We start from the raw sequence: 66,125 nt of genomic DNA, 5'->3' as shown, positions 1-66,125 counted from the left end.
TGAACACAGAGCAGTTCTCCTGCATAGCCAGCCACCACGGGGATCCTGCACTCTGCTCTTACCACTACCCCGGGGAACCCAAGATCAAGTGTGGGGGCTTCTGCCAGGGATTTGAGACGAGGGCAGCAGACCCTCAAGCTGAGCCTTCTAATTCTAGAGAATGTATTGATATTGATGAAGGTCTGCCACATAGATGGCGATTAGGTTTTTTTGCTTGTTTTGGTTTTTTAAAGATGGTGGAGATGAACAAAAATGGGAGACACATCCATTCTGGCTTGCAGACATCTTTCTGTCTTCGAAGGTGTTAATTCTGCCCAAGTAACCTCACTACACATTCATGTGCTGGGCCCACACTGATGCTTATAAGTAAAGTGAAAGAGTTATTGCCTGAAAATGTAGCTTGTGAATGGAGGGGACATAGTATTTCTCACCACTGCACTGGAGCTAAGTAGAACAACTTCAAATACAAAATATAAACTCACTCAAAATATTGTCATGCATGAATGTTGAAGTTGTCTTCAGTTCCACCTTAATCAAATTGGCGAACATAATCCAGTCTTACTAAGACAATTAAAGGGACACTTCTGTAATTAGATGGAAAGGTGTTTTTTTGTTTTGTTTTGTTTTTTTCTAGGCATTTCATCATCCACCTTGCCAACGATCTAAAGAAAAAAACATGCATATCTTATGGCACTAGAGCATACCCTAGTGGTGGTGAAGAAAAGCAAACACTTCCAAACTGCTAACTGTATCCACTGCTGGGGAGTGCTAGGTAAATACTTTTTGTTTGGGCAAAAGGTTAGGTAGGCTTGCCTCATAAAACAGCAAAGAAAATGGATGGAGCATTGTGTGACAACTCCACGCCATCTAATTCTCCCCTAAGAATAAGGCAAGTTCTCTTTTATCCAATGCTCAAAGCCAAAGGCAAACAAACAAGAATTATTAAAAATCTTAAAACAATCTAAAATAACATTCTACACAATAAGATTTTAGGGAAGCTTTTGGGTTTTTTTTTCTTCTTCTTCTTCTTCTTCTTAAATCCGAGCCACATTTAGACTTTCCCCTTAGAGATTCTGTTTAAAGAAAGGAGAGGGAGCAGATAATAGATATAATACCTAAAGCAAACTCCCTTCAGCCATGACAGTGTTATTACAAACTTGAGTGAGTGCCATTATTTCAGATAAATAAAAACAATGGACCAGAACCAATTTTACATAAGAAAATATTGTTCAATTTGTTGCAAGCCATGGTGAAGACTCCTCTGGTCTGTCAAGTGATGGTTAATGTAAATAAGAACATCTGTCCTTGTTAAAGATAGCACTCATAAAAGCAAACTTATACATTTAACCAAGTAACCTCATTGCCATATGCTCTGTGTGTCTCCAAACTGAGGGAAATATATTCCCACGGTTTTAAATGTAAATTATACTGTTACATTCAAACTAACATGAACTAAAAGGAAGAAAAATCCCACACCACCACACACATAAAAAATAAAAAAACTTTTTTTAAAGCCAGAAGCTTTGTGTTCTATTGTGTTTAGATGTAAAATATGGAACTATTTAGAAAGAATTAAAGAGATTATGTTTATTTGATTTCAAGTTATCTCAGCAAGAAACATATTTTTCATACCTCTTTGGAAGAACAGCAGGTCAAATGACACATTTGTGAGTGACTGTTTGAAATATTTCAGCCACGCCGCAGGGTCCACCTGACCTGGGCACCATAGATCGAGGGAACAAAGGCTTATGTTTTAAAAGTTCCTTTAAGAGCCTTGCTGGGGGAGGGGAAAGGGGGACACGGGAAGCTGTCACAGCCTCGCTCTTTATTTTTATTCTATGACACTAATCAGTTTAATTATATTTCTAACCCATGACTTGGGATCATAATTAATTCTCCCAAATGCAAACACTATATTGCATAATTCTGCAACTTTGAAAGAATCAACACAGTTTGTTTCAAAGTCACCCACATCCTTTGAACTCCAGAGTTTCCCAGTCTGTGCAAATTCATTCCTCCCTTTGAGTAGGTTTTGTTTCTGGCTATGTTCAATAGCAAAGGTGGGTCTTTATTCTTAATGATAAAACAAGTTGCAGAACAGTTTCGTTAAAGAGATCCAGGATCTGAAGAACCTATTCACTTCATTACTTGACTAAATGAAAATCATACACTGACGTAAGGTTAAATGGGGCTGTGATTTCCTTATTAAACAGAACAATTAATATTACAAGTGTTTGAAGATCATGATCGAGAAGATCTCACTGAACGTTTCCAAGAGTAATTATTGCAAACAGAGAGAACACAAACCCTATTTAGGGTGTAACTCAATATGAGGGCTTGTGAGTCAAATGTTGAGCCCTTTAGAACTACAAATCTTTCTTTGTGGCCTTATTAAAGAAATTCTCCCATCTCCATTTAAAGGGATAGATTGCCAAGGCCTAAATAAAATGCCAGAACCTGCAATGAAAATGCTTCTGACCTCGCTGCCACACCTGATACTTCCAATACAGGTTTCCTCTGAGTGCCGCTTTCTTCATCTCCTTTGCCCCAGGCCTTCATAATCCAGGGAGAGAAAAATGAATTTCATTCCCAAATGCTAGAATTGCTGGTGCAGAACGTAACTAAATATCAGCAGCTGTGCCAGGGCACCTGGGGCCATATACAGAAGCCTTACAAAAGACTTAGTTATGAACAAGATCCCGGTTCTCTGCTCATCTTGGTTTTCTGTACTTTCAGAAGGGCAGGGAAAATTGCAACTATGTCCTTAAAAAAAGTGTGTGTGTTGGGGGAGGGGGGGTGAGTTTTAGTTCTCAAAAAAAAAAAAAAAAAAAAGATAAAACAGATGTTCCTACGGCAACAAAATGGGACCAAAGTAATGTTGCTACAGCTCCTGACCCATGACTTCTCAAACGTTAATGTACAAATACATCACACCGCGATCGTTGAAGATGCAGATTCTGAATCAGTAGGTCTGGGCGGGGCCTGAAAGTCTGCATTTCTAAAAAGTTCTAACATGATGTTGGTGCAGTTGGTCTAAGGGCCACATTTTAAATAAAGGGTTAGAGCAATTCACTGCCTTTCACGTGATTAGCCTCCTGCCCTATATTACTATTCCAAAGTAGTTTCATTTAATACTTGTCACTCAGTCAATCACCGAAGTCAGGATTTTCCTGAAGACAAGCACTGTGTACTCTATCTCGCTATATCCTTTAGCACCTAGCACAGCGCCATTATAAGGATGAGAAAAAGGAAGTATCAAGTAACAGAGACAGACCCTGTCTGGACATACGGGCAGCAAAACTGTGTGGAAGGAGGCAGGTTCAATGGCAGTTATGCAATCTTTGTGGAAAAGGTGTCATAGAGCCTCTCTTTACAATTCTTCACAGATATCTTTAACAAAGAGTGTCTGAGAACACAGTCTGTGATCTCTTTTTATCTCTCTTTCAGTGTTTGGAATGACGGTGTTGTCCTTCCAGGAGAGGAAACAGATTTAGCAGAAAAAGATTGGGTTTGGGGACTGGCAAATGGAATGGACTGTCTGTGACCTTAACTCAACCTTAAGATGATCATAGCCACTTGCAAGTTGATTTTAAGGATTATAAAGGATCTGTATAAAGCACCCAACACAATGGCTGGGGATAATAGTTGCTCAATAAATGTAAGTGCAATCAATTCTCCTTTATCAGGGCTTGCTGTAACCCAGGTGTTTTCAACCTTGGCAACTGCCCATCAGAAACAGCTGGGGGACCTTTAAAACTTCCTGATGCCCCCAGGCCATACCCTAGACCAATTACATTATATATCTCTGAGAGGGTGAATGGGGACACTCTTAAAGCCCCCAGGTGGTTCTAACACCCAGCAGCTGAAGTTGAGACCACTGACCTAAGTGTAGTGAAGGAGCAGTCACTTCTTTGGGGCCTAGGAATAGGCACCAGCTAATTAGCCTCCCCTAGGGGTGGCAGGGGGAGAGGAAGGATGGTGAGAGGCTTCCCACCCTCATGCACATCCCCAAGGCGTGTCTTCTGTCTTCTCGCCCTGCAGGGGACAGCAATCTGCTAGCAATCAGTGCTAATCAGTTTCCTCCTAGTTACAGAGCCATCCTGGGGTTGTCAGGACAGTGCCATCCCTCCGGATATTTGAGCATAGATTACTTTGTGTTATTTGTGATTTGTGTTTATCTACCTTCTCCTTAACCCAGTATGATTACTTTATTATTACCACCCACATTTTCCAGGGGTTCACCAACCTGTGAAATTGAATGGGGTCACATGAATAAAACAGCCACTGGAAACACTCATCTGATATTCAGCTCCTGGAGAGCTCACCCCACAAGTGTGTCTGTTTCCTGGGGTGTGCCTTGTGTGTTCTTGGACAAATCCAGTCAGTTGCCATGCTGATTCTATAACACTGTATCCATGAGATCAAACTATCTCATAGGATGGTGAACAATTAAAATAACATGCATAAAGTACACTAGCTTAGTGCGGGGAGCAAGGTTACGTTTTTAATAAATATTAGGGTTTTACAATTAATAGGTGGCACCTGCTGGGCTTGACCATCCCTGACAGGCACTGCCTTTGTCAGCCACTACAACCCCTTCCTGATGCTATTTTTTCTCATCATACTGCTTCTGCACAGGGCTCCTGTCATTGTCTGGAGACCATGCTGTGGAAGCTGCACAAGAATTTGTGGCAAAGGAGGGCAGAGACCCAACCTTTTGTGAGACTCGTTACAGAGGTCCCCAGCAGTACAACTGGGGCCCTGAAGTTTCGACGAGCTTTTACATCCTTCCTTTTTTCCCTCTAACCCAAGCCTAAGTGCCCACCCTGTACTCAGAATCATTCTGCCCATTATTCCTGAAATGTTGCTGCCACATTACGCTCACTGGCCTGACTCCCCACTCCCTCCTGGGAGATACTTGGTGGGCTGCTGCACTAGGTCATTAGACATTGCTAGATGTAGCTGAGTCTCTGCAAGGAGCACAACTTGGGCCCAGGCTGGGGCACTGATATGCTTTCCTACAGCGAGGGGAGCAGGGCCTTTGAGAGGTGCTGGTTTGCACTTGCCACCCACACCTTCATCCACTACCAATTGATGAACAATTTCTGTCATTTGGTAGGTGATGGATTCCAGACCCAGTTATGCCCTCATTAAATTCTGTTTGAGGAGAAACATGATTTATAGGAAGGAATCGTTAAACACATTTAGCATTGCATTTAAATAAGGGCTATAAAGATATAGAGTATAACAGCTACAGAAAATCGCAGAAGAAACAGATATTGGGAGTCAGCTTGGCATGGATTTGTCAGAAGAGACTTTCTAGATGAGAAAGGTCTAAGAAAATACTTGAAATAAGAGCTTTGGTGTCCCAAGGGAGGGGAAAGGGTGGGAATGTCAGATCAGGGTGCAGGCAAAATAGAGGTACATTGTCTGGAGAGAATTTAAAAACAAAACCAACTAAAAGTCAGTTCGCTTGTTATTATCACCATACACCAGAAATTCTAGACAATAAAAGACCATTCTGGTAGTCCTTCATTTATTGTGTTAGTAATTCTTAGCAAACACAATGAGTTGGTGATTTAGACACATAATTAGAGAAATCAGTAAGCTATTTGACCTCCCCATTGCTCCTATCAAATAAATTAAGAATGTATTTTTAATCTCCCACCACATGCCATTCCTAAGAGTCTGGTACTTTCTGGAAAGTCCTTTTGGAAGTCCTTTCGGAAACATGCAGTGTTTGGTAAAGACCAAGTCATTTATTCCAATTTAGAATGAAAATAGGAAGTCAGAGAGAAGATTATGGTCATAAACAATATTTGGGGAATGGGCAGTGGGCCTAGAAACTTAGAATTCTACTTCAATCATTATGTTTATGGCTCCCCTATATAAAACCGCTGTCCCAACCAAAAGCAGGCAGCCCATGGTTTTGTGGATGGCCAGGTTGTAGACTACATGAGAGCAGGAAGTCTTTTCTTTACTCTGCTCACTGATAGAGCTGTGGGGGCCAAGAGAGAGCTTTCCCTTTGGCCCTCTGAAAGTTTGTGGAAAAATCAACTCACAAAAGGCAGATTAGAGAAAAGGCATGCAAATTTCTTTAATGTGTATACACAGGAGCCTTCGGAATGAAGACTCAAGGATAACAGAGGAACTATCCATTTTTATGCTTAGGTTCAACAAAGTCTGGACAATTGTGTCGAAATATGATTGGGCAGAAAGGGTTACATCTAATGCTAGCTGTAGACTGAGCTGGGAAGCCCAGCACGGCCTGTTTAAGATTCTTCTTGGCTTCTCTGAGAATGCATTTCCTCCTTCTCTGGAATGGCAGTCTAATGACCTAAACAAGGGAAGTCGGATAATTTCTTTATGGCCAGTTTTTACATAGTAAGGCAGAGGGAAAGTTAGAGTAAGGCTTTTTTCGGTTTTATGGCTGGCTTTGGGGAAAGGGGGTTCTGGTTTCTATGACCCTGCCTTGGGGGAGAAAGGAACTGAGGGATAAGAGAGCAGGAGAAGGTCAGAGAAAAATGTTTGCTTCTGAGGCTGCTTCTGAGTTTTTCACGTTGGCATATTTTTTTCTGAGCCCCAACATACCCAAAGCACCTGGATAAGTACTTGGCAAGAGGAGATGGTCAATACACATTTGTTCTGTCAGGGAAAAATCAATAGTTCAAGTGATCCAAATACAGGTTAAAGGCTTTATTCAGCTGATGAGAATCTAGATCTGAAGACCCAGAAACTCCCCAAGATGAAGCAGTATTGGGGGTCTCAAAGATTGAGAAGAATGGGGGCCTGCCCTTGTGGTCTGGTAGAGGTTGCAATTTTCTGTATCTCTAACTGCTGTACAATCTGCCTTTGGAGCAGCTGGAGATTGCTCTGGGTTTTTTATGCCTCCTGCTTGGGAGCACTGGAGCAATCTCATCCCAGTAACCATCAGAACTGTTCTTTCAAGAGCTGTTTTTATAAGCCTGTGGGTTGTCTGTTAGTCAGGGTTCATGGAAGGGGAGGTAGCAAAAAAAGGTAGGGGATGGGGCAGGGGTGAGAAAAGAAAAAGGAAAAAGGAGGCAAGGGTTGAAGCCAGAAAAACCGAGGTCTATTTTAATCCTTTTATAGTGAATGAATGAATGAACGAGCCCCTTGCCTTTCCCCTGCTGAGCCATGAACTGGGAACCTGGAAGGTTGCTAGAAATATTTAAGACGCGTTAATTTTTTTGGATTCATACGTGTAAAATCTGCTGCTGCTAAACGCCCCCTCAAGAGCTCTGGCCTCACACAGGAGACTTGCTACTGCTTTAGTTTCCAAAGCCTCTGTTTTAGCAGTCATGGTAAATTAAAGTCAGATTCACCACAGGCATTTTAACATCTCTTGAATGATGAGATCAGGACTTGGGGTCCTCACTGCACACTTCAAATGGATGGCCAAGAGGGAGCAAATCAGCCAAGTTCTACCACGTTTTAAATGTGGTCTAATTCTGCGCTTGTATGCAACTTCGAAGCGTTCTGGGAGCACAGCCTGCACTTCTGATCTGGACCCATTGTGTTGGAAATGTATGGCCCGCTCATAAGAGATGCTGAGAAAGATCAAGTAAATAGATTAGGGCAAGGCCAGTACTCTAGAGAAAAGCACCTTAAAGGCTATGTCAGCATTGTCACCTTTAATAGGAAAGGTGCTTCATGTAGGTTTAAAAGGTGTTCAGTTTATAATTAGGACTGTGCTGAGGGAATTGGGGAGGAGAAAGAAGTAAGGCAAAATGCTATTTTACTTACTGAGAGAACTTAAAACCATACAGTTCTTTCCTTTTTCGAAATACTTGTTGAGCTGAATGAATCTTGATCGCTTGTCAAACTTCCATTTAGTGGTGTGGGAGTTGGCTTGCACTGGCTCATGTGTGCCAAGTGTGGGCATCCCACTTCACATTCATCAATGTTTGATTGGTAGTTTTAAGTCAGCCATGGTGGGAGTATTTGTAGACATTGACAAATGCTACAAATCAGGCTCCCCATCCCAGGAGCTGGTTTTTACCAGCATACCTCTGCCCCAATTCATCTTTCATGAACCAGCTTGCTACCTATTTTCTCAGAAAGCCACAACTGACAACTCCAACCCAACAGTGATTTCCTGCTGGACATGAGCTGAGAGCACTTATGCCAGCTATTCCACTTATTTGACATTTAAGCAATTTACTATGCCTTTGGTTATTGACTTAGTGTTATCTTCTTAACAGACCACCATTTAATGTTTAATGATTCTTCATGTAAAGTATAAGCTCCATGAGGGCAGGGGCCATGTATTATGCATCTATGTATAGACTCCCATGGGGTTTGACAGAATGAAAACAAATGGCAGGTGCTCAAAATGATATGTGCTAAAGAAATGAGTTATTGCAGGGGTCCTCAACTACCTGGCCATGGACCTGTACTGGTCCTTGGCCTGTTAGGAACTGGGCCGCACAGAGGGATGTGAGCAGCGCGTGAGGGAGCATTACCGCCTGTGCTCCACCTCGGGGTCAGATCAACAGTGGCATTAGATTCTCTTAAGAGCATGAATCCTGTTGTGAACTGCACATGCGAGGGATCTAGGCTATGTGCTCCTTATGAGAATCTAACTAATGCCTATGATCTGATGCCTAACAGTTTCATCCCCAAACCACCCCCGCAACCCCTCAGCCTATGAAAATATTGTCTTCCGCTAAACTGGTCCCTGGTGCCAAAAAGGCTGGAGACCACTGAGTTATTGGGTAATTAACATATTAGATGCTGGAAAACCTGGGCAATTGAATGGAAAGTGAGATATATTTTGAAATAAGTAAAACTAAATTTTTGGAAAACAGTAAAAATTAACCATATAGCCATAGGTAACGCCACTTCCACCTTGTTGATCACTGAACTGGCTTATGGTTTTTGGAGGCTTTGGCATGCCTTTTGTGCTAGTGCCAGCATTGCTTACTTGTGAAATCTGAAAATTGATGCGCAGTTTTCTCATGGCAAATGTCCTTCAACACTGCAGCTGGTCACAGGCAAAGACAATAAAGCAAAGAATGCCACAAGGTACCGTCTTTTTAATCTGCTGCCTTGCTAATCAATTTGTAAATGGCCATCAAATCTTTTCTCTGCTACTAATTGAAAAATGGATATAAATCATAATCTGTATTCCCTGCCTAACTTCACATATAGTAATGGTTTCTACTGAACACTTTTGGGGTCAAGATGTATCTTAATACCAAGAACTAAACTCCATACATAATGTACCAGTAATGGATACATGTGTTTTTAAATATTTGTTTTAATACTAATGTCAGATTATTTAGGCCCAATCCATTCTGTTGATTGGACCTAGTATAAGTGGAAGGATAAAGATTTCTATCCCTACATTAACACATTTTATGGGTTGCAAAGCCACTTTTTTGCCACTAAAACATAAGGTCATGAACTAATAGAATCCTCACTTTCTGAGGGTTTCATTTGGCTTAAAAAAAAAACAGTTCTAGAAAAATTAATCTGCAGAATAGGCTTGTAAAAGTAAATAAGTCATCTGAATTTTATAAAATGTTGCTCTTAAACCAATATCTGTTCCTCAAAACATTTATGTTAAATGGGATAGAAGTAAATGTTGAGAAGCACTCTGCTCAAAGCTATTTACATAAATGTGCTGTCACAGATTATAGTTAAGCGACTTGAGGCAATTCTTCCCCCCCTCTAAAAAGACTAAAAAAAAAGACTTTTGGATCTCTTCATATCCTTCCCCCCCTCCCCAATAACTAAAATTCCTTATGGTCATTAGTAGTTATAATACTATGTGATTTGCTGTTACTGATTTCATCATTCAGTTCATTTTTCCTTCTATCATGTGAGTCTTCTCTATTCATCTGTTTTTATATCAGTAAATGACAATCTTGTGGTTTAAAAAAAAAATCAGGGAAACAATATAATTAGGACCCTGTTTTTAAAAGTAAGACCATTCCCTCCCCTCTCTGCCCAGATCCTGCCAACCACCTGCCTGACACCAAAGTTTTTTTTTTTCTCCTCATTTCCAGTATTTTATTGTATTCTACTAATTTCTTATTTCTCCAGAATGGCCCATTTAGTCTTCCTTTGGGGCAAAATCAGATGAAGCGAGAGCTGGAGAACCAGGCCTGAGCAGAGTGACCTCACCCATTTCCTCACCTGTCCCTCTCTCTGCTGCTCAGTCTCCTGGCAGGTGATTCAGGACTCACGGTCCTGGACAAACAGACAGAATTTATCTCCCAAAGAAAATCCTGAACCAGCTGTCTCTTTGCTTTGGTGTATTTCCTTGAATTGTGCCAGGATGAACATATTGCAAACTCTTTCCATCCTAAGTGGGAAAAGGCTACTGTAGGGGCATTACCAGAGCTGAAGCCAAAAGGCTACAAGTTTTAGGTGACCCCAGAAACTATTTGTCCATGCAGGAACTTAGTAAACACTGGGCTTTACTTTTCAAGAAAAAAGAAACTTTTTTTAAATTTTTTCGAGACTGAGTCTCGCTCTGCCGCCCAGGCTGGAGTACAGTGGCGCGATCTCGGCTCACTGCAAGCTCCGCCTCTCAGGTTCAGGCGATTCTCTTGCCTCAACCTCTAGAGTAGCTGGGACTATAGGCGCCCGCCACCATGACCGGTTAATTTTTTGTATTTTTAGTAGAGATGGGGTTTCACCGTGTTAGCCAGGATGGTCTCGATCTCCTGACCTGGTGATCCGCCCGCCTCAGCCTCCCAAAGTGCTGGGATTACAGGCATGAGCCACCACTCCCGGAGAAAAAGGACACTTTTTAAAATGCTATTTTCCCCAATTAAATCACAAAGATAAAGAAGCTTCCTATGATTTGTTCAAGGAACTTGGTATTGTTGTTTCTCTTTGAATTGTTAAGCAGCAGAAGTTTTCTCTTTTCTGCCCTGAAAGCATCTCTTCTCAGTCCTTTGCTCTCCAGCCTCACTGCCCAGAGCATTTTCTTTCTTCTGTTCCTGTGGGGCCATCTGTATCTCGTCTTATATTAAAAGCCACCCTCCATATACCACCTGAGGGGTCTTTCCAAAACAGAAATTTTGTTTTTTCACTCCTCAAAACTTTTCAACATTTAAGTCCTAGCTCCTTAAAATGGCGATCAAGGGCCTGGTCCCTTGAGAAAGTGAAAAGCAACTGCATTGATGCCCCAGCTGAACATAAACTACGCTCACAGCACAAGGATCAGACAAGTTCTCTCCATGACCCTGTCTGAAGCAGCAGAGACAAGGAAACTCTGCAGCCACAAAAGTGACTACAACCCTCCCCACTCCCAGCTAACACAAAAGACTTTGCTATTGATGATGCTAGCCCCACTTTAATTATTCTATCTCCTAAATCAAATTATTAATACCCCATTACTGAATTGCCTCTGTTCTTGATGGCGCTCAATCCAGAATGGGCCTGCACTTTTTTAAACCTTAGAACCACTCAGCAAAAGCACAAGTCCTACAATAAGCCTTTCCCAACTCCGTGTTACTGAGCTGCTCCACAAACTTTCTGCCATTCATTCTCTCTTGCTACAACAAGCCAAATACTTTTACCTTTTCAGCCTAGAAGTGGATTATTGGCACTTTTGGTCTATTGGCTTTAATAAAATATCTTCCCTCCACAGTGCATGCTCTAATCATACCAAGGCCATGTAAGTTTCCCAGACATACATGTTTTGGCCCTACAGAAGTACCTTTGGTTTGTAGGACATTTTCTTCCTTTTTCCGCATAGAAAAATTTTATTTTTCAAAACCCAATTCACATTTTAACTCACGTGTGAATACATCCAAGAATCTACTCATAGAATTGGGTCAAGTTTCCACTGTCTCGTGTTAACTCTGAGCTGGAGCCTATAGCATAGAGGCTTAATGCGTATGGACATGGAAATCAGAGAAGACCTAATTCCTCCTGCCTTTGACAATGTACAACCTTGAGAAGCTCACTTATTACTCACATCTGGCAGAACTGGCAAATGCCATTTCCCTCCATCAATTCTACTCAATCATTACTACCCACTGACAATAAAGCACCTGCACACATATCACGACCCTGGGGCAGAGAGAAACATATCTTTTTCTTATTGGAAGTTTAATAGGACAATGCCTAAGACTGCTAAATAAACCATGTTTATTTCTTTTGCTTCTTTGCTTCTCTAGTTTATAAACTAGGACTTACCAACTTGATTTATTCTGGAGCATGGTGGTGAAATATTTAGATAAATTGGCTCTTGAGAGAGAGGCAGTGGAGGATTGTCCGAGGACTAGGTCTAGCTCTCAAGCCTCAGACTCTGTCCTGACCACAGAGTGCTCTCCATCTGGAAATCTGTGATAACACCATCTTCCTCTAAGGGTTAATGGGATGAGACAGATGGAATTTCTCAATCAGTGGTTATCAACTGGCGATGTATACTAGAATCACCTGAAGAGTTTTAAAAACATACTCACGCCTGGGTCTCACCCCTCTAAATTCTGGAGTGAGGCCTAGGCACTGGCAACTTTTTAAAACTCCATAGACGATTCTAAAGCAACATCAAGAGTGAACACTGCTGATCTAGATAGAGGCAGAAAAGTTGCTATAAAAACATAAAGCATTTTCCAGTGCTAGGGAATGGGTAACAGAAGCAGCAAGGAGATCTGTTTCCAATAAACGATGATTGACAAACAATCAAATTTTATGAAGACCCTAAGCACACCTTCACAAGGGCTGGACTCTCCCAAACAAAAAGGAAGTAAATGATGGATAGATTCACTGTGAAATTCAGGCTGTAGAAATTTAAAACATTAACAAATTTGGAAATGTATACTGTTGCACAGATCAAGGAATATTGAAATGAAATGGGGCCAGAAGCTAATTGTATGGAAATATTTCTATTTGCACATTTCTCCAGAAGGCAAAGTAGAGACTGCAACCAATATATCTATACAAGTGACAAGAATATTAAGTTTTCTATCATTCCCTTAGTACACTACCTTTCTCAGCATGTATTCTGTCCTAGTTCTTGCAAAGGTGAGAATAATATCAAACTCATTAATTGTCTACATTTTAGAATATGATGTGACTTTAGTGGATGGTGTTAATTAAACCACAAAACAACTCCTCTTGCTGTGGTGTGCATTCCAAGTTAGAGCAATTAATTCACTCACTTAAACTGATCAAGATTTAATTACCATCACTCTGTGCAATTACTCCATAATTAAAGTAATTTGGTTCATTCCACTTGCTGACAGTGTCATTGAACAGCCATTCACAGAAGCAAAAGAAGTGATAATTAAAGAATAGCTCAGGGCAGTTTTACCCAGACAAGTTCACTGTTAGTTATTCCTAAAATACCTAGAATGAGGTAAAGTGTGAAGAGAAAATCCTGGGAGAATTTTAAAACAAAAATAATAATAAAATAAGCAACATTTTAGGGGGGGTTTTGCCTCCCCAAAATAAGGTCCCTAAAAGCTTATGAATTTCTTAGCAGTTTAAATGGTCGTGGTTGCCATCATTATAACCTAACCATAAATTAGTGTCATGGGCAAAACAAACAGACCTTGAAAAAAATTAAGCACTTAAATATTGGTTAGGGCTAATTACTGTGGGGGATTAGCGCCTATTTGCAGGTTGGTAGGTGTGGTACAAATACACTGGTACAAAAAGAACACTCAGAATCTTCAGAGAAGAACCGAATAGGTGTTTAGGAATTGCAAAACCCAAGTTTGGAAAAAGCTTTTGGAAACTGCGTGCACGCACTCACACAAACATACACATGCACATGGGCCACACTCATGACGGCCGTGGAAATGAGCAGTTGCCTGTGTTTACCTGTAGAATTATAGAATTTACCTGTACAGTAGTTAATCGACTAGTTCCCCAACCAGCAAAATACAGAAAGATTAGCTTAGGAATTCTGGAATTCTTTTTTTTTATTTTCCTTTTTGTCTTTTTTTTTTGAGATGGGGCTGTTACCCGGGTTGGAATGCAGTGGCACAATCATGGTTCATTGCAGCCTCGAACTCCTGGGCTCAAGCAAGCCTCCCACCTCAACCTCCAGACTGGCTGGAACTATAATCCCACACCACCACACCAGGCTAATTTTTAAAAACCTTTTTGTAGAGATGGGGTCTCCTTACAGTGCCCAGGCTGGTCTCAAACTCCTGGGTTCAAGACATCCTCCTGCCCTGGCCTCCCAAAGTGCTGGGATTATAGGAGTGAGCCACTGTGCCTGGCAGAGTTCTGGAATTCTGATACAGCACTAATGAGAAATGCTAGAGCAGATCATAGGCTATGGATAGGAGTGGGTGGAGTAGATTTGCCTAGGATCACAGGTCTACAGAGTGAGAGAGCCGAGGCTGAAACTCTCATCTCCCCACATGGTGCACTCAGAGGCAAATTGTATTGAACTGAAGAGACTGAATTAAACGAGGTTTTGGGGGACAGGACCAGACAGAACCTAAAGTGGCCTTCATACTAAAGGGCCAAGCACAGCTTATGGCAGCTCTGCTGGGACTTGGGAATAGTTCCTGACAGTCCTGCTTCTAAGGGAGCTACTCACAGAGGCAACAACCTTCCATTACACTCGGGGGAAAACAATAGCTTTTGAAGGGTGGTCCTCCAGCATCTACCTGCTGAGCATGCATGATACCTGGGGCAGCTTCTCCTGCTGAACCCTACGCATGGAGTTGGGGAGATGGTAAGAGGCGTCATATCCTCTGCCATTTTCTGAACATCATTTAGATGTAACTTGGAAATTTCCACCTTTAGCAATGTATCTTATGAAGCCTGTCAAAGATGCCAAGATTGAGGCCTCCTTTCAGGTGCAATTGACTTGGGTCCACACTGGCAGAATTGCCTTAGGAACAGAGCTCTTACAGGGAAGCCCTGCCCACATCTGCATCATTATGCTCATAAGAAAACCAGATGGCCCAAACATCTTCCTTCAAATACTGACAACAAGGAGGCTGTGGGAATTTGCCCAAGATCACAGGTCTAGCTTGTGCCAGAGCTGGATCTGAAATTCCCATCTCAAGTCAGCCTAGATAAAACAGAGTTTTTACCGGGCAATTACTAATATAAACTATGGCAGGAATGGCCCTCTATTAATCAAAGCATTATGTATTTCACCATTCATGATATTTCCACGTATACTTAGAAATTAACAATGCATTGCTCAGCCCTTACTCTTTTTTCTTTCCAGATCTCATTTGAAAATATTAGAAGAGGCATGATTTAACATATTGTTCAAGGGATAAGACATATTCCTTCAGAAGATTTTTACTCACAAATTAGTAAGTCATCTATATATCATTAAAGGTATTTCCCGAATATAATGAAAAGGATTGTAATAATAATATATATAATGACAAAAAACATTTGTAAATAGTATAATCTCACAATGATCAGGATGATAGAATTTCATAGCTAGATGTGATTGCAGGAATCAGCCTAAAAACGTGATTCATATATAAGGAAGGACGCAGATGCCTAGGGAGGTTATGTGATTTGCCAAAGGCCAGGTGGCTAATGAATGGCAGAGCTAGACCCAAATTTCCTCACTCTCATCCAGGAAGCAGTGTAGAAGGTCACAACCTTTCTTAGCACAGATATTTCAATAGAACATAAGACTTCCTGAGTTTTCCAAGGAAATCCACCTAGGCTTCTGCAGGTAAGGGGTGCTATGGTGTTAAGGGCAGAGGCTCTGGAGCCAGATCACCTGCTCTACATCCCAGGCCCACCACTTACTGATCTCTCTGTACTTCAATTTTGCCACATGTAAAAAGGGGATAATGACAGTACCTCCTTGTAGAGTTATTGTTGGCTTAAATGAGTCAATTCAAGGAGAGGACTTAGAAGAGTGTCTCGCCCATCTAACTCAATGGCTATTATTATTCTTACCACACCTTAGCCATGAGAGGCTGTCTCAGCAGTTGTGTCCATCTTCTGTTCTGTTCAGCCTGTTGTTGGATCTCCAGCTCAATCCAGCGTGGCTGTTTTCTAGCCCAGACACTTGAGTTTCTGAAGGGTCTGATACTTCCAGGTTGGAATGCACTATAGTAGGAAAATGGGCCAAACAGAATCCTGCCATCTTGAATTGGCTTATAAAATCATTAACCCAGATCTGCAGACATAGCCAAAACCTCAGGCAGTTTTTTCCATTCTTACTGGAAAACTATTGTTGCTGTCTCTGCAGACTTCTCACCACCAATCTTATTTGCATCCTCTAGCTAATGAATTCTCTCCATGGAATCCTAGTGGACTTTCCACCACAATTTACTTGAGTTTCAAATATCATTTTCTGTTGGGTACAAAGGTAAAATTCTCATTTAAATAAGTTATTTTCATGTTTTAAAAGTACATGCGTGTCTGTGTGAATGTGTGTGTGCGCACACCAATGTGATACAGTGCACAAGTGGCACAGTGTGCAAGAGCGCTGAAGTAAGAATTTGAGAACTTATTTCTGATCCTGATTTATTCCCAAGTGGCTGTGTAATCTCGAGCAAGTCACTGGCCTTTCTGGTCCTTAGTTGAGTCAATTCTAAAATGAGGAGGTTGAGTGAAAAGCCTTCCGTATTAGGGTTCTCCAGAGAAACAGAACCTTGTTCCATATTCAGACCGTATTCTGAACCTTATTCACACCCTGTTCAAACCCTGTGTGTGTGAATGTGTGTGTATACATAGCTTATATATGGAACTAGTTCATGCCATTATGGAGGCAGGGTGAGTTGGCAGGTTGGAGACCCAGGAGAGCTGACATTGTAGTTCCAGTTCAAAGGCCAGGAGGCTCTAAACTCAAGAAAAGCCAATATTTTTAGCCCAAAGGCAGAAAAAAAGCCAATTTCTCAGTTCAAAGGCATTCAGGCAGGAAAAATTATCTCTTACTCAGGGGGTGGTCAGCCTTTTTGTCTATTCTGGCCTTCAACTGCTTGGATGAGGTCCACCCACATTGGAGAAGGCAATCTGCTTTACTCAGTCTACTGATTTAAATGTGAATCTCATCCAAAAACACCCTCATAGAAACACCCAGAATAATATCTGACCGAATATCTGGGCATCCTGTGATCCTGTGGTCTAGTCAAGTTGGTACGTAAAATTAACCATCACACCTTCTGGGATCCCTTCCAATTTAAACCCTTATTATATAAAATCCTACTTAACACTAGTGTACAGACAAAAATCTCTTCTGTAAGTGGAAGCAGTGCTGTCTCCATAGCTATTCCCTAAGTTCAGGAAGCCTAAAAACTGCTGTAAGAGAGGTGCATGTAAAGTGTAGTAGAACAGAAAAGAAGAAGCCCATTGTTCGGACTGCGGGTCTCTTCACCAAATGTGTACACAGCTTAGCGGTAGGAAACATTCTCTTTGTCTTATACTAGACACGAAATAATAACTGCTTATTAAACTGAAAGATATAAAAGGAGGGAGAACTGGATAGGCTGGGGAAAAAAACATTTCAAAATATTGAGCATAATATGAAATTAATCAGATCAGCAGGATGAGAAGTTATATTGGGGCAAGAGTTAGAAAGTCTGGCTAGTAATGACCAGTCCAAGTTGAGATACAGGCAAACCTCAGAAATAACTGTGAGTTTGGATCCAAACTACCACACTAAAGCAAATATTGCAATAAAGCAAGTTGCACAAATTTTTCATTTCCTAATGCATATAAAAGTTATTTTTATACTATACTGCAATATATTATGTAATAGCATTATGTCTAAAAATGTACATAATTTTAAAATATTGCTACAAGAAACTAACAATCATCTGAACCTTCAGCAAGTCATAGTCTTTTTGCCGTTGGAGGGTCTTGTCTTGATGTTGATGGCTGATGACTGATCAGGGTGGTGGTTGCCTAAGGTAGGGTGGCTATGGCAATTTCTCAAAACAAAACAACAATGAAGTTAGCTACATCAATTGACTCTTCCTTTCATGAAAAATTTCTCTGTGGCATGTAATACTGTTTGACAGCATTTTACCCACAGTAGAACTTCTTTCAAAATTGGAGTCAATCCTCTCAAACCCTGCTGCTGCTTTATGTTGATGCAATTAAGTTGATGTAATACTCTAAATCCTTTGTTGTCATTTCAACAATGCTCACAGCACCTTCACCAGGAGTAGATTTCATGTAAAGAAACCACTTTCTTTGTTCATCCATAACAAGCAACTTCTCATTCATTGAAGTTTGATCACGAGATTGCAACAATTCAGTCACATCTTCAGACTCTACTTCTAATTCTAATTCCCTTGCTATTTCTACCACATCTGCAGTTACTTCCCTCACTGGACTCTGGAATCCCTCAAAGTCTCCAGGAGGGTTGGAATAAAATTCTCCCAAATGTCTGTTAATGTTGATATTTTGACCTTCTGCCATGAATCATGAATGTCCTTAATGGCATCTAGAATGGTGAATCCTTCCCAGAAGGCTTTCAATTTACTTTGCCTATTTTGCCCAGATCCATCAGTGGAATCACTATAAGGGCAACTATAGCCTTATAAAATTGTATTTCTTAAATAATAAGAGCTGAAAGTTAAAATTAGTCCTTGATTTGTGGGCTACAGAATGGATGTTGTGTTAGCAGGCATGAAAATCACATTCATCTCCTTGTACATCTCCGTTAGAGCTCTTGGGTGACCAAGTGCAATGTCATCAATAAACAGTAATATTCTGTAAGGATTTTTTTTCTTTGCAGCAATTCTTAACAATGGGCCTAAAATATTCAATAAACCGTGCTGTAAATAGATGTGCTGCCATCCAGGCTGTTGCCCCATTTATAGAGTACAAAAAGAATAGAGTTAGCATAATTCTTAAGGACCCTAGGATTTTCAGAATGGTAAATAAGCATTGGTTTCTGCTTAAAGTCACCAGGTACATTAGCCCCTAACAAGAGAGTTAACTTTGAAGCCAGGCATTGACTTCTCTCTAGCTAGGAAAGTTCTCAAAGGTGTATTCCTCCAATAGAAGGATGTTTCATTTACATTAAAAATCTGTTCTTTAGTGTATCCACTTTCATTGATGATCTTAGCTACATCTTCCTGGATAACACTGCAGCTTCTATGTCAGCACTTGTTTCACTTTGCACTTTAATATCATGTTTCTTTAAACCTCGTAAACCAACCTCTGCTAGCTTCCAACTTTTGTTCTGAAGCTTCCTCACTTCTTTTTTTTTTTTTTTTTGAGACGGAGTCTTGCTCTGTTGCCCAGGCTGGAGTGCCGTGGCATCATCTCAGCTCACTGCAACCTCCGCCCCCCTAGTAGCTGGGATTACAGGCACGTGCCACCATGCCCAGCTAATTTTTGTATTTTTAGTAAAGACAGGGGCTCACCATGTTGGCCAGGTTTGTCTTGAACTCCTGATCTCAGGTGATCTGCCCATCTCGGCCTACCAAAGTGCTGGGATTACAGGTGTGAGCCACTGTGCCCGGCCTTCCTCACCTCTTGTAGCCTTCATAGAATTGAAGAGAGTTAGGACCTTGCTCTGAATTAGGCCTTGGCTTAAGGGAATGTTGTAGCTGGTTTGATCGTCTCTCCAGACCACTAAAACTTTCTCCATACCAACAATAAGGCTGTTTCACTTTCCTATCATTCAAGTCACTGGAGTGGCACTTTATTTTATATCTTTTTTGAGACAGAATCTCATATAGTCTGTCACCCAGGCTGGAGTGCAGTGGCTCAGTTCACTGTGGTTCACTGCAGCCTCCGCCTCCTGGGTTCAAGTGATTCTCATGCCTCAACCTCCTGAGTAGCTGGGATTACAGGCATGTGCCACCATGCCCAGCTAATTTTTTGTATTTTTAGTAGAGATGGGGGTTTCACCATGTTGGCCAGGCTGGTCTTGAACTCCTGACCTAAAGTGATCTGCCCACCTCAGCCTCCCAAAGTTCTGGGATTACAGGCGTGAGCCACTGTGCCTAGACTGGAGTAGCACTTTTAATTTCCTTCAAGAACTTTCCCTTTGCATTTACAACTTGGCTAACTATTTGGTGCAAGAAGCCTAGCTTTCAGCTTATCTTGGCTTTTAACATGCCTTCCTCACTAAGCTTAATCATTTCTAACTTTTCATTTAAGAGATGTGTAACTCTTTCTTTCACTTAAACACTTAGAGGCTTTTATAGGATTATTAATTCGCCTAATTTCAATATTGCTGTGTCCCCAGGATAGGGAGGCCTGAGGAGAGGGACAGAGACAGGTGAATGGCCATGAGTGGAGGAGTCAGAACACACACAACATGTATTGGTTAAATTTCCATCTTACACGGGCACAGTTCCTGGTGCCCCGAGACAATTACAATAGTAACATCAAAGATCACTGATCACAGGTCATTTTAACAGATTTAATAACAATGAAAAGGTTTAAAGTATTACAAGAATTACCAAAATGTGACACAGACATGAAGTGAGAACATACTGTTGGAAAAATGGCGCTAATAGATTTGCTTGACACAGGGTTGCCACAAACCTTCCATTTGTAAAAAAAAAAAAAAAAATCTAGTATCTGTGAGGTGCAGTAAAGCAAAGCATAATAAAATGAAATATGCTTGTATTCTGTAAGTATAAAATACACACTGGAACAGAGACTTAATATTTAAAAAGAATGTAAAATACCTCAATAATTTAAAAATACTGATTATGTGTCAAAACAAAATTATATTGGACATATACTGGGTTAAATATAACCTTAAAATTAATTTTATCTGTTTCTTCTTACTTTTTAAATGTGGCTACTAGTAAATTTCAAACTATATATGTGGTTCAAATTGGATTCCTATTGAAAAGTGCTATTATAGAACTTTGACAAAAGTCTCTAATGAAGTAGAAGATGGTAAAAATTGTTAATGAGAAGATATGGAAATCCTGAAAGGGAATGATGTGGTTACTCGAGTACATATATATACATCTCAGGAAAAAGTTTTTAAGAGTTACTAAAAGTACAGGTGTGCAGAATGTCTTTCTGTTAAATACTCATTAAGAGTTCATGTCCACTCAAGGATGCCAAAAAAGAGCCTATGAAGAACACATAGAATGAATATATCTGGTTAATGGACTATGAGGCATTGTGCTTGGCACACTGAGGTTCAAAAACTTTATCCATCTCTTTACATCTCATTGGCTGGAATTAGGTCATCAATCACAGCAAAGGATAATAGGATTATCCCAAGGACCCAGGGTAAAGAGTTCACCTTTCTTGAAATCAAGTCATCTCACCCATATACCTGAATGCAATTTGAGTTTTTAAGCAGGCAATAAAGGTGACAATTGCTGTATGTAACAATCAGTGCGTGTCACGGTGTCCAGGTTAAAAGATAAGTATACTTCACAGGATTCAACCTGATAGATCCCTTGACCGAAATATCATTCAGAAAGAAGAGGCAATGGGCTCATTCACATTTGATCATCATCTTCCCAAAAGCTTCAAACACAGACATGAATTTTAGTCTTGCTAGCATAGGATTCCAACAATAGGCATTTCTTGCTTTTATTTTAAATGATTTCTTTTTCCTTTTTTTTTTTTTTTTTTTTTTTTTGAGACAGGGTCTCACTCTGTCACCCAGCCTGGAGTGCAGTGGCACGATCATGACTCACTGTAGCCTCAAACTCTCAGGTTCATGCAACCTTCCACTTCAGTCCCCCTGAGGAGCTAGGACTACAGGCATGCACCACCATGCCCAGCTAATTTATTGTTTGTAGAGATGGGGTTTTGCTATGTTGCCCAGGCTGTTCTCAAACACCCAGACTCAAGTGATTCACCTCCTTGGCCTCCCAAAGTGCTGGGATTATAGGCATGAGCCACTGCTCCCAGCCCAATATGCATTTCATTTAGACTTAGGTAAGGACAAAAGTTGGTTTCAGATTGAAAAAGATATACATAAACATGATCCTCTGTCTGTCTGTCTGTCTCTCTGTCTCCCTCTCTCTCTCTCTCTCTCTCTCTCTCTCAATGCTACAACATGGGTATACCTTAGCACTTATTTTTTTACTGGAAGGGGGAAATGAGAGTGAGGAAGCTCAAGCCTCTTCTAAAACATAGGATTTACTTGGATGGTGTATACTTATGTCTACATTTGTAAAGGCCTATAATAAACCACCACAAAGTTGTGTCTTCCTCTGGTAACAGACTCAATTATGTCGTCCCCTTGAGCATGGACCAAAGTACAGATTTATATCATTAAGCACTTGTCCTAGGCATATATTAGTCCATCTTTCTAACTCTTTTAGGAGGGCACTTTAGAAACATAGAAAAGAGAGGATTCCACTGAATTGCTTCTTGAAGCTTTCTTGCACGAGAATGAGACACATTTAGTAATAGGTGGATGTGGACATAATTTATATGAACCTTGCACATTTAATACCATTAATTCTTCAAAACTAATAATATTAATTCATTCAAAAATGAGATTAAACCCGGCCACCCCTTGAAGCCATAATCCGTGACTGATGGCTCTGTGACGTCGGCAGCCCAGCACTGCCAGCAGAGCCATCAGTGCACGTGTGGCAAATTGCGATGCGAAGCCACCCGGGAGCTCCTGTCTTGAGTTCAAGCATCGTGGGGGAAGAAAAAAAGATTGCTTGTCTCTCTGCTCACCTTGAATGTTATATTTTAGCAGCCAAACCAATGATTTATATTTAATGCCAACAGGGCAGAGTTACACAACTATTTTTCTAAACAGTATTTAATGGAAATCAGCAGGTATAAAGAACCCAACCTGGCTCACAAAATGATGGTCGCTGCAGATGAGTTTATTTCTGACCATGTAAGTCAGGTATGGGCATTGTTAAATGTAGCCGACCAAGGATAGTGTTATATGTTACATTATGTCACTCTGAAGGACACCCACTTGTCCCTTCTCGTTTCCCTCTCTTGCTCAGTTTGCAATGTATTAACACTCCTACCTACCTTCCTCTTGTCTTTCCTTTACTTTTGTTTTGTTTTTTGAGATAGAGTCTTGCACTGTCCCCCAGGCTGGAGTGCAATGGCGTGATCTCGGCTTACTGCAACCTCCTGGCTTCAAGTGATTATCCTGCCTCAGTCTCCCAAGTAGCTGGGATTACAGGTTCATGCCATCACACCTGGCCAATTTTTGTATTTTTAGTAGAGGTGGGGTTTCACCATGTTGGCCAGGTGGGTCTCAAACTCCTGACCTCAAGTGATCCACCCACCTTGGCCTCCCAAAATGCTGGGATTACAGGTGTGAGCCACTGCGCGCAGCCCTTTTCTCTACTTTTATACATTCTATAAACATTTCCTGGGTGCCTACTATGAGTGAGGGATCTACTGGAGCTGGGCCCAGGAAGATTACTAGAAAATGGCAGTGTTTTCATGCACACGTATGTTTATAGCGGCACTATTCACAATAGCAAAGACTTGGACAACCCAAATGTCCAACAACGATAGACTGGATTAAGAAAATGTGGCACATATACACCATGGAACACTATGCAGCCATAAAAAATGATGAGTTCATGTCCTTTGTAGGGACATGGATGACGCTGGGAACCATCATTCTCAGCAAACTATCGCAAGGACAAAAAACCAAACACTGCATGTTCTCACTCACAGGTGGGAATTGAGCAATGAGAACTCATGGACACAGGAAGGGGAACATCACACACCAGGGACTGTTGTGGGGTGGGAGGAGGGGGGAGGGATAGCATTGGGAGATATACCTAATGCTAAATGACGAGTTAATGGGTGCAGCACCCCAACATGGCACATGTATACATATGTAACAAACCTGCACGTTGTGCACATGTACCCTAAAACTTAAAGTATAATAATAATAAAATAAATTATAACGCAAAAAAAAAAAAAAAAAAAGAAAATGGCAGTGTTTCCCATGGAGGTGTTTTCCAGTGGAGAGGTCATGGTACATGGAAACAGCAGGCAGACAAACCAGAGTCAGGTAGCTCCAGTGTCTAGCTCCAGCTGGAATTAGAACTAGCTGCATGACTTCTACACATGATTCAGCTTCTCTGAGCCTCGCTTTTCTCCTCCATAAAAATGAAGATATCTACCCAAATGCTTATAACATTGTGGCAAGAATGAACTGAAAATATTCATACAACAATTAGTGCAATGCCTGGAAAATGGTTATTAGTTAATAAATAATAGCAAATGCTGTTTTTAATATTATATAAAGTACTCAGCAAAGTACATGTTGTGAATTAGGCACCCAGTAAATATTTACTTCCTTCTTAGGAAGTGGTGAAGTGGGATAAATTTGTTTTGGCACATTCTCTCTTCTGTGCCCCTTTTCCTCCCTGGTGAGGCTTCTCCCCGCTATGTTTCTGTGTTTTCTGTATAAAGCACCTATTATCAGGGACATAAATCTAAAATTTCTCCAGGCTGGAAAAATGTGAGTAAATAACTGACATGTGAAATGAAACTCTAAAAGTAGATGTGTAGCCACCAGTCTGTGGATAGAGAAGCCTTCTGCTTTTATTAGGTGCCAGGCACTAGAGATATCAAAAACCTTCTGTCCTCTGACTCTAATTGCTGGCGGGGTTGTGATATAGAAAAATAAGCAAAACCAAAACAAAAAAGACTTTTGGGGTTCAATATTCTGTAGCAGGCATTTACTAAATTATTTTTCCAATCAGAGACAGTTTTCTCTCTAAGATAAATTTCCGTGACAGTTGGAAAAATAAAAATAAATATATTTTAAAATATATAAGTATATTACATTTACAATAATGGTAATACTCGCATATGTTGTGTATGTACATAACATGGATTTTCTTATTACATCCTTAGTTAACTTGTTTGCATTTTACAATGTTCAGATGAGAAAACTGAGGCCTGAGAGGCTAAATAACGAATTGCTTATGTTGGGATTGATAGCTCCTTTGAAATGAATACAAAGCTGGTATTCCTTACCCTACAGTGTTATGGAATCCTTTCTCACAAAGTTGGGCTGCAATAAACTACATGAAGTTAAACGCAATTTTTATGTTATTATGGGTTTATAGATGGACTTTTTCTTTACAGTTACTTTTATCAATAAACAAATCACACACATAAATCTGTTGGGAGCGGCTGATGACTCTGTGCTTCCTCTGGCTTACAGAGACTTCACCACTAGCATGGCTGGGTGAATGGATGTGTGCACGACCAGCGCACAAGAACCTGGGCAGCTCCCTCGTGTGTCCCACTGTTTGTTCTGCCCACAGGTGTCTGCCCAAGGCCTTATATCTGAAATGCACGCAGAAAACAGCACTGCGGAAGCAGGTTTTTGCTTTCATATTTTTAATTAAGTGATTAAGTTACTAAGCACTTAATTAACTAGTTAATTAACTAAATTCTCCAGGATCTTGTACCTTTTTTTGACATACTATTTATTATTGATTAGGGCCTAGACCGTAGGAAGTTACATGCAATTTGTCTCTTAGAAGGCCAGATTCTTTTTAATTATGTTACCTATTTTGGTGTCTTGAATGAGAGAAATAAAAAACTCTACCTTGTTTGGGTTGCTCATAGCTCAAGGGATTGTGGCTGGCAATGTCTCCTGAGCTGAAGGCCCAATTCTCCAACAGCCTTCAGGGTGCTTGGCAGGACTTAGTGAGGAATACAAGGGCCTACCTTTCAGGGGGTTACTAGCCTCCAGTAATCTTTCCCTCATGGACAACATACCTCATTGCAATGTGTGGTTTTCCTTTAATACATTCAATTCAATCTCTCTCTCTTTCCTTGAGGTAGCACCTAGGACCAAGTGAAGTGGAGAGCAGCTTCCATAAATGCACTGGGGTAAGAAGGTGCCAGATTTGCTTGGAGTGTGGGAAATAGTTTGGAAGGGGAATCAATGAGAAGATGTAGCTGAAAGTTAAAATGAAATGATAGATTGGGGCTTAATTACGTGTCTTGATTATCAGGCTAAGATATCTGGATATCCGGTAGCAGCAGGGAGCTGTTGGAGGTATTTAAGACAAAAAGTCATCAATGAGCTCTGAGTTTTGGATCACATAGGCAGCAGAGTGGAGGAGGGGGGGACTCCAGGGAGTCTGGAGGCAGAAAGACCCACTGGAACTCGAGTCTGATAGATCACCTTAGACACAACAAAAACCTGGTTTAGAGATCACACAATGTTCATTGCGAGAAACAAACTCACCCATCCAAACCCAAAGAATGGACCAGAGACCTAAGAATAGCGAACGTGAGGCTTTTAATGATGGTCTTGCAAGATCAAGTGTCTGATGGGCAGGCACACCCAGCACAGTTACAACAAGCAATTTATCCCCTAGTGCGCGGGTCCCTCACAGGTTCCAGTTTCTCATAGGCTGAGTACAATGGGGTCACAATCTTCCTGGATGTCACCTATGGGTTGTTGGGTTGGGGCTTTAGGTGTTTTCTTTAGGGTTGCCTTGCTGCAACCTAGTCAGCTCAGGGGGTTTTAAAGTATTTGACTTATGACCTAAGTAGCTGGGCAGGCTGATAAGAACAGACAAAAGCAAGCTATTTTGCAGGCTAGTAAATTTTTATCTTAGACTAAATTTCTTTGGCTAGGGTGAGCGCAACTAAGGGTAGAGGGCCCCACAAGCAGGCCTCAGCTATCCAAGCAGAGGCCAAGTATATCCTGTATTTTCTGTAGTTTGCTGACATAAGCCAATTTAAGGCACTTTGTCTTGGAAATGGACCACTATATACATTATTTCCTTCATTCATGGAGAGGAAAGAGGTTTTGGCAGTGGAATGATTCAGGTGGGGGTAGAGAGACAGTCCACTGATCACTGTATATAGATTAAGGATCAAGAAGAAGGCTCAAGGATAGCCCAGAGTTTCTAGGCCAGATGTGACCATCAGATTTCATCTCAAATACCAAGAGGATTCTGGGGTGGAGAACTGGCTGGGTGATCTTGCTGCAGGCACAGCAAGAGCAGTGGCAGCACACTGGCCAGGTATTTGTCATCCCATCCATGGAGCAGGCCTTTGTTTTTGAATCAAATTCATGTTAGTGCCTAATAATAATTTGATTGGTCACCATCAGCATGATTGCTGAAGACCAGAAGATGTGTAATAAGATAGTACACATCACCTGCAAAGCTGACCTAAACCAGCATACATCAGCTGCAAAGCCGACCTATAAAGTAAGCACCATGAGATACTAAAAAGCACCATGAGATACTAAAAATATTAACAAAAAAAGAAAAATTATGGAGAGCTACAACTAAACATTTTCGGACAATGTAAATGTAGGAGGGCTAGGAGACAGCCCAAATTCTTCCAAATATGCTTGAAAAATTGACTATAAAACTCTCTTAAAAAAAGTATAGACACATGCTGATGTTTTGTTTCCTCACCTTGTGGGTGAGGAAGGGAATGCCGCCCTATGGTTCTGGAGAGAGCTGAATACATGATGCTGGACACTCAGTAGATGAGATTGACAGCAGTTATTAGTCGCATATATTCACACTCAACTACTTAGGGAGGAGGATGCTGCGTGCCAGCCAGGGCCATGCAGGGGTTGCACTCAGGAGCAAGGTGAACCAGCAGAGACTGTGGAAGGCTGGTGTTGTAGTAACAAGATGGGAAGATGACTCCTGGTTCTCACGGGAGGATGTAACTGGCTTGTTTGGATAATTCCACAGGCTGGCAGGGAAATGGCTCATTAGGTTGAGAACCAGGTGGGGAGTGGCTGCTCTGGCTGCCAGGGGAACTAGCTGCATATGGAGCCATTCCTACTTTTTTGGGAAGACAGCAGAGGAAATTGCCTTTAAGTTTTGGGAGTCCCCATGAATCTCAACGATGTCAAGACAGCACAGGACATTTTAATATGTTAGCCACTGGCTACATGTGGCTGTTAAACTCATGAAATGTGGCTAGTCTGAACTGAGATATGCTGCAAGTATAAAATACACACCAGATTTTAAAGACTTAGTATAAAAAAAAAATGTAAAAAATTTTACTACTTTTTAATCAATTACTTGTTGGAATGATATTTTAGGTATATTTTTCAGTTAAGAAAAATACATTATTGAAATTATTTTTACCTATATATTTTTGTTTAAAAAACGTGACTATAGGAAGATTTAAAATTACATATATGGCTCGTATTTATGGTTTGCATGATGTTTCTATTGGACAACAATAGCATTGACCTTCCTCTAGAACACTGGGAAATTCAAAATATTCAGGAACAGTTGGTTAAATTTTTTTTTTTTTTTTTTTTTTGAGACAGAGTGTCGCTTTGTCGCCAGGCTAGAGTGCAGTGGCGTGATCTCGGCTCACTGCAACCTCTGCCTCCCAGGAGAATTCAAGCAATTCTCCTGCCTCAGCTTTCCTAGTAGCTGGGACTACAGGCATGTGCCACCATGCCCAGCTAATTTTTGTATTTTTAGTAGAGACGGGGTTTCACTATGTTGGCCAGGATGGTCTCTATCTCTTGACCTCATGATCCACCCACCTCAGCCTCCCAAAGTGCTGGGATTACAGGCGTGAGCCACTGCACTCAGCCGGTTAAAATCTTTGTAGCATGAAAACCTCTACTTAGCTGACCAAGAGAGCTCATTATAGCTACTTATTCTACTTATCACTCCTCAAACAGGCCCCTCACAAACAGGTGGGGTATTTTCCTGGTCCTGACTGAATCTCAGCCTTCATTTACTACATTCCAAATTGGCTTAACTGAAGTTCAGAAACAGAGATTTCACCGTTAAGTTTTTGAACTGCGTTATGGCAAAGCACCAGAAGGGGCCTCAGGTAGGGCAGGAATCCCGGCAGGAATCCCGTCCCTTTCTTCTGTGATGTGCATGGCAAAAGATGCTCTAAATCTTACACAGGATACATCTCTAAGCCCCTATACCTTTTTTTTCTTTTTTTTTTTTTTTGAGACGGAGTCTCGCTCTGTCACCTAGGCTGGAGTGCAGTGGCGCGATCTCAGCTCACTGCAACCTCCGCCTCCCGGGTTCACGCCATTCTCCTGCCTCAGCCTCTCCGAGTAGCTGGGACTACAGGCGCCCGCCACCACGCCCGGCTAATTTTTTTTGTATTTTTAGTAGAGACGGAGTTTCACCGTGGTCTCGATTGCCTGACCTCGTGATCCGCCCGCCTCCGCCTCCCAAAGTGCTGGGATTACAAGCGTGAGCCACCGCGCCTGGCCTAAGCCCCTATACCTTGACTATGCTGGCCAAAAATATCAGCAGGCTTCAAGTAACATGAATTAACGGGTTAAATAAATGAACAACAAATGATTATTTTGTCTACTAAACTGAAGGCCAAATGCATATAACACTAAACAAATTGGAATTAGCACAATTTTACACACTCAGAAAAAAACTGACTAAAAATGGAGTGGCAAACTGCGCATCCAAAGAATGTTTCTGTTTTCTCATTGAAATGCTCTATTACATGCTAATTTTGCCGTTTGCTGGTGTGATAACCACTCAGGAATCAAATGCAGCCATGGGATTTGGTTTCACTATAAACAAAGCAACAGCTTGCTCTCCAGGTGTTAGAAACACCGAGCACGCATTAGCCATAAGCAGAGAAATCTCCTGTCAGAGCAGAGGGACACAGTTTTTAGATACTATTTACGGACCATCCCAACTAGGTAAGGGTCTATAAAGCCGAGCCAGCCAGTTGGTTTCCACTCCAATATGGCCTTAACACCTTGCCCAGAAGACAGTGCCACCTCAAGGTAAGTTTGGGTCTGCTCTTTAAGTATCCCCCTCAAAAAGACTCATTTTATTCTGAATAATAATAATCATTATATATTATTAATAATAATCTCCAATTATTACTGTGAGCCAAGCACCGGGCTAGGAATTATACACATACCAACTAGGCTTTACAGCAAAGCTTCAAAGTTGGTAAAGATTAGATACACATTTCGCACATGAGGAAAATGAAGTTCTGAGACATCATTAGCTCATCATCAGAAATGACTTTGGCTGAAAATAACAGAATACCTGACAATTGGTGGCTTAAGGAAGTTGGCGTTTATTTGGCTCATGCAACAAGAGCTCATGAGGAGGCCACCTAGGGTTGCTGTATTGGATCAAAGATCCCAGGGTCCCAGGCTCTTTGTGTCTTTCCACTCTGTCCTTCAGAGTATGTTGGGTTTTGTCCTTGGAGTCATCATTGCCATATGGCTGCTACACCTCTAGCAGGAAGCAGCAAAGACAGAGAGGCAAAGAAACCTGAGAGCTTAGGCTGCTTCTCTTAATTAAAGCTTCCCCACAATCGCATCCAGCATCTCATTGGCCAGAACCTGTCTCATGGCTACTTGTTTGCAGGAAAGGCCAGGAACCAGTATTTTTATCTGGACAAAGAACCCAAAGCAGGATTATTTTAGCAAGGAGCAAAGGGAGAATGATTAGGCAAGTAACTATAGGATCTATCACTTTGGGATGGTTTCATCTTAAATGCTTTGCAGCCTCCAAAGGACCCTATCTTATTAATCATATTCCCAGTGACTAGCACATAGTAGCCACCCAAGGCACCATGTTGAAATCCCACCAAATAGAGAAGTTTGAGTATCCTCCTATGTAAACACCTTCCTTGTAATTTCCCCTGGATGACAGCAAATGCTGCACCATTGGCTGCAGTTCAGTTGCACACCATTCAAGTCTCTGCTTAGGGATATTGAAAAAAAAAAAAAAAAAAAAAAAAAAAGGCAGGGATGCTAAGCCTTACTGCTTTGCTAAGTGCTTTTTAAAAGGGTTGGAGACCATTTACATGAAAAGATTTCTCCAACAGCTAGATACAGAAAACAATTCCAAGACTACTCTTTTCTCTCCCTCTATCTAAGCTTTTATTAATATGTTTTTAGCCGCTAAGACCTGCCTCAAATCCTTTGCCTTTAAGCGGCAAGTTATTGGCACTAAGCTTCACATTTTTGCTAAACTCACATTTTCTCCTTAGGAGACATGGATGCTACTAGATACGGGATATTTTCGTAATTGGAAAACAAATGAGTGATTGGCATGAGCCTGTCTGTATACACATGTGGAGGAAAAGTTTTTTGAGCACAGCAGCTGATGAGGTAGACTGCAAATTGCAGAGCTAAGGAAGGAGCCAAGAAGACATCATAAACATGACTTTCTTCTAGGATAGCATCAAGATCCTTCATAAGGGAACCCTTGTGGAGTGAGATTTTCTAGGGAAGTCCCAATTTTCAATATTCTGTCCCGTTGCAGCCCAAACGTTTGATGATGTGTCTGAACTGTCATGTGTGAAATACTTGCCTTTAGCTATAAGCTTCTGGCAATCATTTTCTATTACAATGATTTAAACCTCCTTGGATTAAACTTCTGTGAGAGATTCTTAGTTTGGCCATTCCCTCTTCTCTGTCTTTTCCTGTTGCTTTTCTGTTCTTTATAATAAGTTTCCAGGGTGAAACTCACATTTCTAGGCCAAGGCACTTGTGTAGTTCAGACCACAGGGCTTGGTGTGCTCATGAGGCCAGTTTTTAAAATTGAGAAGCTGCTTGGAATTGCTAATGATTAACAAACACACACACGAAGTCCATTTTATCTGAAATAATTGCACCTGATTATAGATACACTCATCAAATGGATGTAGTGATAGCTTTACACTAAAATAAAATGAGCAAAAATTTGAAAAGGAATTGTCTTACTTTTTAAGTGTTTAAACCTTGCAGATACATTTGACTTTTATCATATAAATAGCAAACATTTAATTCAATGCTACAGGCTGCTTGGCTATTCACTAGGAATATCACAGCCATTATAGTAATATAATAGTTGTACTAGTGTATGCCCACTGGCCAACTATATTCATTTTTGTGCTTGCTTCTGACCTCATCCAAATGATGTTATTTTAAATTGAAAGATGCCCACTGTTTTAGTTCATTCCTGCTGCTATAACAAAAAACCTTAGACTGAGGAATTTATAAATAATAGACATCATTTTCTCCGTTCTGGAGGCTGGAAAGTCCAAGATCAAGGTGCCAGCAGAGTCAATGTCAGCTAAGAGCTCACTCCCTGCTTCCAAGATGGCACCTTCTTACTGTGTTCTCAGATGTTCTCAGGTTGAAAGAGATGGAACAGCCAGGCAGCTTTCTGACGCCTGTTTTATAAGGGCATTTTCCCATTCACAAGGGCACTTCGGGATGGTCTCATCCCAAAACCCATGCTTACATCTTATGAATTAATCACTTTCCCAAAGGTCCCACCTCTTAATACTATTCCCTTGGGAATTAAGTTTGAATATGAATTTTGGAGGGACAACACCATTCAAGCCATAGCACCTGCCTTGTCTTCATGTAGGGCACAGGAAGTGCCATTTGACTTATTTTGCGATAAGCTAATACAATTTTGGTTTTGTTTTTATTTTGTTTCTTTCCCTTCCCCCCTTCCCAAAAACTCTGGCATGAAGGAATTTTAACTAAAATCCATATTTTAAAAGATACCACAGCAAGTGTGGCTTATTTTTTTTTTTTCCAAGGGTCTGCTGAAAATTGCAACAGACAAGACTAAAAAGGGCAGGTAATCAGTGCTTTGTCTCAACTTCTGGCTTGTCAGTTCCAAATTTTCAGTCCAACAAACACCAGTTTGGGGTGCTTTTTTAAGCCAGTACACGGCTGATGGTTTCTGGAAACTCTCTCTAGTCAGAACCACACTATCTCAACACACCCTCATCCATAATCCTAGGGTGGGCTCAAAAGCGACTAGGCTGTGTGAAATGTTTTCATTTCCTATTGACTGGTTGTGTACTTCCCTTGTGTTAATCCCTTGTTAATGGACACTTTCTTTGAGCCAGCTGAGATCGGAGTTGTGTTGTCTTTGTGATTCTAGCAGATTTTATTACTTGGATATCTTTGTTTTCATTATTTTGAGATTTTGGGATTGTGTCTGTTTCATTGACATTGATTCTCTCAGTTAGAGATGGCCCAGCCTCCCACTGTTTCTGTTTGTGTTTGATCTACAGACAGTGGGAGGGAATCCTCAGGCTGCAAATGTTTTGGTTCTATGCTTCAACTGAGAAAGGCATGGTAAGAGCCATTAGCAGCTTTCTCAACTGAAAACAGATGAATGTGGCTTTAAAGCTAGGTGGGGGACTTGTATTTTGTCATGTAAACGACCTCAGGCCATTGTTCTGGGACATTCATTTTACAGGGCAATGTGGAATTTTGAAGAGCCCTGACAATCCCTTTCTGAGAAATCCAAAGAAAAATACAATTCCTTATTTTGGTCATTAACTGTGCCTCTTTCTAGCTGTGTGACTTTGGACAAGTCATTTTGCCCCTCTGAGTCTCAGTTTCCTTATCTCTAAAATGAAGATACTAGACCAGATGATCTTCAATCTCATTGATTAAGCCAGGGGAAGAAAGCAACAATTCCTTAGCTGCTACTATACACTCAGGTATTTAAATATTTTATTTCAATGATGTATAGTTATTTGACTTAGTGACAACCCTGTGGGGAAGTACTATCACCCCATTGTGCGGGTGAAAGAACTGAGTTAAAACATAAGTCTGTGTTCTCGCTATATCCCTCAATACTGAGATATAGTTCACTATATAACTGCTTCATATGGGGAAATGTACCTTCTCTCCTCATTAAGTTTATGAGCACCTAGAAAGGAAAGGCCACATCTGCCAGACACCTACCCCAGGCTTGGTCTTAAATAAGTGCTTGTTGAATTGGTTTACTTAGTAATTTATGGTATGTGAGGATAAGATGCCCTTTTGGCAATGCCCCATGCAAATGGATGATGACCCTGCAAATACACTAGTTGTGTGTGGTTGCATCCAGGTACCAGGCTGACTTCAGATGGCAATTACAAGAACTCTGACAGGCTTCTAGGTGTCTATTGTCTTGTCATCCAACTAATTGCCACAAAGATGCTTCTTTTCACTCAGGATCCCTCTTCACGTAATGCACCTTTTCACTTATGTATCTGTTAAGAAAGGTTAAAAACTGACTAAAAAAGAAGTAAATTTAAAAAAATGTTTAAGTATCAGCAGTCAAGAGATTTAAAAAGCTGAAACATGGTGAAAATATTTTATAATTGCATAATTAGAGAACTAATCTAAATTGGCTAGAAGTTTTATAATAGTTATAATAAGACTGCTATTTCAGAAGGAAGCATGCTTTTGAGCATCCCTCTTTATTATCAAGCAGCAGCCTGGGCTGGACAGCCCTGTCTTTGCAGAGAACCTGAACCTTTGTACTCAGAGGTAGAGGAACTGATGGTCAGGTCCAGGCTAAGAAAAGAGGACTTAGTAACTTGGATCCCTTTCAAACTGATACTGTTTACATTTTTGCTAACTATCTAGGAATGGCTGAAGGCTTAAGAAGGGAAGTCTGGAGAATACCAACTCCTGGTGACAATTCAGTTTTGGCCCTCAACTTTTCATTTTGGCCCAGCAAAACAAAATTCCTGTGATTAAGTGTGTTCATGCTTCTTAGAAGACAATTTAGCAGTAGTTCATTGCCCTTCATAGCATGCCCTTTGGGAATGCTTACTTAAAGCTTCATACTTGGCTGGACGCAGCAGCTTACACCTGTAATCCCAGCACTTTAGGAGGCTGAGGTGGGCAGATCACAAGGTCAAGAGATCGAGACCATCCTGGCCAACATGGTGAAACCCTGTCTCTACTAAAACTACAAAAATTAGCTGGGCATAGTGGCACACGTCTGTAGTCCCAGCTATTCGGGAGGCTGAGGCAGGAGAATCGTTTGAACCCAGGAGGCGGAGGTTGCAGTGAGCCAAGATTATGCCACTGCACTCTAACCTGGTGACAAAGCGAGAATCTGTCTCAAAAAAAAAAAAAAAAAAAAAAGCTTCAGACTTAAAGCTGTTTAATTAAGAGTTCCTTCCAACCTGTTGCATATCTTTACCTGAAAAGGGGGTCTAGTTTTCTCCATCTCCTTACAGTTCCAGAGACACTTTAGCAGCGTCTTGAGCAGCTGCTTTGCTGAGCCACCCTTTAGGGCAGCTCAGGGCAGGATGATGTGGTTTGGTGCTCTTCTGCCCCCACCTACCCTTCCCTGGACTGACTTGTCAGGATGCTTGAAGACTCTACCATCAGAATTTCTCAGATGATGGTGTCCCAGAAGTCATTCTCAATCCTGAGGACACATCAGAATCCCTTGAGGAGTTAAAAAAGTCCTCAATGCCCAGGCTGTGCCCCAGGCTAATAAAATATCAGAATCTCTGGGGAGGTGGGACCCAGCAGGCATCAGTTTGAAAGCCACCCCAGGTGATTCCAATGTGCAACTAAGCTTGAGAACCATGGCTTTGGAAGGACTCTGTTAAATTACAAGGCTATTACCTGGAATTTGCAATCTATTTATCTGTTACCACTTGTTGGAAATTATGGCTAATTCATCTGTTTTTCTGCAGAGGCCTGAAGAAATATTTTTTCCTTTGTAAAAATAGGGGTAGACTATTTAATAGATGGTGCTGGGAAAACTGGCCAGCCACATGTAGGAGGATGAAACTGGATCCCTATCTCTTTCCTTATAAAAAAAATTAAGATGAGTCAAAGACTTAAATCTAAGACCTGAAACCATGAAAATTCTAGAAAATAACCTTGGAAAAACCCTTCTGGACATTGGCCTAGGCAAATAATTCATGACTAAAGCCCCAAAAGCAAATGCAATAAAAACAAAAATAAATAAATGGCACCTGATTAAACTAAAAAGCTTCTGCACAGCAAAAGAAATAATCATCAGAGTAAACAGACAACCCACAGAATGGGAAAAGATGTTTGCAAACTATGCATTTGACAAAGGACTAGTATCCAGAATCTACAAGGAACTCAAATCAGCAAGAAAAAAAGACAAATAGGCCGGGTACAGTGGCTCACGCCTGTAATCCAAGCACTTTGGGAGGCCGAGACAGGTGAATCACCTGAGGTCAGGAGTTTGAGAACAGCCATGGGCAACATGGTGAAACCCTGCCTCTTCTAAAAATACAAAACTTAGCCAGACGTGGTGGTGTGCACCTGTAATCCCAGCTACTCGGCAGGCTGAGAGGCAGGAGAATCGCTTGTACATGGGAGGCAAAGTTTGCAGTGACCCGAGATGGCGCCATTGCACTCCAGCCTGGGCAACAAGAACGAAACCAAAAAAAAAAAAAAAAGGAAAGAAAGAGAGAAAGGAAAGAAAAGAAAAGAAAGAAAGAGAAAATGAAACCAAATAATTCCATCAAAAAGTGGGCAAATGGCATTTCTCAAAAGAAGATATACAAATGGCCCACAAACATGTAAAAATGCACAACATCACTAATGATCAGGGAAATGCAAATTCAAAACACAGTAAGATACCACCTTACTCCTACAAGAATGACCATTACGTAAAAGTCAAAAAACAATAGATGTTGGTGTGGATGTGGTAAAAAGGGAATGGGTATACATTGCTGGTGGGAATATAAATTAGTGCAACCTCTATGGAAAATAGTATAGAGATTCCTTAAAGAACTAAAAGTAGATCTACCATTCAATCAAGCAGTCCCACTATTAGGTATCTACCCAAAAGAAAAGATGTCATTACATGAAGACACATGCACATGTCTGTTTATTGAGCACAATTCATAATTGCAAAGATATGGAACCAATCTAAGTGCCCATCAACCAATGAGTGGATTAAGAAAATACGGTGTATATATACACCATGGAATACTACTCAGTCATGAAAAGGAACAAAATAATGTCTTTTGCAGCAACTTAGATGGGGCTGGAGGCAATTATTCTAACTGAAGTAGCTCATGAATGGAAAACCAAATACCATATGTTCTCACTTATAAGTAGGAGCTAAGCTATGGGTGTGAAAGGCATACAGAGTGATAAAATGGACTTTGGAGAGTTAGAAGGAGGAGGGTAAGAGGAGATGTGAGACAAAAAACTACATATTGGGTATAACATACACTACTTGGGTGCATTAGAATTTTAGAATTCACCACTATGTAATTGAACCATGTAAACAAAAACCACTTGTACCCCAAAAGCTATTGAAATGATATATGTATAACATATATAAATAACATAACACATATGTATATATGAAACATAATGTATTTGGTTTTCCATTCCTGAGTGACTTCATTTAGAATAATGACCTCCACCTCCACCTAAGTTGGAGATACATATCTAAATATATATACACACACACATATATATATTCTTTTTTTTAAAAGGCATACAAAGGAGTGTTAGAAACCAGGGTGGAAGTAGCCACTTCGAGCCTTGAAGTTGTAAGTGATGCCTGCTCTGTGCTCACTGGGGCTGTGAAGATGAATGTGTGGCTGACTCTGCCCTGTAGAAGCAACTATGGAAAAGCTGCCATGTGGAGGGCAAGGACAGAAACAGGAGATGGGGACAATAGGCAGAAGAGGGCTCTGAGTCATAGTTTCCATCTAGAGCCCTCATTGGGGAGCAGAGCCCTCAGCATGGCCCATATCATCCCAGCTTCCCCATGAGGAGCTCAACCCTTCCTTTGATGGAAGAAGCTGCCCATTGTCCTATGTGGAGGCCTTTCCATTCCTCTGCCCTGTCTGCATCACATTCTCCTCCAAAATATTAACTTGATCTTTCATTTATTAAACTTTTATTGAACATCTATAATATGCTAGGCTGTCTACTAGGTCCTATAGTAGTGGTTTCCTTACTAAAATGTGCATTAGAATTAGCTGCAAAATATGTTTACAAAAGTTTATTTCTACCCCAGATCCTTATTAAAAATGAAGACTTCCAGCACTCACTCTCTTATATTTGATTCAGTAGAGCTGGGTGTAGGTGGGAATCTGTGTTTTTAAACATGGCCCCCATATGATTCTGATGCAGGTTGTTTGAGAACTCCAATCTGAGATGCTGTTCCAGGGGTTATATATAGAGAAGAGTCAGATGGAGTCCTTGACCTCAAGGAGAAAGACAACAACACATTGTAACAAAGAGCTGCAGGAGCCATAGTGCAGGATCAAAGCATGTGGTGCTCCAGCCTGGGAGCCAGTAGGAACTGGTCTAGCCCGTGTTCCACTCACCACTCTTGTACTCTCTCATCTTCACTAGAAAGGTGCCAAATAGACCAATCACATACTTGACAGAGGGATACCCTAATACCAGAGTAAGATCCATAGCACATGACTTGTTCCCCAACTGTCACATCTGGGAACTTTGGTACTTGGTTTCTTCTGCCATACCCCTTCTTGTCTATCTGGAAAATTCCATCAACTGTATAACATTCAATTAAATATGTCACCTTCTGGGCAAAGTCTTTCTTGATCCCTCTAAAGCCCAGTTGGTGTATCACTTGGGCTCTCATGACAGTGTGTGCTTGCCTCTATTTGCTTGTCTCATGCTGTGTGTCTCACTGTGGCCCCTAGATCAGGCAGTGCCTGTCAATCTCAATATCACCAATGCTTCACCAGGGGCAGGCATATGGCAGATGCTCAATCAGTCTTTATCAAATGGATTCCTAAAGGCAAGAAGAGGCAGCCAGTGAACATCTTCACATAATAGGAACATCCTGAACATTAAGAGTGCGATGAGAAGACACTTCCCCTTCCCTAGCATACGATGCATGATTTTCCCCACACTCCAAGAATGGTGGGGAACAATGGAATATGAGCTCATATTCCTGCTGTGAGGACCTCTGCATCCAGCAAGCTGATGAATGTCCTTTGTCCAGAGCTCACAGTCCCAAAGACATCTGGGGCAAAGGCAGAGCAAAGAATGCATGTGTAACAGATAGAAATATCTCAGATAGTGCTTCCTGCATACAAGGCCCTATGCTAAGCACTTACAATAGCAACTGACACATTGTCTCCATTTAATAATGAGGGAACTGAGGTACAGAGCGCTCAGTTAACTTACCCAAGAATGTAAGTGGCAGGATGTAATTCAAACTCAGGCAGTCTGGCTCCAGAGCCCATGTTCTTAATCATTGTGCTCTAGTGGTTGTCTATAATACGGGAAAGTATTCATTTTACGGCAGAAGAAGTGGGGGAGAAGTCATCATCATGCAAGACTCATTGATTTCATTGTATTAGGTTTTTGCATCACTCAAAATCATTTAATCCCATTTGCCAATCCAGTGCAGCCATGACTCATCATCGTCTTCAAATATTTAATGCTACTCCCAAATCTATATTAATTCACTAAGTTGGGACTTTTAGAATTCAACATTTTTGCTTACCTCTTCAATTGCTGCATGAGAAAGCAAATTGACCATGCAGAATCCTTTCCATTACTTCGTGTGATTTTATAAAATAAATTATTTTAGTTATTTAAGCTTAAATAATTTTCAGTGGTAATTGCTTAACGCTGCCCACCAAGCTTGCTTTTTCCTACTCCTTTCATTGCTTCAAGGTACTCATTGAAGAGGATTTAAAATTATTGCTTAGAACGCTCTTTTCCTTAACCAAGAGTAAAGGGCATTATATATCCAACAGACTAACTCACCTTTTCCACTTAACTTTTCAGAAAAGTTGCCCCATGCTTAACAACTGCAAGCCACAGAATAAAGGGAGAAGCTTAGATATTGATGATGTCTTTGGGAATCAATGCAAGGGAGCTCAGGGGAAACTGGCAGAGGCACAACGCCGGAGGAAAAAGCCTTAGGAAAGTCAGAAAAGAGATGCTTTTCCTAAATTAGCCATAGCTGGTAGTGGAATAGGGACAGGGGCAATGGAAAATACCTGGATGGGTGGCCTAATGCCAGAGCCTGCAGCAGAGAGCTGCTCCCACCCACTGCCCAAACCGTGGGCATTCTCTTGCATAGACAACCAAAAATCAGAGATGGGAGCCTTTGCATTTGTCAGGATCGTGCACTAACGCTGATGAATTTCTTTTGTGATGAGTTAGGGAAGGAAGGAATAAAGGAGAAAGAGGGAGGAAGAAAGGAAGGAAGAATACCCAACATAGAAAAAACAAACACCAGCACTCAAAGGTGGCAGAAAGAAATGGCAACCTGCCTAGATTCTACATTTAATCACTTGACTTCTATACTTTTTCAACAAGTAGATGGCAATTTGTATTACTTTCTTTTCATTTTTAGGGTTGAAAAATAAGAGACCATTGATTTCTTCTTTAGAAAATTTCTGGGAATAGAGTGGTAGGACACAGATGGTTTGGGACTCCCCTGCAAAGCACAGTAAGATAAAACTTGCCAAAGCTTTCTAAACTTGCCTCCTTGAAACAGACAAACCATTTCATGGCTGGTAGGAAGATGGTGGTGGTGACAGGAGCATAAGTACTTTACAAACAAAATTCTAGTGCAAAAATTACAGGCTGAATCTCTCCAAGGATCCATCTACCCCAGTATGTATGTAGCTTCATAATATCTTCAAAGGAACTTGGAAGGTAAGTATAAAAGTTGGCTTCTCTAAAATCGTTCTCATAGATTAGGAATGCTTCCCTGGGACAAGAATGCTATTTACCTCCAATATTCATTTTTTTTTTTTTAGTAAAAAAAAATCCTAATTTTTAGCTAGACATGTCATCTACTCAAAAGATATGCTGTTCAATCTCCCCTGCAGTTAGGCATAGCCAAATGATTACAGTCTGGCCAATGATATATAAAAAGAAATGTTGCATGCAACTTTTGGGAAGTGCCCTCAAAGGGAGAGGGTGCACTCTTCTTTTCTTGAACATGACTCCTGGGACTTGAGCAGCCACTGTGGAACACAACACAAATGATGGCAGGGCAGCAAGCTAGCATATCTAGTCCCTGATGACCATGGAGCGCGGTATCAACCCTGGATTGCCTTTCCTTGACTTCATTTTTTTAAAATAAATGTTATAGTGCATATTTGAGATTTACAACATGATGTTATGGTCTTGACTACTATTATGTGTGAAAGAAAAATACTTCCATTTCGTTTAAGCCTTTGTTTGTTTAGGCCATGCTATTACATGCAGCCAAAGCTAATCTTAACAGATACAGCTCCTTTTTGTAGTTCATTACAGTTCTGTTATCTATTAAGTTACTAAACTTTTTTAAGGCGAGAAAAGCTGCAACGGATTTTCTCAGAGACCTAGAACTTAGAAACTTGTTGATACACTGAAATATAGCTAATAGCACCCCTTTTGTACAAAAACCTATAAAACAACAACAACAACAACAAAACACGCTTAAATTGAATGGCCAAAGAAACGAGGCATAAAAAAATGAGAAAAAGCCTAAATAAAAGAAGTTTCCTGAGGGGGAAAATGATTTGACACTTTTAAATTCTTCTTTCTCCTCTCAGAAGTTCTGTAAAACGCAAACCCAGACTGACTTTCTGATGCTTGATAGTAAACATGGCACATTAACTCACTTTCAGGTTCTCAGCAATCGCTAGTGCTGGCACTAATTCTATTATTTCATGACTTTAAAAACCAGTTCAAGGCAGCAGCCATTTCCTATTTCACTAAGTGAATTGAAGCCCTCAGCTGGTGCATATCACACTGTAAGATGTGTGAAAAACTGATACCCACAACATAAATCACCATTCCTTTCTCTCCTGAGACCAGGAACATGATCCAATATCTACATAAGGGCTGTCAGAAACATATCAGTTCAGTGCAAGAAAAGTAATCTAACACCTCCTCCCAGACACAAAATGTTATTCTTCAAAACATTTTTTAAAAGCACTTTACACCTTTCTTCAAGCAGTTAACTGAAAGCAGTTAGCTAATTAACTGGCTAGTCCCTAACAGTGGACTCTTCAAAAGAAATCCAACACAATTGTCAACATCGTTGACATTTCTTTAGAAAGATGATTTGTGTATAGTATATAACTTTCTAGCAAAGAGTCTTGGGGTCGGTCGACAGGATCTGTGAAACCTGGTTGACTCTTCTATAAGGCAAAGGGCATTTCATTCTGATCATGAGTAAGTAGTTCTAGGGTTGGAAGTAGCAAGGGTGCTTTGGATGACTTATGCCATTTTGTGAGAATAAAAGTAGACTCGGGCTTAGATCCGGCAGGAAGTTAAAAAAAATAGCAGCTAATGTTTGGTTTTAAATTTGTGCTTGTCTATCTTTTTCCAGATCTGTCATGGTGAATATATGGCACTTTATTCCTTTGAACGCCCCTGGAAAACATTGTTCATCTGGACTCCTGCTTACTGAGTCCAGATGTAATTTCAGGATACTTCTCAACACAACATGCTAATTAGTTACTACCTGGTGATTGGTTTTGACATGTAAATTAATATTGGTTAGCTCTGCTCCGACGCTTGGAAGTTTGGTGAAAGTTATTTTATCCAATGCAATTGGGCAGTGAGTCAAGGCCTTACTGTTGCATATGACTCTGCTGAAGCTCCAGTCATCACACTGGCTTAAAACAGGGCCGTATTACTTCATGCATGATTTCCACTTTCAGTCTCTTTCAAGTGGAGTAAAAACCTAGAGACACCTGTAAAGCAACCTAAGTTCAGAATCCTTTTGAAGTTTTTATGATTTTCCCACAAGCTTTAACTTTACTTTGTCCATACCTAGTATATCTGCAATATTTTTTTACGGCTCACCTTTATCAGGTTTTACGAAGGTATTCAACTTGGTTTTCATAAAAACAACTCTTTATCTTTGTGAGCTCACATTTCATCAGCTTATGTAATATTTAATAAAATTGCATAATTAAAATAACCAGGTGTGAACAGGTTTGGGAACTGTATTAGTCCATTCTCACACTGCTAATAAAGATATACCCAAGACTGGGTAATTTATAAAGGAAAGAGGCTTAATTGACTCACAGCTCAGCATGGCTCAGGAGGTCTCAGGAAACGTACAATCATGGTGTAAGGGGAAGCAAACGTCCTTCTTCACACAGTGGCAGCAAGGAGAAGTGCAGAGTGAAGCAGGGGGTGGGGAAGAAGGGAAAAGCCCCTTATAAAACCATCGTATCTCGTGAGAACTCACTGACTATCACGAGAACAGCATGAGGGTAACTGCCCTCATGATTCAATTACCTCCCGCTGGGTCCCTCCCACGGCACATGGACATTATGGGAACTACAGTTCAAGATGAGATTTAGATGGGGGAGACAGCCAAACCATATCAGAAACAATCCTAGCTGAATCTCAGGAGACATACAGCAAACCAGGGGGAGCAGAACGCATGAGCGTAGGAACAGATGCTGAGCTTTCAGCTTGCCGGACCCTCAGTGGAAAATGTTCTACAGCTGGAAGGGAGTGTGGGTGGAGCCTCTGAGTCAGTTAAATGCAGGTCAGCTGGAGATGCCACTGCCAGGCAGAAGCTGCTAATTCTCACTACAGATAATACTATGAGTCATGAATGTGATGACATCATGAATGTAAGAATAAGCTTCATTGCTTATTTTGCTTTTTGTAAAATTGTGGTAAAATATGTTTATCATAAAAGTTACAATTTTGACCCTTTTTCAGTGTGTGACCCAGTAGCATTAAGTACAGTCACATTGCTGTGTAACCATCACGGCTATCCATTAGAACTTTCTCATCATCCCAAACTGATATTCTATCCCTCTTAAATGCTAACTCCCCATCCCCTCCTCCCACCAGCCCCTGGCAACCACCATTCTACTTTTTATCTCTGTGAATTTGGTGATCCTGGGAACCTCATACAGGTGCAACATATATCTGTCCTTTTGTGTCTGACTTATTTCACTGAGCATTGTGTCTGTAAGGTTTACTCATGTTGTCTCACTGGCTTTTAGATGGCTTTCCCTACACACTTTCCTCCTCAGACCATATCATCATAGCCCTGAGTCTGCCGTACACTCACGTGGTTGTCTTTTTTTGAGTTTGCCTTTCTTCCTTTAGCCTCCTGGACAGTGGCAGTCATCAGCCCCCCAAGTGTGAGTGCCAGTGCCTTTCTTGGAGCTGAAAGCCTTTCATGGTGGGCGTTTCATGAAGACCACCCCACAGGTCCCCAGACATGGTTTTTGGGCCTCATTTCGTCCTTCCCAAGGTTCCAGGATTTTCCAATGCCTATTAAATCTTCTGTAACAATCCATTCAAATACACAAGTTTGGCTATTCAAATTACTTTTTCCAAAAGTACTTTAAAATGCATTAAGTTATTAATTGCCTGCTGGCACTTTAATCAAATGGGAAAATTGACATAGCCAGAGGCATGTATTTTTGTGGAAAGAAAATTTATTTAAGAAGAAACAGCAGCTCTTACTGCTTAATTTAAACTGAGAAAACTGTGGAAAATCAACTGCTATGGAAAATTAATAAAACATTTCCAGCTGCAAACAGTGACTAATTGTACAAGATGAAGACTGCCCGGAATTAATAACTTGCAGTCTTCTGTGTGAAGAACCCCCCACCACTTCAATTTACTGGGAGATTAAATTACTTCTAAGTTTGCCATATTAAAACAGAACATGAAGAAAATGTTAGTGAACGCACATCTATTATTTACTGTCTGTGATATGGATATAATTATTTCCAAACAACTACAATGTGACGTGACCAGTAATATTTAAATGACTCTTTTAGCAAAAGAATCTACTGCAACATTTTTTTGCATGACGAAAAAAATTCTTCTTTTACTTCTAAAATAATAAAATGATGCATAGTGGAGTTCTACAAATGGTGTGTCCCTGTCCCCAGTGGACTGAAATGTGCTCAGTGTCCCAGCTTATACTTTTTCTTCTCTGAATCAAGTATTTCTTCAGGGGAGCATGTGCAGAAGGAAATCTTAGCTACTCCTTCATGAGCCATGACCATAAATGGAAGCTGATTCCACTGCCCACAGGAAACCAAGGTAGCTGCTTAAAGGCTTCTCCTGGTGCCTGGTATGACCATGATCACATGTGCTTAACAGGAGATGCCTTAACGGGAGGCAGAAGGGAGGGCCAGACCTTTTTCCCAAGGAAATAGGATTCATACACAGGGGACATACATCATCACAAGCCCCCTCAGCCTTATGAGTATGTCTCCAAGTTTGCTCAAGACATTGCATTGTCTCGTAGACCCCGGTTTCCTTGGCAATAACATGAAGATTCAATAACATAAACAAATCGTGTTACTTTTCTGTCTTTGCAGCCAAGATGGGATTATTTTCTTGCCCTGGAAAGCCACCAGGAAGGTCTGTCCATTTTCCTAGTGCACTCAAACTCTCTGAGACCCTGAGAAGCAAGATGTTATAAGAGGACTTCCTTCAAGAAGGAAAGGTCTGTTCGAGAGTGAGACATAAGAAAAAGAAATTCAGAAAGCTAAGAGCTCTGTTTGCTCAGGGTGATGGGATGTTTTAGGTTTGTTTAGTTTTTGTTTGTAAAATTTTAAGAATTAGAAAATCACTCCAGAAATAAAGAGGAAATGAGCTATTCTGATTGATGTGTTTGTAGAGGAGAGATATCAAAGATGGAGATTTTCTCAGCAGAGAGGCACTGCCTCCTTCGGCTGTTGATCCTTTAATGCACACACAGAGGGTACATTCAGCCTCTTGCTATTTGATATTGCTGGCAGGAAGGTCCGACTATTGGCCTAGAGAGAATAAAAGGCATGTTGTTTAAAAATGCAGAGGCTTAACCTGAAGCATAACTGGTTTGGGGCTTACCACCGAAGTTATCTGGACATATCATTTGATTTCCAGGTTTTAAATGTAATGCTAAACAAGATCTGGCCACACAGCCTTCCACTGCGTGACACAGAGCGACTTTATCTGCCACCAAATGCCATTCAGGCTTAATGCTGTAGAAGTGAATTGTATAAATTGGGGCATTCTTTGAGGCCCTAAAGCATTAGTGCCTCTCAGAGGAGGAAAGATGAAGCCTGCTACCTCCTCCCTGTCACTCAGGGAAGAAACCTGTTAGGTTGTTCCTCTCTGTTTGAGTTCATTTTGGTTTTCCTTTTTTAGAAACACTTAAGGCTTGCTTTAGCAAGCTGAGCCTTATCCACAGGCCGCATGGGCAGCTGCAGATACCGCTGGATTTGAGGAGTCATTGGGAAGATTCCTTGACCTGGAAAGCCTCTCCTTCCTGCTGCAAATGCAAGACATCCTCGCAAAGTGAGAGACAGCATGTCTTACATCTCATTTTGCAATAAGGCTCACAGTGCAAATACATAAGAGGAAATGAAGTGATTTGTGCTTTGCTAGAGGTGGTATCAAGCAGGATTTGAACCAACGATCAGTAGACCTTGAAGGGAAAGGGACAGTGGGAAAGGGCATTTGAAGGGAGAATGGGGAGATAGATCCCAAGGTCAGAGTGCCTTGGTCTAGATCAGCCCACGTTGGTGAACCGACCTGTCCTCTCCCCTTCACACATCACTTCACATATGGAGTTTGTCCCAGCCTTGAATTGAAAGTGGACATTTTAAAAAATGCATCTTTCCTCTAAAGAGTGTCTACTACACAGTGTTTCTCTCTGAACCCTCTTCAGTCAGACCCTCTTATTCCTGTTGCTCCTTCAGAACTGCCTTTGTCAAGGTCATCATGACCTTCTTGTTGCCAAATCCAGTGGTCAACTTCAGGTGCTCCTGTTACTTGCCTGACACGAACATCTGATCCCAAACATTTGATCTTTCTTTCCTTCTTGAAACGCTTTCTGTACTGGCTACCAGGAGGCTGCACTCTTCTCATTTTCCTGCTACCTCCTGACCACTCCTTAGTCTACTTTTTTTTTTTTTCTTTTTGAGACAGAGTCTTGCTCTGTCGCCCAGGCTGGAGTGCAGTGGCGTGATCTGGGCTCACTGCAAGCTCCGCTTCCCAGGTTCACACCATTCTCCTGCCTCAGCCTCCCGAGTAGCTGGGACTACAGGCGCCCGCCACCTCGCCCGCCTGATTTTTTGTATTTTTAGTAGAGACGGGGTTTCACCGTGTTAGCCAGGATGGTCTCAATCTCCTGACCTCGTGATCCACCCGCCTTGGCCTCCCAAAGTGCTGAGATTACAGGCGTTAGCCACCGTGCCTGGCCTTTCCTTAGTCTACTTTTAACCACCTCATGTACAATATATTATTTGCTTTTCATCCCTTTCTCCACAATGATAATGCAACCCTATAAAGGTGGGGAGTTCTGTGTCTTGTTCATGCAATCCTCATACATGGTAAGCACTTATTAAATATTCATGCTATGTTGGAGGAATAAAATAGTTTAGAACACTCAGTTTAAAGCAATGTTTGAATGCTCCTTTTTACAAGGTATGTGAAATTAATACAGTGGAATTATATCTTGCATAGAGATTAGACTCTAAAGTTAGCTTTTAAGGAGTAATTCTCATACAGTCAAAAATCAGGCTTAAAAATCTCTTGAAAGGGGCCTTGCTGAATTCTGATTTACCAATTTCTGAATAAGGCCAACTTAGACAATCTCTCTTCTAGAATTGGAATAGGAATTGCTGTTTCTTCAGTTGAGTACCAGATGAAGTTGTTGGCTTGAATTAAGAACCATGATGTACAAAAATATCTACCTAAAACATCAGCCTCTCACACTTGGCGTGGCAGCACTCACACTCTGGCCATCACAGGAAAGTAGGTTCCCTGCTTCAGTCTCCTGGTCACATGTACTCCATGGCTTGTGTGCCATGAGTTGCATGGTTACAGAAAATACCTGGCATTCTCAAACTCGCATTTCTCTCCGAGCTCTTGGAGTTGAATTCACCTGTGTTCAATTGCACATATAGACAACTCCACTGTGTGAAGATTTGCCAGTGTCTCTTAACCATGGCTGGACACTAGAATCATCTATGGAACTGTAAAAAATATACAAGACCCCACTCCAGACTTACTCTATCAGAATCCCCAGGGATAAAGGCCAAGTCTCTATATGTTTATTTCTTAAAGTTTGATAACAGAGTTTGATGCATAGGGAGAATCGAGAGTCACTGCTGGGGTATTTGATTCTGTTTTCATGATCACAGGTGGACTTGACATCATTTGATTTTAATGATTTCTTGGTCCGTCTTATGTCAGAGGGCATTCTTCTTTTAGAAAACGTGGTTCAAATTATTGCTCTATATAACTATGGGGTCCAGGTAGTGTATTTCTAGGCAAAATTAGAAAATAAGCATCTCCTGCCTATTAGGATCCTCATCCGTGATGTCGCCTCACTCCTACCCCATCAGTGCTTGAATACTGCCCATGGGCAGGGAGAGTCCCCTAAACCAAAGCATACTTCAGAAGTGTTCTCTTGAGCAAAACACTATGGATATTTCCTTCCCCTGCCTCTCCTCCAATTTCAACTTATCTTTTCCATTCTCATTTAGCTAATCAGAAATTAGTCTCATAAGCCAACCCTGTTATGGGCTAAATCGTGCCCCTCTGCAAGCTCACAGGTTGAAGCCCTAACTCACAGTACCTTAGAATGAGACTGGATCTGGAGGTAGGGTCTTTAAAGACGTGATTAAGTTAAAATGAGGCCATTAGGGTGGGCCCTGTTACAGTATGTCTGGTTTCGTTATGAAAGGAAATGTGGACATGCAAAGAGACATCAGGAATGCACGCGCACAGAAAAAGACCTTGTGAGGTCACAGCAAGAAGGCAGCTACCTGCAAGCCAAGGAGAGAGACCACAGAAGAAACCAAACCAGCTGACACCTTGATCTTGGAATTCTAGCCTCCAGAACTGTCAGAAAATTAATTTCTGTCATTTAAGCCACTCAGCCTGTTGCATTCTGTTATGGTATCCCTAGCAACCTAGTACACCTGTCAAGATATTAACTACTGATAAGTCAAGTCTTAAGTACAGACTGTTCGACTTCTGATTTTTTGACTTCATAATGGTTTGAAAGCCAAACTCATTCAGTGGGAGCTCTAGGTTCCCATACAACCCTTCTGCTTTTCACTTCAATACAGTACTTAATAAATTGCATAAGATGTTCAACACTTTATTATAAAATAGGCTTTGTGTCGGATGATTTTGTCCATCTGTCAGTTAAAGTAAATATTCCAAGCACTTTTAAGGTAGGCTGGGCTAAGCTAGGATGTTCAGTAATTTAAGTGTATTAAATGCATTTTCCACTTCTGATATTTGCAACTTAGGATGAGTTTGTTGACACTTAACCCCATTGTAAGTTGAGCATCTGTATTTGTCTCTATAAATTATATTAAGAGGAAAAAACATCAGACAGAGGCTTTGGCCTCAAGAAGCTTGCCACGCATTGCCCCTGCAGGGGCACCTGCATTTTTATGGATTATTCTGGTTATTCTCCACTTGTCTTTCTAGAACCTCCCTCCATCCTACTCTGTCCTGCTCAGTGCCCCCAGAGCCTGACTCCAGTGGACTGAATCACCTGCGTTCTCTTGTCCTCTAACTTCGAGTTTGGTTTGGCCAATGAAAAGCACTAACAAGAAATTGGAGGCAGATGAGAGAATTAGGTTATTTGTTTCAGCCCCTCTCCAAGAAGGGCCAGGTTTTGTCAAGGGTTGGGTTCCTCCCTGGATACAGCTTTCTCTAGGTTCTGTTATTTCTATTCCCCCTCCTTGTCCCTCCAGGCCTATAGGTGGTCATGGCTTCCTGCTACTCCTAGCCCTCAGGTACTCTCTCCTCTTGTTGATTTTCTTAATCCTGCCCACACCTCTAAAAATAATCTCTTATTTAAGCTCCTTTTGATTATACCTCTTTGAGGGTGCTGTGCTTCTTTTGTTAGAACACTGACTGATGGACAGGTAGAGGAGTATGTGAGAAAAACCAGCCCTTTGGTGTCAGATAGCCCTGGATGTAAACACCAACCTCATCTGTGAATGGTTATGTAACTCTGAGCAAGTGCTTTTATTTCTCTGATCCTCAGTTTCCCCATTTACGTAATGGAATAATACCACTTTTCTCACAGGGCTGCTGTGAAAATTTAAATAAGATAATACATAGTGCCTAGCAAATATCAGGTGCTCAAAACCGGTATTACGGAAGTAGTTGTAGCAAAGTCACGTGCTGCATAAGAACATTTCGGTCAGTGACACATTACGTATATAGTGTTGGTCCCAGACAATTATAATGGAGTTGTCCTAATAGGTGTGATATTTTATGTCATTTATACTATAGTTTTACTGTATCTTTTCTGTGTTTAGATACACAAATACTTACCATTGCATTGCAATTGCCTACAGTATTCAGCACAGTAACATACTGTACAGGTTTGGAGCCTGGGGCAATAGGCCATACCACATAGCCTAGGTGTGTAGGAGGCTACACCATGTAAGTTGGTGTAAGTACTCTCTATGATGTTCGCACAATAATGAAATGACCTAACAGCACTTTTCTCCAAGTGCATCCCCGTTGTTAAGGGATACATGACTGTAATTTTATAAGACACTCAGAAATATGAAGCTTAAGTCCAAAGGAATGACTTTCTCCTGAGAAGGTTTCAAGTGCCACAGTAATTTCAAAGAGGAAATTGAGGCCCTGGCAGGTCCACTGTGGTGGGCAGAATTCTAACATGGCCCCCAAGTTTCCCAGCCCCTGGTATGCACACACACACACGCACACACACACACACACACTTTCTCTCAGGTATTCTATCAGACACTCATACAGGTAGTACTATTTATTTATATATTTATTTACTTTTGAGACAGAGCCTCATGGTTCTCACTCTGTTGCCCAGGCCAGAGTACAGTGGCGCAATCTCGGCTCACTGCAACCTCCACCTCTCGGGTTCAAGCGATTCTCCTGCCTCACCCTCTCCAGTAGCTGGGATTGCAGGCATTCACTACCACACCCTGCTAATTTTTGTATTTTTAGTAGAGATGGGGTTTTGCCATGTTGGCCAGGCTGGTCTCCAACCCCTGACCTCAGGTGATCTGCCCACCTCGGCCTCCCAAAGTGATAGAATTACAGGTGTGAGCCACCACACCTGGCCTAATATAGATATTATTTTAAAGGGATTTTGTAGATATAATTAAGGTTCCATATCACATGACCTAAAGAGAAGGGGATTATCCAGGTGGGCCTTAACGAATCACCTGAGCCCTTTAAAAGCAGAGCATTTTCTCTGGTAGATCACAGAAGAGAAATACAGAGTTGTGTTCCAGCTGTCCTGGAAGACAGAAAATATCCATGGTGTGAACAACCTGTGGGGGGCCACATGGCAAGGAACTGTGGGCACCCTCTAGTTGTTGAGAGTGGTCCCCAGCCATCAGCTAGCAGGAAAATGGAGACTTCAGTTCTGCAACTGCAAGGAGATGAATTCTTCCAACAATCAGTGAGCTTGGAGGGGACTCCAAGACCTGGATGAGAGCTGCAGCCTTAGCTGACACTAGGATTTCTGTCCAGTGGACCCTGACCTGTAGAAACTATGAGATGACAAATTTGTTATGTTGTAAACCGCTAAGTTTGTGGTAATTCATTTTACAGTAATAGAAAACTAATTCATTTCCCAACCACCACGCCAGCAAGCTTCTATTCTCACTATAAAAAAGATGCCTCTGGCCCCAACTCAGTCACAGAATTGCTCCATTCCCCAGTTTTCCCATCAGCAATTGACACATCCCCGCCCCCGCCTACATTTCCAGCTCACTTATCTTGAATGTTCACTCTCCAGGAACAAAGTTTCAAACAACGTTAAATAATAACAACCACACATCAAGCTTCGGCCCGTGCTGGGAAACAAAATAGTCTGCACAGCTATTGGCCAAACGGATAAACAAGTTAAGAGAAACAACACAGAAGGATAGTTTCTGATTGCAAGTGAAATTTTTAGTAGAATTGCTTAATTTCAAGAGTGACAATGCAGGACTTTGGAAAGTTTCACAGTTCAAGATTAGGAAAAGGAAGGCTTACCAGAAGGCACATAAGTTCTTACCTGTGCTACCAGTGCCTTGAAAGCCACTACACTCTCAGCTTAAAGACGCAGGTAGCACAAGGCCACCGTGCAAAAACCTAAAATCTTAAAGAAACAATTGAAGAAGATAAAGTATGTAGGGAAACATTGTTTATGTGATAGAGGTGTGCCTTAAATAAAATGGCATTTGAATAACCATTTTAGTACAACAGCAAGCATTAGCCCTAAGAATCCAGTTTACTCTAAAAATCTGTATCTATCAGGGATCATAAGTTATAAGGAAAGAATCTTACTTTGGTGGCACTTGTAAGGGGTTTTAAAACATGTGTCTCGGATGGGTTTTCATGATTTGCATAGATTTTTAAAAACTTTTTCTTATGAACATTTAAGGGAATCTAAATTCCTTTCTGAATCTTCATTGTTCCTCTCTTGTTCTGTGGAGTACTGTGGACATTGAGCTTTTCAATACAGTGCTAAGGTCTTTGTTCCATCATGGGGCTAATCATAGATCATTATAAGATAAGAAGCCACAAATACATGAGGAGTAGCAAGGATCTAAGCAACTAATACAATGTACATGCTTGGATGGGAATATATTCTTGCAAAGATATCTTTACATTCCGGTAATTAAGTATGTCACATTAATTGCATGGCCCTTTCACAAAGCCTTGCAAAACAAACAAACAAACAAACAAACAAATCCCCCCAAAAATAACCAAGAACTTTTCCTCTTGATATCAGATTAAAACTGATTGCATAATTACATTACCTGGATAATTAAATACAAATTTAGTGGCCTCAGAACTGTATGATATCGTGGTTTCATTTTCTAATAGAATTATCCTGCCTTTGGTATAGAATTCTTGCTAAGCAATGGAGATCTAATTACTTAGTCACATGACATTAACTCCTCAGGGACCTTTCTTTGGAATAAAGGCTTAGATTAAAAATGATGCACAGAGCTTCTTTCTCATTTCATTTCTGGGATCCAAATCACAGGAATTAGAGATGTGAGAGATCTATTAGGCTTTCTTCTCTCTTATCTAGCGGGCAGGGGAAGAGCGTTCATCAGACATTGTTCTTCTCGGCTTGGTTAGGTCCAATTTAGATAGCAAAGAACCATTTATTGATGTAATATATTGCTGGGATGAGTCCCTCCACCAGCCCCTGAAAGACATGTCATTACTCTTACCTCACAGATCCTATGTAATGAGATCTGAGGACACATTTGTTTGTCAAGATCCAGGGTGTTAATATGGCAGTGTTCCCAACAGAATAATTAATTAATGTCAAAAATGATTTAAGGCAGAACTAAAACAGGAATATCATCATATAAGGGGCACCTTCAAATAACTCTATAGGATTTGAAGACCATCATCATTTGGTGTGATAAACAGACCTGGAAGCTCTTGCAGGTCAGAGCCCCAATCTTTTCATAGTTGTTGAAACTTACACTAGCTCTAACTCTCTTTGTGAAAGTGTTTTGATGAGGGCATGCAAAGAAACATCATCCATCGCCTCTACTAGAGGCAATGACCACAGAGAGCATATGTTTTTCACATTTGTAGTATGTGTCAGGTTATGGTGATAGCTCATGTGTCTGTGGCCATCTGGAGGTCAGCTGGGAAGCTTTGCTGACCTTGGTTAGGCTTGCTCACATGTCTGGGGGTTAGGCTAGCTGCAGTCTGATCCAGGCTGGTGGGACTGGGGTGACTCAGCGCTGGTCCTATGGAAGGCTAGCCTCAGCACATCCCCATGTCGATGGCAGAAGTGCAAGGGAGGGCAAAGGCAATGCACAATCCCTCTTGAACCTCTGCTTGCATTCCCTCTACTAACACTGCATTAGCCAAAGCAAGTTATGGCATAGGGTGTTAACATACAGACTAACCTTCCCATGGTAGGAGGGCAAAGCTACATGACAAAGGACATGGATACAGGGAGGGATAAAAAGTTGGAGGGATAAAAAGTTGGAGACATAATTGCTATTTATTGCACAGCCTTACCAGCAACTTGAGATTTCTCTTTTGTTTCATCTGGAAAACATGCTTTATTTATTGTTAAAGTGTCCGGAGGATGCCCTTAGATCATAGAGTAGGCTTATAAATGAGCCATTAAATGAGATATGTAGGAAAATTATGTAGTATCTTTATTATCTCTGAGTTCTCTAGTCAATTATTGAAATTGGTAGTTAGAAAGACCAATCTTGGTCTGGGTGCGGTGGCTCACAGCTGTAATCCCAGCACTTTGGGAGGCCAAGGTGGGCGGATCACCTGAGGTCAGGATTTCGAGACCAGCCTGACCTACATGGCGAAACCTCGTCTCTATTAAAAAATCCAAAAAAAGTAGCTGGGCGTGGTGGTGCATACCTGTAATCCCAGCTACTCAGGAGCCTGAGGCAGGAGAACCACTTGAACCCAGGAGTTGGAGGTTGCAGTGAGCCAAGATTGTGCCATTGCACTCCAGCCTGGGCCACAGAATGAGACTCCATCTCAAAAAAAAAAAAAAGGAAGAAAGACAAATCCTGGATATAACTTACATTACACCTTACATCTTAGTTTTCTATCTTTATTAATCTGTAGCATTATTCCTTAGGAATAGCTGTCATAGTCCACTCAGGCTGCTAGAGGTGAAATTTGTTGGAGCTTTTTTCTCAGGCTCTGAATGCCTCTACAGATGTGGGAGGCCACTTTACATTTATGTTTCTCTAAGCACCTTTATTCTCTCTGGTGGGTGGGTATTTGCACAGATGGTTGATAGTCACTGATTTTTTGTTGAGCATCTTTACAGCTTCTTTCATAGAGAATCATTTTAGTTCTGGAATTACAAGGTTGATCAATTACTCTAGCCTGTTATTGCACTAAATATTACAAGTAGTTAAAATACCAACTATGCACAGGTTTCTTTTCACTAAAACATGTTGAAACTACAAGTTTGGGTCTCCTCACACACTTGTATATTTAATTCAGTGGTCCCCAAGTTGAAAGACTTGAAGCATCTCAAGCCATGTTAAGGACTGGGATTGCTTAATGAACAGAAGTTATGGGCAGTACGGTGACTGGATCTTTGTCAATAATCCTGATAGAATGTGCTGTTCCTGCTTTATAGTAATTATATTTAAACATCCCCCTAAACACGTGGTCTCAGATAGTCCATTACCTAGGTTCAAGTTATATTATGACCTAAATCTTCTGTAATCACAGTCTGAACACCCTCATCTCCACTCAGGAAAATCACTAGACTAGAATGTGGGAGGGCAGCCGGCACCATATTCATGCTGTAAATGGTAATTCAATTTCAATAAAACAGTATGTCAACATTAATTTAATGTCGTTAATTTGAATTTTATTGGTTTTGCAATTTGTTTGTAATTAGTCCATTTACTTTGGTTTTGTAATTGAATAAGAACTGCAACATAAGGAGTACATAACTAGTTTTATGTTCATACATGTTGAAGTAATATTATTATAAACGTAATTGAAGTCAACATCTGGGGAGCAGTGGGAGTTTTTTTTTTTTTTTTCTTTTTAAAGGGGTTTGTATACCACTAGAGTTTGAGAAACTGTGATGGCACATTTACATACCAGTCCTATTTCCATTTCCTGCCCAGAGAACTTAAGTATTTTAAAGGTAATTTGAGTAGAATAATTAATAAATACATAGATGTATGTATTTACATTCATGCAAAATATATATGTAGGTATATATACATATGCAGGAGAGCTAAAAAATGCTTTAAACTCCTCAGAGATACGTTGTGTTTACATATGCGTTATTATAATAAAAGTTATTACATTGTATCAAAGTATATATACATTGTATCAGGGTATTAACAATAAAACCCAATGTGGCTAATCCTGACCCAGGACCATAAGTCTATGCAGTAAGCTATACTAAGGGAGTGGAGTTATTTTTCACTCATTAGAATAATTTGCTTTTTGTTTGCATTTCTCTCTTTCAGATTTTCAAACCAAATGCAAGTACCAGGATGAAGCATGCAGTCTGTCTGCTCTGATGGAGGGAACTAAACAGCATTCCCTGTTTCCCCTGCGTATTGTCACTGCTCTACATCTGAGTGATGGGAACCTGGGAGGTGCTCAAACGAGTGTCATTTGATGGGGAGATGCCTGGTGCCAAGTCTTGAAAAACAAACAAAAAATCTTCTTGCTCTGATCCTCTTAACCTGAAGTTCTTACCCTGGAGAGGACTCTGGGAGCTGGGGTGTGTAGGGTGGAGGGGGCGGGGGAGAGGAGAAGGAGAAAAAGGCCTCTCCGTGTAAGAGGAGAGCAAATTGAAAGTCACCGAGGGGTGTGCCTCAAGGCAGTTTGTAAATCCACTTCCTTTGTCATAACAAGAACAAATCCCACCTTTGAAGTTTTTCCTTCTTGTTACAAGGGGAATGTCTTTTGTTTAATCCATTTTAGCCCTTAATACCTGACCTGGATCAATCCTGTTGGTTAGATTACACAGCATTCATGCCGATTTTAAACTGGCCTGGAGGTTGGGGGTGGGACAGGTTCTGTCTCATTGGTGTGAGAATCTCAAGAATAATCAACATGTATACCTAGTCCATTTTTACTTTGAATAACAAACTGTCCTTTTATATTTAAATGCATAATTATAATAAGCATTATTAAACAGATTTTGGTGTGTTCTATTAGTGGTTCTATTAGTGGTGTGTTCTATTAGTGTTCTATTAGTTCTATTTTGAATGGTCCCTTAAAAACTAATTCTTTTTCATTTATTCACAGTAGGGTAAGAGACTGATTTTCATCATGTGGTGGATCATGTCTTCAATTAAAAATCAAGAGCCACTTTTTCTCTGAGGCCCCACATCAAATGTGAGTGTAAGTACAAATTTTTCCAGCAGTAGGAGACACTTAACTTCTCAGCCCCAAGCCTGAGCATCACCTCTTTTTCACATCATTGGATAAGAAAGAGAAAACGAGAAAAAACAAAAACAAAAACAAAACAACAACAACAAAAAACAAAAACTTGTTTCTAAAACTCAACCCCATTCCTCAATCTCTGAAAGAGTTTTCAGTTCCATTTCTTACAAGAATTGTCAAAGCGGGTGACGAGCAAAGGTGAGGATCCCTCTGCATAAACCTCAAAAGGACCATTTGTTAATTAGGTATCTTTCTAGGCAAGTGGCTATTAACTGATTCTTAACAATACTCATTGTTTCTCAAATCCCTTCATCTTGCCTGAGTGCTAAGAAACCTTCCCAGAAAATGAATGGATGGCTAAGCAGGGAGGAGGAGAGATGGAGCAGGCTGTAATTATCAGCAGGACTTTCCACTTACCTTTTGTCCCAAAGGAACACAAACTTCGTGACTTCTCCTCACCAGCCAGTTGTGTCTTTGAAAAAGCTAACCACATAGGAATGACCATAAAATGTCCCAGTGAATAGGGCAGGAAATGTACATTTGATACTTGTGTAAAAAAGAAAATAATGTGCTATCAGCCAAACTGCAGGACAGGTTGGCTGCTGGCTTCTTCGTTTTGGCTTGTGTTTGCTCTACAAGGCTCCCCGAGCTTTGCAAGGGCAGGAGCCATGATTATTCATCTCTCCAGCCACAAATCACATCACAGAGCTTGGGGCTTTGTAAAGTCTCAAAATAGGTTTATGATGATGAATTGACATTGAGAGTACATCGGGTGCTCCTCCTAATAAAGGTGAAACTATCTTAGCTTTGTCATCAATAATCACGCCAAGCAAAGGATGAAGAACATGCCACTTTTCCTCTTTAACAATCAGGAGAGAGAAGTATTATTTAAGTTATGGTATTTGAGAATTGAAATTACTTATTGATGTTGTTAGAGGCGTTTGAACCAGAGTGACTCCGTCTTGAATAGGGGTTGGGTAAAATAAGGCTGAGACCTACTGGGCTGCATTCCCAGGAGGTTAAGGCATTCTTAGTCATAGGATGAGATAGGAGGTCAGCACAAAGTACAGGTCATAAAGACCTTGCTAGTAAAAGGATGTGGTAAAGAAGCTGGCCAAAACCACCAAAACCAAATGGGGATGAAAGTGACCCCTGGTCATCCTCACTGCTCATTATACGCTAATTATAATACATTAGCATGCTAAAAGTCACTCCACCAGCTCTATGACAGTTTACAAATGCCATGACATCTGGAAGTTACCCTATATGGTTTTAAAGGAGGAGGAACCCTTAGTTCCAGGAATCGTCCACCTCTTTCCCGAAAAACTCATGAATAATCCACCCCTTGTTTAGCATATAATCAAGTAATTACCATAAAAATAGCTAACCAGGCCTGGCGTTACCATAAAAATAGCTAATCAGCCATAAAAATAGCTAACCAGGCCTGTAATCCCAACACTTTGGGAGGCTGAGGTGGGCAGATTACTTGAGGACAGGAGTTTCAGATCAGCCTGGCTAAAATGGTGAAACCCCGTCTCTACTAAAAATACAAAAAATTAGTCGAGCACGGTGGTACACACCTGTAATCCCAGCCACTCAGGAGGTTGAGGCAAGAGAATGGCTTGCACCCTTCAGGGGGAGGTTGCTGCAAGCCAAGATCACGCCACTGCACTCCTGCCTGGGTGACAGAGCAAGACTCTGTCTCAAAAAAAAAAAAAAAAAAAAAGCCAGCCAGCAGCCCTGAGGGGAGCAGCCATTCTTTTGTTTCTTTATTTTCTTCATAAACTTGCTTTCACTTTACCATCTGGACTCACCCGGAATTCATTCTTCACCAAGAATCCTCTCTTGAAGTCTGGACTGGGACCCTTTTGTGTAGCAATGTTATATTAGTTCACTTATTCCCATGGTGCTTATTCATCTCTGTCTTTCACACTGGCAGCTGGAACATAATATTGCTGGCAGGAGATAGGAAATACATGAAGTGATCCTGAGAGATGATGGAGTTTAGGACACACTACCCCAAAATAGGGCACTTTGGCATTTGAGAAAACAGCAAAAGCGGGAAGGCTTCTCTGACCTTCTGCTGTCCTTCTCCCTTGAGGCAGAAACAGGCCATAAAATAATTCTCTGATTTTCCTGTAAAGTAGGAATAAGACCCTCATTCCAGAGGTCCTCCCTATACCTGGAAGAAAGGATTGGAAATACAGAGACACAGAGATGAATCTGAAAAAACAGGCGTTGCCATGTTCCCCCAGTTAATGTGACCATTAGATCACATCTTTTGTCCTCCAATCAAACTTCTACATGTTCTTAAAAATACAGTTTCCCCTGTTTCTTTGGGTCTTCATTTCTGAAGGTCTTACATTCCTGGGTCATGTAAAACTGATAACAACTAAATGTGTTATGCTTTTCTTTTGTTAATCTGTCTTTTGTTATAAGGGTCTCAGCCATGAACCTTGTGATGGGTAGGGAAAATATACTACTTTTTTTTTTTTTTTTTTTTTGAGACGGAGTCTCATTCTGTCACCCAGGCTGGAGTGCAGTGGCGCGATCTCAGCTCACTGCAACCTCCGCCTCCCGGGTTCAAAAGATTCTCCCACCTGAGTCTCCTGAGTAGCTATGATTACAGGCACATGCCACCACGCCTGGCTAATTTTTGTATTTTTAGTAGAAACTGGGTTTCACCATGTTGGCCAGGCTTGTCTCGAACTCTTGACCTTAGATGATCTGCCCGCCTCGGCCTCCCAAAGTGCTGGGATTACAGGCATAAGCCAGTGCCCGGCCTCTGAGATAATTACTTTTTATCCCCTACAGAGACAAAGCAGAACGTCTTAGCCCACTCTCTTAATCATATGAATTAGATTTCAAAGTTGCCAATTTATCTTAATATAAAAATAAATGCAGGTACAGAAATTGATAAGCTGATTCTAAAATTCATAGGAAAAGCAAAGGACCCAGAATAGCCAAAACTTTCTAGAAAAAGAACAAAGAGGACTCACACCTTCCCGAGTTCAAAACTTGCTACAAATTTGCAGTAATTAAGACTGTGTGGTGCTGGCATAAGGCTAAGCAGACTGTGATGGTCAGTTCTGTGTGTCAGCTTGCCTAGGAAATAGTCTCCTGTTACTCAGTCAAACACTAATCTAGGTATTGCCATAAAGGTATTTTGTAGATGTGACAAAATCTATAATCAGTTTACTTTAAGTAAGGAAGATTATCCTAGATAATCTGGGTGGGCCTGAATCAATCAGTCGAAAGGACTTACGAATAGAACTGAGGCTTCCCTGGAGAAGAAGAAATTCCACTTGTGGACTGAAGCTTCAGCTTGTGCCTGAGAGTTTCAGCCTGCCCTTCTTGACAATTTTAGACTTGTCACAATTGTATAAGCCAATTCCTTGCAATAAACCTTGTTCTCTTTCTTCCTTCCTGTATATATGTATGTGTACGTGTGTGTGTGTGTGTGTAAGTAATTGATTCTCTTTCCCTGACTAATATGTAGTCAACAGAATACAATTGAGAGTAGAGTCCAAGAACAAATTCTTACATTCTTACATTTATGGCCAGTTGATTTTTGACAAGGTGCTAAAATAATTCAATGAAGAAAGAAAGAATAGTCTTTTCAACAAATGATGCCAGGACAACTAGACATCCACGTGCAAAAAAATGAAGTTGTATCCCTACTTCATGCCAAATACAAAAATTATTAATATGTCAAAATGGATCAAAGACCTAAATGTAAAAGCTAAAACCATTGAAGTCTTAGGAAAAACAGGTGTAAATGTTTGTGACTTGAAATTAGGCAATGGTTTCTTAGATATGACCTGGAAAGTACAAACAACAGAAGAAAAAAATAGACAATTGGATTTCATCAAAGTTAAATTTTTAAAATTTTAATCTTCAAGAAATCGTCAAGAAAGTGAAAAGCACAACCCACAAAATGGGAGAAAATATTTTCAAATTATATATTAATAAACGTAGTAGACTTTTACTAGGTCTACTACCCGAATATATAAAGAATGATTACAACTCAACAATAAAAGGACAAATAACCCAATTTAAAAATGGGCAAAAGATTTGAATCGACATTTCTCCAAAAAAGATATTCAAATTTTGGAGAAATGTCTATTCAAATATTTGTCAAATTTTAATCATTCTATATATATTTGGGTAGTAGACCTTGTTAATATACAATTTGCAAATACTCAAAATTTTTAGTCGTTAGAGAAATGCAAATCAAAACCTCAGTAAAATACCAGTTAATATCTACTAGGATGGCTAAAATCAAAAGTCAGACAATAGTAAGTTTTGATAAGGATGTGGAGAAATTGGAACCCTCATACATTGCTGGTGAAAATATAAAATATAGCAGTCACTTTGAAAACAGTCTGGCAGTTCCTCAAAAGGTTGAGTAATGCTGCTACAAGGTATACATCCAAGAGGAATGAAAACATACGTTCTCACAAGAACTTACACACAAATGTGCATAGTAGCATTATTCATAATAGCCAAATAGTGGAAACAATATAAATATTTATCAACGGATGAATGGATAAACAAAATGTGGCATAGCCATATGATGGAGTACTATTCAGCCACAAAAAGGAATGAGGTAGTGATACATGCTGCAATATGGATAACCTTGAAATCACGCTAAGTGATAGAAGACAGACACAAAAGGCCACAAGTTGTATAATTCCATTTATACGAAATATCCAGGATAGGCAAATCCATAGAAACAGAAAGTAAATTAGTGGTTTTAGAACCTGATGGGGAGAGGATAATGGGGATTAATAGCTAATGGGTATAGGATTTCTTCTTGGAGTGATGAAAGACTTACAGAATTAGATAGCAATGATGGTCACACAAGCCAGAATACATTAAAATCCACTGAAATGTATACTTTATAGGGTAAATGTTATAGTGTGTAAATTATATCCCAATAAAAGAATAGGTGATAAGTTAGAAATTCTTTCAAATACATTATAGAACACATATGGCCTTACTATAAGTAGGTCTTCGTGCTTACAAGATTGACAACGCAAAACACACAGCATTCCCAAGCTGATATTCTGTGACCTTTCCTAGAGGGGAGGGATTTCATTATCACGAGGTTGTGGGATATGGAGCTGTCTACCTATGTGCGTGATATGGAGCTAAGAGATTTCCCAGCTTCCTTTGTGTAACATGGTTCATTTTGGTTGTAGGGTAGTGAAATCACCTGCAGATAAGGAAACTTTGACCTGATTAAACCATATAATTAAAGATCGAAGATGCAGTCACTAATCATAATGCTTTTTTGAGCAGCTACCATGTGCCAAACACTTAACATATGTTATGTCATTTCATATTCAACATACTCCTATGAAGTTACTGTTATTGCCATATTTCAACAATGAGCAAACTGTAGTTTAATGAGGTTAGTTAACAGGCTAACTTGTGTTGCTCTTTAGTAGAATGGGATAATGGCAAAGAATCAAATCTCCAAAGCTTAGGCTCTCCTGATGAAACACTGCCTTCCCAGAGATGGCCCATGAGTAAGGGTGATCTCACTTGTATATTTGGGGAGCTGGGGTAGGCAAAAAATTGGAGCTGGGGTAAATAAGGGCCTGGCTATACAGGAAGCCAGCACACACAGGTAGAAACGCCAGGCAGAAGCATCTTCACTTTCAGACAGGGCACCTCTTCCTTGGGAAGTGTGTTCTTTCACAATCCCCAAATAATGAAGTTTTCTCTGTGTGTGTTTTATCCAGAAATACTATTTCTTAAGGAATTACAGCATGCAGCAAAACTCATTGAGGTTCTCATTGATTCAGTTGGTGTTTATTAAATGACTACTATGTGCCTGGCTCTGTGCCCAGTCTTGGGGACATAAACATGAATATGACATATATGAATAAGACTCCTCAAGGAGCCCAATCTAGCGGTGAGCAAAGATAAGAAAACAGACAGCTACAATTCAGTGTGATACATGCCAACACAGTTTGTCATGAGGCCAGGGATGGGCATGCACAACACTGAGAGGTAGGGCCAGGAAAGTCTTATGAAGATGAGTTCAGTAGAAGCCTGAGGATGAGCAGAAATTCACTAGGAATATAGCCCTGGGCATAAGGAGAAGTTAGTTCAGAGGAGAAAGGGAGAAAGCGAGGGGAAGAAAGGCATGCACGGCAAGGGGAACACCTGCAAACAGTGACGGAGTCTATTGTGTTTCCATCCCACACCACCTGAAGACCACACTTCACAAGCCAGCAAGTCTGGGATGGCAAGGGGTTGTGACAGACACTGTGAGTTGTCTACCCAGTAACTCCCTTCCCTTCTTGTTAATGGAAGCCTAATTTTGTTTGTGATAACAAACAGCCCGCCCTTGGAGATGAACCGTGTCTGGTCACGTCAGTCCTTTTGCTCTTAGACGACACTCATTTTCCTAGCCTCGCTTAGAGCTGGGGGTGATCAGATGACCCAGTTCTGGTCCATGAAATGTAACAGGAAAAGTTTCTCCTTTCCTGAAAGAAGGGGCAGAATGGCTGGCACCACCTCTTTCCCATTCTTCTTGCCTCAACCTTAAACGTGATACCTGAAATAATACCATGAAAGAACAAACAAAAACTAAAATCCAACTTGCTAAGAATGAAGGACAGAAAAGACATAAATAACCTATGTCCTTGATGCATGATAGAGCAGTTGTTATAACCAGAAAATCCTCCCGCATAGGACTTCTTGTCATACAATAATCTGCCATTTTCAAGCCGTCATTGCTGGACATGATGTAAGTAGTTATCAAAAGCATTTGTACATGATAGAGAGAACTTCCAGCTAAAAACAGAGAAGTAGTCCTCTCCCTATTCCTACTTTAAAATTCATCTATCAAAAGCTTTTCTCAGTTTGGTGCATAGGTTTCATTCTTGACTGACCAGCTCTGTGAGTGTCCTTCCTAATATCCATTCATTCCCAACTCTGGGGAGTTACAAAAAGAACAATGCCATTTTGCCCTGGCATATGCAGGATAATGCGGTGTCCATGGCAGCCATTATATTGTACGAGGTCCCTGGAGCCACGACAGATAGTAAATGGCTGTGGTGGAGATGGCACATGATCCTGGGTCCATGCACATGTCAGGCTGCAATTACCAGAAAGATTTCAGCGTTTGCTCCTGGCAGAGGACCTTGTTTATATTTGTCATTGGCACCACTGCTTCCATCACTGGGCCAAAAGCTTATTAGCCACTGGAAGTTGGCAGAGGTGCATGGACCAGAGCAGCTGACTGTGACGTGAGGAACTGATATTCTTGCAGTCTTAACAGTGTCTCCACTGCAGCTTTCTGCTGGCCAAATTTGCGAGGACCCACCTGTAACAAGGGGCAATTGGCTATCTTTAGTCATCTGCATCAAATCCATCTTCAGCCCAAAAGACAGAAATGATTTAATCCTAGACTTGGATAGATTCGGTTAGTTTTTTCTTTTATGCTCTATGTAAGAAAAACCCACAAAGAAAGCAGCCAAAAATGACTTTTACCCCTGAGTCGAGGCCACCTAGATTTTATTCATCGGTGAAAGCTCTGAGAAACGACAGAGCCTTGTGAAAATACACACAGTTGTCCCTCAGTATCCACTGGGGATTAGTTCCAAGATCCCTGCAGATACCAAAATTCAGGGATGCTCTAAGTCCCTTATATAAAATGGCATAGTATTTGCACATAACTTTTACATCATCTCTAGATTACTTATAACACCTAATAAAATGTAAATGCTATGTAAATAGTTGTTGTACTATATTTTTATTTGTAGTATTTTTTATTGTTGTTTTGTTATTTTTAAAAAACATTTTCAACCCACAGTTGGTTTGAATTTGCAGATGTGGAGCCTGCAAATGGAGAGATGACTGTATACTTTCCCCTATGAGTAACAGGGACTTAATGTAAGATCATCATCTTTAGGAGATCATGGGCTCAGTAAGGGCAGAAGCAAGGTTTTTTATTTTAGCACCTCCCCACAGGACCTAATTTGATGCTTCCTCTTTGTAACTGCATCTTGTGCTGTTTTCCTCACTCTCTCACTCATCTCTCTTGCCTCTCTCATCTCCACCTCTTGCATTTTTTCTTCTCTGGGAGGCTCCATGTCCTTTTACATGGAGATTAATTTAGCTTACCTGGGCTTCTGCAATTCTGCATCTCTACCTATCACTCTCTAAGCACAGCAAAGGCTGGCTAACCAAGTAGTGCAAATAAGATTTCTCCTTAAAAGATGAGGGAGGGAAAAGGTTATATTTGTATCTATATCCATATAATGCCCATAAATCATAATATCAACAACACATTTATTCTCCCACTTAAAAACCTTCTGTACTCTCTTTGCTTACCGAGTAAGCTCCCTTCCCTTCCCCTGATTTTCAAGGTCTTCTGTGACCAAGACCGATCTTCCTGAAAAAAAGGTTTCCCAATATTGGCACTATTGACATTCAGGGCTGGATAAGTTTTGCTGTGGCAAGCTATCCTGTGCATTGTAGGGTATTAGCAGTATGCCTGGCTTCTACTCACCCGATGTCAGTAACATACCCTCACCTAGTTATGACAACCAAAAATGTCTCCAGACATTGCCAAATGTCCCCTGGGTGGCAAAATCTCCCCTGATTGAGAACCACTGCTTTAAAGCCTTATCACCTGCTACTTCCCATACTAGGCCTGTACTCTATCTATATCTGACACACTCAGAGTGATCTTCCCTTCATACTTTTGCTTACTCTCTTTCTCTGGTTTGCAATGCCCTCCCTTTCGCCACCCAACTCCATCCACCTGAAATCCTACTCATTCTTTTATGGCCAAAGTCTTTACTCCATGAAATATTACCTAATGTCCTCTTACTCAAAGCTTTAAGCATTTGTCCTTTGAATTCTCAATAACATTTTGTTGATACCTCTCATAACTTTAGTTCTGCATCATTTCCATTTGACTCTATGAGTATAGTAACTATTTTGTAGGTGTTCAACAAATGAGTGTTTGCTAATGCACATACATATGTGTGTTTTTGTGGTTGAAAATTGGAACACGGGTGTAGGAGATAATATTCTTTCTCCTCCGTGAAGGAGGCCAGAGGGGGGTCATTCTCGTGCTTTTTGCGTCCTTCTTCCTGAGTTGCTGGTAATCTATTGTACTAGATCTGAGGATTCAATAGGCCCTGCCGTACTCAACAACATTTAAGGAAATAAGCAAAAGCTGATCTTACTTCCTCCTGTGATATGGTTTGGATTTGTATCCCCTCCCAAATCTTATGTTGAATTGTAATCCCCAATGTTAGAAGAGAGGCGGGTGGGAGGTGGTTGGATCGTGGGGGCGGATTTTCCCCTCGCTGTTCTTGTAATAGTGAGTGAGTTCTCATGAGATCTGGTTGTTTTAAAGTGTGTAGCACCTCCCCCTAACCTCTCCCTTCCTCCTGTTCTGGCTACATAAGAAGAGCCTGCTTCCCCTCCCCCTTCTGCCATGATTGTGAGTCTTCTGAGGCCTCCCTAGCCATGCTTCCTGTATAGCTTGTGGAACTATGAGCCAATTAAACTTATTTTCTTTATAAATTATCCAGTCTCAGGGATTTCTCCATAGCAGTGCAAGAACGGACTAATACATTCCCCAAAACCCATGGTAGGTGCCCTAAACCATTCTCATTGTTCCTAAGTGCTGAGAAAAGTTGAGGCC

At 40.8% G+C, this 66,125-nt stretch overlaps 1 long non-coding RNA gene across 1 annotated transcript; it reads right to left on the bottom strand.

Annotated features, from left to right (window-relative positions):
* Window positions 1-5,523: 5,523 nt before the first annotated feature.
* LOC115834768 lies at window positions 5,524-43,822 on the bottom strand. The gene is made up of 2 exons (XR_004029681.1): window positions 43,620-43,822; window positions 5,524-7,568 (listed from the first exon to the last, which is right to left on the bottom strand). It is a non-coding gene; the product is annotated as an uncharacterized LOC115834768 (long non-coding RNA).
* Between the last annotated feature and the right edge of the window lie 22,303 nt (window positions 43,823-66,125).

Source organism: Nomascus leucogenys, chromosome 1a, assembly GCF_006542625.1.
Source record: "Nomascus leucogenys isolate Asia chromosome 1a, Asia_NLE_v1, whole genome shotgun sequence".
Lineage (NCBI taxonomy): Eukaryota > Metazoa > Chordata > Mammalia > Primates > Hylobatidae > Nomascus > Nomascus leucogenys.
This window is presented reverse-complemented; position numbering and strand designations above follow the sequence as displayed.